General features: G+C 40.8%; 2 protein-coding genes across 4 annotated transcripts in view; both read right to left on the bottom strand.

Moving 5' to 3' along the window:
• The window catches only part of plin3 (perilipin 3), a 15,469-nt gene extending 5,257 nt beyond the window's left edge, over positions 1-10,212 (bottom strand). For both annotated transcript variants that reach the window (XM_060932561.1, XM_060932562.1), the window contains exons 1-3: positions 10,133-10,212; positions 2,424-2,510; positions 1,054-1,249 (exon numbers count right to left, since the gene is read on the bottom strand). In XM_060932561.1, coding sequence (XP_060788544.1) covers positions 1,054-1,249; positions 2,424-2,489 — 262 coding nt within the window. In that variant the 5' untranslated portion in view covers positions 2,490-2,510; positions 10,133-10,212. The remainder of the gene's footprint in view (positions 1-1,053; positions 1,250-2,423; positions 2,511-10,132) is intronic.
• A 2,739-nt stretch (positions 10,213-12,951) lies between these two features.
• On the bottom strand, positions 12,952-70,361 carry rgl1 (ral guanine nucleotide dissociation stimulator-like 1). Of its 2 annotated transcripts, none has more exons than XM_060932559.1 (18): positions 69,916-70,361; positions 33,453-33,563; positions 28,174-28,382; positions 27,164-27,238; positions 26,556-26,749; positions 25,998-26,122; positions 25,183-25,398; positions 24,038-24,141; positions 22,040-22,124; positions 21,875-21,964; positions 21,641-21,727; positions 21,093-21,125; positions 20,324-20,445; positions 19,767-19,856; positions 18,709-18,898; positions 18,396-18,614; positions 18,173-18,287; positions 12,952-16,145 (listed from the first exon to the last, which is right to left on the bottom strand). In XM_060932559.1, the coding sequence occupies exons 1-18, from the start codon at positions 70,048-70,050 to the stop codon at positions 15,958-15,960; spliced, it is 2,388 nt and encodes a 795-aa protein (XP_060788542.1). In that variant the 5' UTR covers positions 70,051-70,361; the 3' UTR covers positions 12,952-15,957. The 2 variants fall into 2 exon arrangements, with proteins under 2 accessions (XP_060788542.1, XP_060788543.1); XM_060932560.1 differs by lacking the exon at positions 69,916-70,361 and adding an exon at positions 40,891-41,050.
• Positions 70,362-72,089: the final 1,728 nt, after the last annotated feature.

Here is a 72,089-nt window from a genome sequence, read left to right as displayed (position 1 = left end):
GTGGCCACTGTTAGTAACTACTAGTCCTACACACCGCCTAGTGGCCACTGTTAGTAACTGCCAGTCCCACACGCCGCCTAGTGGCCAGTGTTAGTAACTGCCAGTCCCACACGCCGCCTAGTGGCCACTGTTAGTAATTACCAGTCCCACACGCCGCCTAGTGGCCACTGTTATAGCCGGTAAAGAAATAAAACAAAAGAGGCTGCTATAAGAAAATTCTACAAACCAGAAACAGATGGGAGCTCCGCTTTAAGGCAGGGCCTAAATCTATATATTACCATATTATTTATGGATACTCAGTATTTTCACCACAGTGGTGAATTCCCAGATCTGGATCTGAATTATCTCATCTCATCTCATTATCTCTAGCCGCTTTATCCTTCTACAGGGTCGCAGGCAAGCTGGAGCCTATCCCAGCTGACTACGGGCGAAAGGCGGGGTACACCCTGGACAAGTCGCCAGGTCATCACAGGGCTGACACATAGACACAGACAACCATTCACACTCACATTCACACCTACGCTCAATTTAGAGTCACCAGTTAACCTAACCTGCATGTCTTTGGACTGTGGGGGAAACCGGAGCACCCGGAGGAAACCCACGCGGACACGGGGAGAACATGCAAACTCCACACAGAAAGGCCCTCGCCGGCCCCGGGGCTCGAACCCAGGACCTTCTTGCTGTGAGGCGACAGCGCTAACCACTACACCACCGTGCCGCCCGGATCTGAATTATATTTGATTAATAATAAGCATCACGTTTAAAAAGTGCTTTTTTTTACCAAAAGAAAAATCATTGAGGTGAGAAGGAAAATTATTTATGCAATAAGATTCTGTAACTTTTTTCTGCGATCATTCAAGTCAATTTTTCCTGTAGAGTGTGTGTGTACACAACGTATTATTATATAAAGTTTATTTTCTGATCGAACATTTACAGAAGGAGTCTCCAGTATCAGGAGTAGTTTGAATGGTGAACTTCTGGAGACTTTTGGGGTGTGTGTGTGTGTGTGTGTGTGTGTGTGTGTGTGTGTGTGTGTGAGTGAGAGTTTCTAACTTTGTGGCTCAAGTTTATCCAGTATAGGTTTTGTTCCTGAGCTGGCGGCGCTGCTCAGGGTCCGAACTCCGCTCTCAGCCACGTCCATCACACCTTTGAGCACCGGGATGCTTTCCTTCGTGTTGGTGTACGCACTGGACACGGCGTCACACGCTGAGCTCACCAGGGGCAGGTTACTCACTCGAGATATCACAGTCTGAACACACACACACACACACACAAAGCCAAATTATCTTTGGGGAGAGCAGGGAGATTTGGGGCGGGGGAGACATGGGACGGTTTGTCTTCCTATAAATTAATTTCAACCAATCAGGTTTTAGATTCCATCAGAAGTTCGATGTTGGCCCTGAGAATAACCGACTTCCTTTGGAGCCAAAGCTGGACAATGCAGTAAGGTTTGTGTAGATAAATATTTTATCAACCAAAACTTAAAAGTATTTTCTCCTTCGCCTTCACCTCCATTCTATGGTGTAATGTACACTGGCGAATTGGGGATTTGCTAGGAATTAAAGTTTGTATCCCAGAGTTACAAGATATTGTATTATTTATTAAACTTTATTACAATTCTGGGGGAAAAAATTTTTTTTTTCCAAAACGTCCTGATAGGAAGAGTTGGGACAGTTCATCATGTTCCAGGCTTATTCTTGTGGTTTTCAAATATAAAATTGTTTAAAAATATGTTTTGTTAAAAATGTGGGTGTGTCCCTGCATTGCACAAGGATGAATCTTATTTCATTCCTTTTTGAGAATGGAGCGGTTTTATCGAGTCAGGTTTTGGGTAAAGTGATATTTTTCTATTGCTGTACCAGCATTGTGTGTTCATACAGTTCATATGGGACACATTTACAAGATAATAAAAAAATTAAACATGTAGGATTAAGCTAGGCATTTTATTTTGTGTCCCAAGTCTCCCAAAATAACATCTCATGTCTCCCCTCAGAAAAAGGGAGTCCTGAAGGTCAGTATCTGTGACCAGCTGAGAAGCTAATGTTGTACTAAGAGAGGACAGTAAATCCTCTCTAATGTAATCTGAATGTGACGCGACCTGCAAAGAATTTCACACAATCTACATCAGCTGAAAACGTGTCCCAAGTTTCCCCGCTCTCCCCTACATGGTGTGAGTGAAACAGAAAGGTTACACCACATGATGGTTTGACTCGTAGCTGACTACAGCATGTTTAGCTCAGCATCACTCTCTAGATCACCTTTCCTCAAACAGGAAGAGAAAGAACGCATCCTCATCCTAACCCTTTCACCCATTGCCTTTCTTCCAGAACCTTCCCTCTCAGTCAAGAGACGAGAACTAATCCGTCTCTGAAGTCCTGAAAGCTCTGTATATTTTGTTTTTGGTTTTTTTCATTTGGCCTCACCTGCGTTTCCTGTGGTGCTGAAGGCATTTCTGTGTCCAGCTCAGTGGGTTTTCCATTCTCAGCCATGATGACGTCACAAAATTTGTCCTGCAATTAAATATAATTTAATGAGTGATATAAACAAGATCAACTATGAGCTACTGCTCACTTGCGTATCCCCCCCGCTCTCGCTTATATCAGAATGCAAGCAATCAAAGGAATAGGACACTTATTAAGAATGATGACTTCAACAAATAATTAACCCAGAAACAAGTAAGTAAAGAGCAGTGTCTCTCCCCAGGGATTTCAAATAGCATCTGGGTAAATGGTCATTTTGGAATAGCATCAAAATCCACGCTATAGGTTTCGTACATACATTCAGTCGGTAAACAGGAAGTTGATGTGTGACAGACCTGAAAACGGTATACACAGTATAGAACCCCAAGCTGAAGCTTTGTACCAAATATCAAGCAGTTGTGTTTTGTAATTGCTGAGAAAAGTGTTAGGAAAATTTTGTAAATTCACGCTATATGTTTCATAAATACACTCAGTTGGTAAACAGGAAGTTGATGTGTGATAGACCTGAAAACGGTAGACATGGTATAGAACCACAAGCTGAAGTTTGGTACCAAGTACCAAATAGCTATGATTTGTGGTTGCTGAGAAAAAGGATGTTTCAGACAGACAGAGATATAGACGGAAGGACAGAGGTTTAAAAACAAACAAACAAACCATATACCCCCCCCCCCCCCCCCCGAGTGGGGGTATAATAAATATTTATCTTAAAACAGACTACTCCTATCAACTTCTGAATACCGTAGCATTATGATGTTAAGCTCTTGAACATTCATATAAACCTTTGCTACTATCAGAGCTGCTGTTATAGAAAATTAATTAACACCTTGTGACCAATCAGAGTCCAGGATTCATCAGAACTCATTCATGCTGCGACTGATTTCTAATAAACACATGCAGTTTTTTTTAAAAGCACTCGCTCACTGTTTTAGGAAAGATCAACACGAAATAGTAGCGCGAGCATCACATCGAACACTCTCTCTCCCGGGAGAGGTGATGTTTATGAACTTTATGAACTATGAATTAAAAAAAAAAAAATTCAGCCCTGAAAGAAAAGAGTGTGTTTATACATTCTTAGTGTACAGTATGTTTTAGGACAGTGTTGATCAGCGCTGTTCCCTGGATGCAAATTTCCTTTTTGCAGATGGCCCGGGAAAACTAATTAATATTCAGGAGGAAAGAGCAACCTGATTGGCTGGTGAATGCCTTCATGTTTCACCACGCTGTTTTGTAAGCCCATCTTGGAGGACATGTATATAACAATAAGGTAAGGGACAGGGTTCAGGTTGGTGAAAGTGATGAATTTTAATGAGCTTTCCATCAAAATGATGTCGTGAAACATTGCGCATGGTATGCGGCGTCAAAGAAAGGAACAAATATGTATCATAACTGTGATGCGTAACTCATTATTGATCTCAGTGTCACAAAACAATGCAGTGGTTTATTGAGGTGAAAAAACACATGACAATTTGATGGTTCATTATTAATGGTGCTGTAATATTATTCAATTCAGGGGGATTTTGTGCCTTTGGAATTATTTTGCTCATAAATCCATCAGGAGTTCCACTTTCAGGCAGCGACTGACCTAAAACATCATCAGATTTTCATACAAGTCCTAAAAGTAGATAAAGAGAACCCAGTTAAACAAAGGAGACAAAATTATTATTTGCTTTCAGTATCTGGTGTGACCCCCTTGTGCAGCAATAACTGCAATTAAATGTTTCCGGTAACTATTGATCAGTCCTGCACACCGGCTTGGAGGAATTTTAGCCCGTTCCTCCGTACAGAACAGCTTCAACTCTGGGATGTTGGTGGGTTTCCGCACATGAACTGCTCGCTTCAGGTCCTTCCACAACATTTCCATTGGATTAAGGTCAGGACTTTGACTTGGCCATTCCAAAACATTAACTTTATTCTTCTTTAACCATTCTTTGGTAGAACGACTTGTGTGCTTAGGGTCGTTGTCTTGGTGCATGACCCACCTTCTCTTGAGATTCAGTTCATAGACAGATGTGCTGACATTTTCCTTTAGAATTCGCTGGTATAATTCAGAATTCATTGTTCCATCAATGATGGCAAGCCGTCCTGGCCCAGATGCAGCAAAACAGGCCCAAACCATGATACTACCACCACCATGTTTCACAGATGGGATAAGGTTCTTATGCTGAAATGCAGTGTTTTCCTTTCTCCAAACATAACGCTTCTCATTTAAACCAAAAAGTTCTATTTTGGTCTCATCCATCCACAAAACCTTTTTCCAATAGCCTTCTGGCTTGTCCATGTGATCTTTAGCAAACTGCAGACAAGCAGCAATGTTCTTTTTGGAGAGCAGTGGCTTTCTCCTTGCAACCCTGCCATGCACACCATTGTTGTTCAGTGTTCTCCTGATGGTGGACTCATGAACATTTAACATTAGCCAATGTGAGAGAGGCCTTCAGTTGCTTAGAAGTTACCCTGGGATCCTTTGTGACCTGGCCGACTATTACACGCCTTGCTCTTGGAGTGATCTTTGTTGGTCGACCACTCCTGGGGAGGGTAACAATGGTCTTGAAATTCCTCCATTTGTACACAATCTGTCTGTGGATTGGTGGAGTCCAAACTCTTTAGAGATGGTTTTGTAACCTTTTCCAGCCTGATGAGCATCAACAACGCTTTTTCTGAGGTCCTCAGAAATCTCCTTTGTTCATGCCATGATACACTTCCACAAACATGTGTTGTGAAGATCAGACTTTGATAGATCCCTGTTCTTTAAATAAAACAGGGTGCCCACTCACACCTGATTGTCATCCCATTGATTGAAAACACCTGACTCTAATTTCACCTTCAAATTAACTGCTAATCCTAGAGGTTCACATACTTTTGCCACTCACAGATATGTAATATTGGATCATTTTCCTCAATAAATAAATGACCAAGTATAATATTTTTGTCTCATTTGTTTAACTGGGTTCTCTTTATCTACTTTTAAGACTTGTGCAAAAATCTGCTCATGTTTTAGGTCATATTTATGCAGAAATATAGAAAATTCTAAAGGGTTCACAAACTTTCAAGCACCACTGTATGCACGCGCATATACAGTGACTTGCAAAAGTATTCATACCCCTTCAACTTTTTCACATTTTTCCACCTTACAACCACGAACTTAAAAGTTTTTTATTGAGATTTTATGTGATAGACCAACACAGAGTAGCACATAATTGTGAAGTGAAATGAAAATGATAAATGGTCTTCAAAATTTTAAACAAATAAAAATCTGAAAAAATGTGGTGTGCATTAGTATTCAGCCCCCCTGCGTCAATACTTTGTAGAGCCACCTTTTGCTGCAATTACAGCTGCAAGTCTTTTGTGGTATGTCTCTACCAGCTTTGCACATCTAGACACTGAAATTTTTGCCCATTCTTCTTTGCAAAATAGCTCAAGCTCAGCCAGATTGGATGGAGAGCGTCTGTGAACAGCAATTTTCAAGTCTTGCCACAGATGCTCAATGGGATTTAGGTCTGGACTTTGACTGGGCCATTCTAACACATGAATATTCTTTGATCTAAACCATTCCATTGTAGCTCTGGCTGTATGTTTAGGGTCATTGTCTTGCTGGAAGGTGAATCTCCTTCCCAGTCTCAAGTCTTTTGCAGCCTCCAACAGGTTTTCTTCCAGGATTACCCTGTATTTAGTTCCATCCATCTTCCCATCAACTCTGACCAGCTTCCCTGTCCCTGCTGAAGAAAAGCATCCCCATAGCATGATGCTGCCACCACCATGTTTCACAGTGGGGATGGTGTGTGCAGGGTGATGAGCAGTGTTAGTTTTCCGCCACACATAGCGCTTTGCATTTAGGCCAAAAAGTTCAACTTTGGTCTCATCTGACCAAAGCACCTTCTTCCACATGTTTGCTGTCTCCCCTACATGGCTTCTTGTGCCTGTCTTTCAACAATGGCTTTCTTCTTGCCACTCTTCCAAAAAGGCCAGATTTGTGGAGTGTACGACTTATAGTTGTCCTGTGCACAGATTCTCCCACCTGAGCTGTGGATTTCTGCAGCTCCTCCAGAGTGATCATGGGCCTCTTGGCTGCTTCTCTGACCAGTGCTCTCCTTGCTCGCTCTGTCAGTTTAGGTGGACGGCCATGTCTTGGTAGGTTTGCAGTTGTGCCATACTTTTTCCATTTTTGAATGATGGATTGAACAGTGCTTCTTGAGATGTTCAGAGCTTGGGATATTTTTTTATAACCTAACCCTGCTTTAAACTTCTCCAGAACTTTATCCCTGACCTGTCTGGTGAGTTCTTTGGTCTCCATGATGCTGTTTGTTCTTCAGTGTTCTCTAACAAACCACTGAGGCCTTCACAGAACAAGTGTATTTATGCTGAGAGTAAATTACACACAGAAGGACTCTATTAACTAATTAGATGACTTCTGAAGGCAATTGATTGCACTGGATTGTATTTAGAGGTATCAGAGTACAGGGGGGCTGAATACTAATGCACACCACATTTTTCAGATTTTTATTTGCTTAAAATTTTGAAGACCATTTATCATTTTCGTTTCACTTCACAATTATGTGCTACTCTGTGTTGGTCTATCACAAAATCTAAAAAAAAAAAAAATTAAAAAAAAAATTATATATGAGAGATATACAGACAGAGCGTGGCGGCTACAACTATCGACACCTTTTCAGATTTACCAATTTTTAAAAAAAAATTTTTTTTACAAAGGTGAATTTCAGTTCCAACAGTTATTATTGGTTAATTAAATCAACTGGAAGCCCCCCCCCCTTTGATCTTGTCATCTGATGATGCAGCTCATTTCCTGAGATGGAATTTTTTTTCAGCACAATCAGCAATTTGAAGAAAACCTGGACGTTATCATCACAGGTAAGCATGGTGGAAAGATCACGGACATGTTTTTACTGATCAAATTCACTGATATTTCATGATCTCCTCATCGAAACCTACTTTGTTTCTTACTCTTTCACTGAAACATGCGTTTGAGAAGTCACGTGAGGTGTCGATAATAGTGATCACTTTCACCAGTGTCCACCATTATCAACACCCTGTGGAATTAAGGGACATTTACAACTGTTATAGATCGATCTTTGTGTAACATTGTTGAAGTTGATGAAGTACTTTAAAAAAAAAAAAAAGTGCTGTGATTTATAATTTCTGATCCATAACAGAATGGAATGTTTATAGCAGGGGTGTTCAAATTGATCCATAAAGGGCCGTGTGGCTGCAGGTTTTCATTCCAGCCATGCAGCAGCACACCTGACTTGGCTCATTCAATCAACTGAACTGTCTTCACACAGTCAAATACTTGCAGCCACACCCACCCTTGATTAAAGGGTGGGTGTGTCAGTTGATTGAATAAGCCAAATCAGGGTGCTGCTGCATGGCTGGAATGAAAACCTGAAGCCACACGGCCCTTTATGGATCAATTTGAACACCCCTGGTTTATAGAGTATTTGGAATCTGACTGCAATAAATAGAATTAGACCAGAATTAAATTCCTAGCATATAAAAAATTGCCTGCTTGAAATATTCAGATTTTTCTATTCCATTCAGAAAAAAAATATTTTTTTTTGCAGTTTGTTGTAAATATCGACCACATATTACAATATCACTAGACATTTTATATTTTGGTTCGAGGAATGAGATGCGACCTTTGACCTGGATGTTCATGTGGTTACAATGTTGATTTCCTGTTGACATTTATTGGTAAACTACAAAACTAGAAATTAATACAAACAACAACGAACGATGAACAAAATGTGATCTACAAAAATATTTAGAAAGCGGGTAGAAAGTGGAACAAAAAGATTTTCTGATGCAGGTTAAACATTATCAGTTCATTTGTTTACAAACATTAGAATTACTTCCTTATTTACATAAACACCGACATCCATATATTTATATAAAATATATTTTGTACTAAATAAGTCTATGGAAAACAAATTTGAAATAAAAACTATGTTTTGTTAACTTAATACCACATACCGATTATTATTTTAATAAATAATCATCTGGATGTCGATAATTGTGGAATGGTGTCATGTGATCTGATACGCTAAGTAATCAGGAATCAACTTTTTTTTTCCCAGTGGAAGTTTGAGTATTGAAAGTCTTTTCTACTTTTGCAACGGCCAAAAGATCGTTCAAGTGTCGATAATTGTAGCCGTTGCTGTTATAAAATACCTAATTTTAGAGAATATATACTCCAGTGTTCCTCAGTACCTCACACTTTAAAAAAAATTGTTTTACCTTTATAAAGGTAGTACGCAGGCTTGAAACTCATACAGTAAGTTAGCGCAATGCTAACTGATTACCTCTTAGTGCTAACTTACTATACAAGTTTCAACAAACTCAAAATTACATTTTTTTTAAATTAAAACAAAATATTTCATGTTTTTTCCCCTGCTGAATCACCTCCACAGCTTGTTGCAGGAAAACGACCTCCACCCTGAAACACATCTACGTAAATAAATCTGTTTATGTTCTAATATTTGTGATGTTTCATGATTCGGTGCTGATTTGAATTTTATTCACGGAGGTGTTGCGTTTTCACTCTGATGTCACAAGGGGGTGCTGTTATTCCTAGCGCAGTTACAAGAAGTAGATAAAAACAGAGTTTTGTGTTCGCTCATTAAAGAATAAGAGCTTCTTTTCCCACATTCATGAGAAACCGAGCACAGAAACGGGAGACGTTGCCGCAAAACGCTGGAGTCAAAGCCGCAGAATGAACTAGGACTCATTAGATGTGGTTAGCGATCTATGAGATGACGATGAGCGCGATGAAAGACGCAGCTTTGATGTTTCGGCTCTTGGAAGTTGATCTGATCTGTCCGAGCTGAGTGGAGATGAGGAGGTGAGAGAGCAGGACAGACTGAAGCGCCGCCGCATCGCTCTCTTTAGACCGATATAAAGCACACAAAGGCTGCACTGCTATCAGCACCATCAGTGGGATTGTGGGTAATGGAGGAAACTGTGAACTGAAAATAACCGAGTTATGAAATAAATCTTGGGCACTGTCGAAGATCAGGGGAATATCTGTGTGGATAAAGTTCTGCTTCCAGAAAGTTACTTGTGGTGAAAGAAAGTGCAGTAAATTGAGTCAGAGAGGAGAAGCAAAGGCACAGGATGAAGAAACGCTGCTCGTCACCTTTAACCCTGAGCTCCAGAGCGTGTCGCAATGAAAAACTGATCTGATAAACGTGGTGAGAACACACACACACACACACTCGTGTCTGTCTCCACTCCAGCTTTTAGCAGTGAGTTTGATGTGACAGGAAAAGACACCACAGCAAGAGAGAGAGACAGACAGACGGAGAGACACACACACACAGACAGAGAGAGACAGACAGACAGAGACACACAGAGAGACAGAGAGAGAGGCAGACAGACAGACACACACAGACAGAGAGAGAGAGAGACAGACGGAGACACAGACAGACAGAGAGTGAGAGAGAAATCAGACGTGTTTTCCAGCCAGGATGAGTTCCTAACCCAGACCAGTTCCTGACTCCACCCTGTGGACACAAACTCCAACTTTCACACAATAATAACAGCTAACAGTACTCGGTACTCATTAAAAATGCTAAAAACTTGCAACCCTGACCTCACACTCACATCTCCTTCTCTCTGTGTGTGTGTGAGAGAAAGACACTGACCTGTCAGTGTGTCCTGCTGTCCCCGACCCACTCCACAGCACTGAAACTCCACAAAGTTCACAGCATGACATGACATGACCAGAAGGGGCGGAGCTTCACACAAGCCACCAATTAGCTTTCACTTCCTGTATGGTGAAACAAACTCGGCTCAAAGCTTCATGTGTTCTTCATTCAGTTATTTTAACTCTTTTTATTATTATTATTATTATTATTATTATTATTATATCACTACTTCATAGCTATATTTATAGACATCATTCCAGTGTATCTCAGGATATTCTAACTTTAAAAAGTTTTAATTTTTTATTTATAGCTACAAAAATGTTGTTTAGTTTGCTGTGACAGGTTAATAAAATGTAATATGATTTTCCTTTGACGTTCAAGTCTCAGGATTTATTATGAGTATTAACGTTATATTTTATTTATTTATTTATTATACTTTTAGTTTTTATTTTGGGTTTATTTATATGCCATTTTGAGTGTTTTCATCTCATCTCATCTCATTATCCGTAGCCGCTTTATCCTGTTCTACAGGGTCGCAGGCAAGCTGGAGCCTATCCCAGCTGACTACGGGCGAAAGGCGGGGTACACCCTGGACAAGTCACCAGGTCATCACAGGGCTGACACATAGACACAGACAACCATTCACACTCACATTCACACCTACGCTCAATTTAGAGTCACCAGTTAACCTAACCTGCATGTCTTTGGACTGTGGGGGAAACCGGAGCACCCGGAGGAAACCCACGCGGACACGGGGAGAACATGCAAACTCCACACAGAAAGGCCCTCGCCGGCCACGGGGCTCGAACCCGGACCTTCTTGCTGTGAGGCAACAGCACTAACTACTACACCACCATGCCACCCATTATTATTATTATTATTATTATTATTAATAATAATATGAAGTGTAATAAAGTGTACATGTAATAAACTAAATAAAGTATATTATTGTAATATATTAATTGTTAATAATTAACCGTTAAAGTATTATTTCTTAGACATTGTACAGCATGTGATTTAGCTACAGACATAAAAAAAAAGAAAGAAAAATAAATAAATAATTAGACAGACAGAGATACACCCTACTTTTTTTATACAGATTTGATCTTTGATGCTTATTTGACATTTTCTGGTGTTGACTGTGTGAAGTTTAATTATGTTTAATGCTGTATTTTTTAATGTAGAAATTTTCATTATTTCTGAAGTCGTCCCTTTCTTTCTTACAACATTCCTGCCAGATCACTTCACTCTCGCTTCTCACAGTTAACTCGAGCGTGTTGATGAAATCGCAGCATCGATAAACCACACACAGACAGTGATAACGTGAGTGACATCAGGAGATAAGGCGAGTAAAATCCCATCAGATTTCATTACGTAAAACTCTGCACTTATTTACGCCACAATGCCGCTGAATTCTCAATTCCGATTGGACGGAATGTGCTGAGGAGGCAGTCACTTAGCATTATTAAGCCTGTTCATTTTATCTGCTTTCCTGAGAATAATTAACTCTAATCTCAAGAGAAAGCTCGGCGAGGGAGCTACTAGATACTCACTCGGACAGGTAAGATTTCCACAAAACAAAAAAACACCTCCATACTATTCAAATGTTATAATTAACAGTTATTCCACGAAATTGAGTCGTACATGAGCTGATGAGGCGCGTAGCATAGTGCCTTGTCGACTATAAGCCATGTACGATGAGATTGAGTGGAATAACTGTTTTATTCTATCCACATTCACTGGATTTTGAGAAACAGCATTTTTGTTTTTTGTAAATTCAATAAATAAAAACTTTATACAAAACATCCGACAAAATCATTTCCACTTAGAATGTAAACAAACCAGCAAAATGACAGGAGCAATTTGTTTAAAATGCTATAATAATAATTCTTGAAAAATAATTTAAAAAAAGATAAGCTCTTACCATGAAATACTTTTATCCCATAGTTTGTTGCTTTTTTTGTATTTTTTGGGGTTTTGTTTTCGAATCGAGGTTTTATTTCATTCTCGGTTGGTTCAGCAACACGTGCTGCCATTTTGTTTTTCTTTACTCATGGTATATGAGCTGATATCCTAGTAGTAGCTAATCAGAGCATGCGAGTGCTCGTATCCAGTGAATGTGGATAAAATAAAAACCAAATATCCTGTTTTTTTTCCATTCCAATCCAACATGGCTGACGGTGACAGCTGTCATACATCTAGATGTACCGTCAGCTGACTCAAGTTTCTACATGAAAAAAATTGTCATCCAATAAATAAAAAAGACTGCAACCATTATTAGGTTTTTTTTAAATAATGTTGGACATCAAATATATTGAAAACTCTTCTGTAGTTCTATTTATAGTCCAGATAAAAACATTAGTACTAAATTACTGTGACTTCATTTTACTTTTCCTTGTTACCCAACTCCATTTACTTTTTAAATTTTAGATTTTCAACTTTTCAAATGTTTAGATTGTCATGTTTCAGTAATTAAACCATCTAAAAAAAAAAACCCTTCTGGATCAAAATCTAAGCCATTTGCATCCAAGTGTTGATTACAAACAAGCCGAGTTCAACTCATTATTAAAAACTTCCGATGGCGACTGATCTAGAAGTTTCACAGAAAATGTAGTGGGGGTGAAAACTTGCGCAATAAACAACCTTTACATTTTACATTTTAAATATTGCAACATTAAGGACTATTTTGCATAGATTTTGACCTCAATGACACCACACAGAATGTGGAAAAAGGTCAAAGAAGCGGGTGTCAATACTTATGCAAGCCACATTCTTTAAGACTTTTCACAAAGAAAACATTTCAGGCTGCAAATTCATGATGACAAATTCCACCATCGCTGGTTGTTCAGGTTCAGTTTAATTCAAGAAAATGAAACTCAATGACAGAAACATGACGGTAATAATTTAAGTGCTGGCGATTAAAGAGTCTTTGGCCGTGAAAAAAAAAGGAGAGAAAATTCACAAGTGCTGCACTCGAACTGAAAAAGTGTAAAAAAAAAAAACTGGAGAATGAATAAAGAGTGATTTCGGTTGAAGGAGTGAGATCAGATACTGCTGAGACAAAATAAAATGACAGACGAGAACGAGAAACGAACAAACAAACAGTGACATGGGACAGAACCAGAACAGCTGGAGCGCACACTCCAGGGGTTTCACGTGTGTGTTTAATCAATCAGAACTAAAGAAAAAAAAAACAGAACAAGAAATAAACAACATGTGCAGGTCCTGGTGTTGGGTTAGGACATGAAAAATTACACATGTGCAAAAAAAAAAAAATTTAAATTAAATCAAAATCACACATTAGTGTGAACATTAAACAGAAAAAATGTTCAGGTTGAGGGTCTACAATTTATATTCTACTGGAAAAAAAAATAAAAACCAAACACAACGCAACCCAAAAAAAACTCCAGAATAAACTCGTTCATGTTTTCCTTCTGTTCCAGCTCCTCATACACGTCAACTTCACTTCATTTTATTTTTATTTTTTTTTTAAATTCTACATGTATTTTCTCCATAACTTCCACTTCACATTTCATTTAAAGGTGCATTCACGAAGATTATTTCCAAGATCAGGGATCAAACCCTAAAAACTATGATGATGATTTACTAAAGACATACAGTGAAAAGTTACTTCATTACTGTCATGTTTACAGCACCAGTCAAAAGTTTGCACACCCCTACTCAAGTCATTCATCGTTTTTTCAAAATATTGTCTATTGTGACTATTTTCTACATATAATAGCAGAACAACACTGAATACGTCAGAACGATGAAATAACACAAGCTTTAACGCAAGTGTTCCAGCAATTAACGAGTGTCTGAATTCATCTAGAAAAAGATAAAAAAAAAAAAAAACATTCAGTTCAATTCTAATTTACTTCGCACCTTTTAAAATTAAAAAAGACTCAATCGGCTCCTTCATTGTTGCTATTTTACTAATTAATATTAATTACGAACGTCACACTAACTATAAAGACTCCTGGGTTGGGGTTTTTTCAGTCAAGAACAAATTCTTCTGCGAGGTCAACAACCAATCACATAAAATACACATTTAATTACCATTAAAAAAATAAATTCAAGAGCTAAATGGCAAACTTGCTCAAATATAACCTTTACATAAAACTCACTAGGTATCATGGCAGTGTAGATCATCTAAGAGTGACTAAATTGTTAAAATCGCACCAGATGCCATTTTTTTGTGTCAGTCCTGAACTAACGTCTTTATGTATGCACTGCATTCAATAATCGCTCACGAGTGGAAACATTACCTGAAACTTTCATAACGCTCAGGTCTCTGTTTTCTTTGGCTATGTAAACTTGTTCATAAAATAACAAGTCACATTTGTTACTTACGGAGTAGATTATTATTATTATTATTATTATTATTAATATTATTCAGATTTCATGTGCGATTCGACCTCGAAAAGGCAAAGGTCGGTATTTTCTATGCCAAAATCCTCTCCGTTGTTGAAGAAGTGCGATCCATCACCCTAATATCACTGAAACACTCACAAAACTGGCTGCTCCGTCATGTACATCCAAGTTGTTATTCACTAAGAGTCATCGTTATCAGGAAACCCAGCTCAGGTCCCGACACGCAGCTTTGTCAGCATTTCATTCGGACAGGCCTTTCTGTGTGTATTTAAAGCCTTTCTGCCTTTAAATACACACTCTGAGTGGCCAGCTTTATTTTTTATGTATTTTTTTATTATGTATGATATCAACATCTAGCATTCTGTGTTTGTTGTGCACAATTAACATGATGCTGAATTGCAATATCAGAACTAAAAGTAAAGAAAAGAAAGTATGCCATTTGAGAACACTCAGGGCCGTGTACGGAGTTGGAGCAGAATGAAAACGTGAAGTAGCAAAAAAAAAAAAAAAGAAAGAAAAGGAAAAGTGAGGGATGTGATCTGGGACGTGGCGGAGGCAGTTGAGAGGATATGACCTGTGAATACGCTGTTACCTTCAACACTTCACAGTTTGGCCATTGAGTAAATATTTAAAAATTTACCAATTCCTTTTCTAAATCAGGGTCGAGCTACTTTTTACAAAACAACAACAACAACAACGGGGGAAAAAAAAACGTACTACTTTTCCTAGTGTTGTGTTTTTATGAACACTAACGTGTGGAAGACTGAAATACAATAACACAAGGTTGGATCGATTGCTTTTTGTTGTTGTTTGTTTAAATACAACTCTTTACTTCCACCCACTGACTAACAACGAACAAGTGCAACCAATCAGAGCTCAGCTCAGTCCGTGATTCCCGAGTCGGAGAACCTTCATATCGGGAAGATGATCAGGAACGGATCAGAACGCGTTTCGTTCGTCATACAGCTCCTGACGTCAGAGCCTGCAGGGGGCGCCGAGAGGAACTTAAGTGCATGAGGGTGTGAAAAAATACACACACACGCAAGCGACGATGGCGATGACAACATCACAGGTCCTGTTAATCACTTCCAATACTGATGTGAGCGTCCCATCATCATCATCATCATCATCATGAGTAAAGGCAGAGAGACGCTCAGTAAGAGCAGAATACTGATAAAGCACATGAGTGTTTTTGTTTTTTTTTCAAATCCATTCAGAGGTCCATCTTTAGTCGAAGCTCTGAGAACTCTACTAGGCCACTTGATCCACGTGTTGGATCAGGACGTGGCCCTGAAGACGGGAACAAAGAGAAGTCCGAAATACTGTAAATTCTTTGAGCATTGCACTTAAAACAGGCGGGTCTACTGTCTACTTCTGGATCGCCTACTTCATGCATATGTATATCTACAAGTTTATACACACACAGAGACCCTGGTTGAGGTCAAAGGTCAAAGTGTGACCTTGTTGAGCCTGAGGGACAGGCTGGTGCGTGGCTGTGTGCGTGGTAATGTGGAGCTGCAGCGAGAGCGAAGCTGCACCAGTCGTCCTTCGGAGCCACGAGTTCGCAGGACGAAGTCGAAGTTCACTGATGTGTTCATGGCGTAAAAGACGTTGGCGTTGTCAGGAATTACCAACTCTGGGGAAGAGAAAAAAAAGACAAAAACAACAAAACACAGTTAGACTCTCAGTTAGCGCTAAAACAACAATAAAAAAAAAAAAAGAGTAATATCTGAATAATATCCTACGAACAAAACATGTTGACAAGGAAGTGTAGGATTCTGATCATAAACAGGAAGTGCTACAGCTGTGATTGAGACCCAAGGCTAGCGTCAGTCTTTCTCAGTGTAAAACTCTCACATCTTGCAAGGTTTATTGTTGCGCTGTCTGTTTGAATGCTCAACTCCGATTGGTCGGAAGATGCGTCTTATTTAAATAATATTGAATTAATTTTTTTCATGGTATATCAGATATTATTCCATTCAGCTAGCATGATACTGAATGACCAAATTGAAGACGAGTAGCTAAATGGAATATATCTGATATACCATGAAAAAAATACAGCCATTATTATTATTATTATTATTATACATAGACATTCCTTTCAGGTGTTCAATGTGTCTTTCTCTTTCAAAATTCTCTCAAAATGGGGGCGCCGTGGCTCAGTTGACTAAGGTGCCATACCATAAATCCGGGGACCCGGGTTCGATTCCGACCCAAGGTCATTTCCCGATCCCTCCTTGTCTCTCTCTCCAGCTCATTTCCTGTCTCTACACTGTCCTATCCAATAAAGGTGAAAAAAGCCCCCCCCAAAAAAATCTTTAAAATTCTCTCAAAATCTTCCATATTTTTTAACAAAGCAAACCTGGCAGCCATGTTTGTTTACAAATTGTCCCAGTCGTGCACTGGCTTGTGTGACATCATGTTGTTTTGACAATCATCCATGCAATATTGTAAACCATATTCAACGCTCATTCTCCATTGGGTAGAGTGACGTAATACACGTAGGATAAGCGATATGCTAACAATATTGCATGCTATCAAACCAAATGAATGAAACCCGCTAGAAGGGAATAGAACACACGTTTTTATTCCATCAAAAAGTGTCCTGTATATATAATAATTAAACATAACAGCACGGTTTGGAAAGCGGTTCCTGAAGGAGACGTTTATATAAATACGCTCGGTCTGATATGTTATAGTTTCCATAGTAACCGCTCACATGGAGAGGCCTATACAGCGGATGCTCCATATAATCAAAGATTAATAACAAATGGATTGTTAAAACGTTGTGGTGTTTAACAAAGGAAAAAACAAAAATGCATCATTTTTGGGATCGCTGGATGATTTAACGTTATGGAAGAAATCTTCAGAACAGAGGAGTTTACACTTTCAGTGTTCTTGGTAAAATGACAATAAATAAATAAATTATAAAACGCAAATACACACACCACCAATTGTCCATAAAAAAATTATATATATATGTATATATACCTTGAACAGAATTACAAAATATTTTTTTTATTAAATACTAGATACTGCAGCATATACAGTACTTTGCAAAAGTCTTGGCGGCACCCCCCCCCTTCATACAAATTTTGTCATAGATTTCTATTTTATGACTTCTACATTCATTATCGAGTCACAACATTACAGAAACATTTTAGAGTTCCAAACATTCAGGGTTTTTTTCCAGCACAAAATTAAATGTTCCAAAAAAAACCCAAAACGTTTGTAACATGTCTGAGCAGCATATTCCATAAGAGAGCACTTTTTTTTCTACAGATTAAAAAAGAAAACATAATGAAGGCTACTGGAAAATATTTGGTGCAAAATGAAGACGCGAGTGTGACAAAGTGTCCAGAAGAACTGTGGCTGGTTCTGGAAGATACTCAGTAAAACCTACAGATCATTTCCGCATAAAACTGCACTCACTGGACCTCAGACTATTTTTTTAAGCAAGTCTGTCTCGTCTCACACCTATTCATTTATTATGGCTTACTGCTTATCATATTTTTTTAATGTTGAAACATTTCATTTAATTATTTTTAAGCTGTTTTTGCTCTACAGCATTTCTTTACATGTTCCTAAGACTTTTACACAGCACTGTGTATGTGTTCAATCATATATCAGTATTAATTGAGTTTATATCATTAACCGCCTCACCTCTTTCGTCTGATATGACCTGAACGAGCTCGTAGGCCTCGGCGTTTTCCTCGTCCAGGTTGTGTTTAGCCATGGCTCTGCTGATCACAGCCGGGGTTTTGTCCTGGCTCGTTAACTGTAGAATAAAACAGTACATAATTTGTTACAGAATAAGAGATGTGTCACACGGAGCGTAACAAGGAGTTCACCGCTTGAGCATGCTAAAGAAGAAGAAAATGCTGACCATGATGCTCTTGTAGAGGTTCCCGTTGCCGTGCTCCAGGCTCACTCGGATGATGCAGGCGTCCTGGGTCTGTGTGTTATACGCAGGTGATACCGGCGAGGTCGGAGACGGTGTGAGCGATGCGCAGCGGCGGTGGGAGCACGATGCGGCAGATCCGCTAGCCGAGGATGAGGACGTGTCCATGGAGTGCAGGGACGTGCAGGAGGAAGACTCCGACATCTAAATATGAGAGATATGTTTAACTGCTGGTTATATTGTATACTGTGTGTGTTTTCCTATTAGAAGTGTGCTAGCTGAAGGACAGGTTGTGTACCTTGTTCATCTGTGAGTGGAGAGTGTGTGTGGGCGTCATGCCCTCGGTGTCTGACGGACCGGAGTCGCTGGAGGACACACTGACCGAGTCCATGCTCTCCCCCGAGCTGCCAGCAGGGGGCGATCGTGCCGTCTCTCTCACAGGGGAACTCGTGGCAGTGCTCGCCGTGGCGTCTGTTCCCAGGAAAAGCCTGTATGATGGGACACACACACACACGTAAAAACATTTATTAACCCTTTCATGCACGGCGTCCACACTTGCGCCTGCTTTTAGAAAAATATAAAACATAAATCACCTCCAAATCACTTTATATCAAGCAAAATTATGATTTTTTTTTGTTCTCTTGGCTATTCGACAATTTCTGAATCCAGCACACCGAGTCTCTTCTTGTTATTGGTCCAAACTTTCCACACAAAAAAGCCGCAACGTATTTAAAATTATTCTATCCACATTCACTGGATATGAGCAATCGCATGCTCCGACTGGCTACACTACTACTAGGATATCAGCTCATATAGCGCGAGTAGAGAAAAAAATGGCACAGCGTGTTGCTGAACCAACCGAGGATTAAATAAAAACTCTACTCAAAAACAAAACCCCAAAAAATTTAAAAATAAAAAAGCAACAAAAAAGTACTTGATAGTCAGAACATATCTTTTTTATTTTTCAAGAATTATCATCGCATTTTTCACAAATTGCTCCTGTCATTTCGCCGGTTTATTTACATTCTAAGCAGAAATGATTTTGTCGGACGTTTTGTATAAGGTTTTTATTTATCAAATTTGCAAAAAATACAAATAAAAATGCTCCGTTTCTCAAAATCCAGTGAATGCGGATAGAATAAAACAGTTATTCCACTCAATCTCGGTGCTACGCGCCTCGTCAGATATCAGCTCATGTATGACTCGATTTTGTGGAATAACTGTTAAATATATCATACGACATAAACTCTAATACTGTTGCCTTTTAAAAACAAAAGATTTTGAAAATTCTCTGAAATCAACTGCATCACGTAACCTGTTAAGAATAAAGTGATGTGAACGGAAATTCGTACTCACAGACTCAGTCTTTTCACCATACTGGTGCGGGACTTCGGTGACGTCGGACTGCTGTCTCCGAGTCCTTCGACCTCACAGGACAGAGCATAGCTACAACACACAGCACAGCAAAGGCTCCTGTTTCATCTGCTCCAACACACTTCATCCAAACTTTTCCTTTTTCTTCAAACATGAACCTTCACCCACTCTTAAACCTTTCCACATTTTTTGATCTTATAACCCCAAACTGAAATGGATTTAATGATTCTCTGGTCTCATGAGACACAAATTTAACTTCCTGGTCAACAGCGTTGACTGAAGGTGAAGCACGATGGTGGTAGCATGACATTCAGTGTTACCTTTGGTCTCTTGGTTCTTGCCTTTTTGGTGGACCGTCACCTTGAGCGCTGTATTTAACACTTCTCAATGGAATGTTCAAAGATTGGGATGCATCTGATTTTATAACCAAACCCAATTCAGTGGATTTCAAAACATGGAAAAGTTCAAGGGTGGGGGCCAATACTTGCGTAAGACTCTATTAATATAATATAAAATTAGGACTCTGTGTGTGTGTGTACCTCTCCTCCTCAGTGTGTTGGGGTTGGTTCTTGAACCAGCGCAGGAAGGTGGAGTCAGGATTGAGGCAGTAACTGTTACACGCAGACTGCAACAGCTTGATCTGAGCGATCACCTCAAATTCCTACAAAACAAAACAGAGAAGGGGAGAAGAGAGAGAGGAGGAAGACAGCGAGAGTGAGAGCATGAGAGAGAGAGAGAGAGAGAGAGTTAATAAGAGCGACTCAGGCTACAAAGAGCATAGAAATATTTTCCACTTACAATAGTATAAACTAGACATGGTACAATACCACTTTTTCATTTTCCTGATCACGATACTGATACTAAAACTTTTATTATCCATTTGATTCACTCTCCATTTTCTTTAGAGGCGAGTAACTTTTAAAATGACATTTTTCAAAGTGTATTTTAGAAGCACTTCACTTTAAAAGGAAAAAAATAGCTTGTGGGTGGAACTTGGCAACAACTAAATGTACAGATGTACGGGTGAAGTCGCTTATTTTATTTTACTTCATACTGCATCCTGTGTACACAAGACCAACATTAACATCATTAGAAGGCAATCAACAGCCTGAGACTTTAACGTCTCAAGACCTCCGTGTTTGAAAATGGTATCTATGGAAACGGTGAAATGTCTCTGAACAGGAAGTAGTTTGTGGAAAAAAAAAGTGAGATCCTCATGAGGATAGCGAGTTTATTTACCAAATTCAGAAACAGTGAAGAAAGTCTGTTAACATACATGAGTTTTCTCGAAAACAGAAACGCACTCACCCTCCTCCTCTTTTCGAAGTTAATCAGGCCGCCCTGTGAAAGAGAAAAAAGAGACGCCGTTATGATCCCACATTCTGCTGGACTCAGCGGGACGTCCTGCCCATCATAGCACGCCGGCATTGATTATTCTCCTAATAACAGCACGCTATGATGTCATAACACACTGATTGTATTTATTACTTTGTATATTTGGATCCATCAGTAAAATAATTCTACATAAAGTATACAAGACTGAGATACACTCTACACGCTTGTGTGTAAAACCTTCAACAAAATAACATTATACATTAATAAAGCAAACAAACTTAGATAATTTCATAGATGCCAAAATTTTCGCTGCAAATTTTTTTTTTTACATTGATTACCAAAACGAGAACCTGTAGGGGCCCATTTTAAATCAATTTAATATGATACTAAATTTTAATCATATATCAGTGGCTGAATTATAATGTAACTTTAAGTTAAAATTTGATGCTAAAAATCTATAAGCAAGTAAATTTCCTGATTTAAAGCAGGTTAATCAGTATTTCTTTGTGTAAATGTCTCACCTCGACCAGATCGGGCAGTGCCGTGTCCAGCATGGTCAGATCGGTCAAAAACGTTCCCAGGTACGGAATTGTGCCCTGCATGGCGCCCTGAAAGAGTTCATAAAATTTACTCTCTCAACTCTTATGCTTCAATTCTTCCAGTCTACGGATCAATCCGATCTAAAATGAATTCATGAAAAAGCCTCGATCCGATCTAAACCCGAATTTAACAGACACAGCGTCCTGTGTACTCACCGTCTCTTTCTGCAGCTGCAGTCTCTTCTGCGAGCGTTTTTGATGCTCCTTGGCACAGTTCTCCAGATTGGCGAACTTCGACGTGCCCTCCTACAGAGACAGAGTCCAACTTTAATATCTGTATCGAGTCAAATGACTGGAAAGTTCTGGAATTGACTGACTCACCTTCATGAGCAGCTCTCGACTCGTCAGGTAATTGTTGTGGTCGGAGAAGATGTCTGAGAGCTCCTCAAACATCTGCATGCTGTCTCTGTAGAGGAACAGAACACAGACTCGGTCAGGGATGGAAACTCGGACTCGCTGAGTGATTATCGTTCTGAGCTGGTCACCAGCAGGATGGAAGTTCAGCTGTTTAAATTTAAGGGCTTGACTGGTACCATTTTGGAGATGCAATAAGCTGATATCAGTGTTCAGTGGATTTATCTATTTGTCTTTTTCCATCCATCCATCCATCCATCCATCCATCCATCCATCCATCCATATACCTTAGTCCATCCAGCCACCCATCCATCTTGGTCCATTCATCTGTCTTGGTGAGTCCATCTATCCAGCCCCACCTATCTTTGTCCTTGGACCCATCCATTTATCTTGGTCCATCCATTCAATCAGCCATACACCTATCTATGGATTTTGGTCAATCTAGCTATACTGGTCTATCCATCTATCCTTGTCCTTCCTTTTATCTTTCCATCTTCATTCATACATTCATCCATTTATATTGGTCAATCAATCCATTGATCTTGGTCCACCCATCCATCCCCCCATCCATTCATCTATCTGTCTTGGGTCCTCCATCCAGCCATCTTTCTTGGTCCATCCATCCATCCATCCATCCCTCCCTCCCTCCCTCCCTCCCTCCCTCCCTCTATCTTAGTCCATCCTCCATCCCTCTTTTTTGGTCCATCCATTCACCCATCGGTCTTGGGTCCTCCATCCATCCATCCATCCATCCATCCATCCATCCATCCATCCATCCATCCCTCCCTCTATCTTAGTCCATCCTCCATCCCTCTATTTTGGTCCATCCATTCACCCATCGGTCTTGGGTCCTCCATCCATCCATCCATCCATCCATCCATCCATCCATCCATCCATCCATCCATCCATCCATCCATCTTTTTGTTTTCTCCATCCATCCCTCCCTCTATCTTATTCCATCTCCCATCCCTCTTTTTTGGTCCATCCATTCATCTATGTGTCTTGGTTCTTCCATCCATCCATCTATCTTATATCCTGCTTACATCACTGAACTTCTCCAGCCCCATTCAGTCACCAGGTCCCTTAGGTCCTCTAGCAAAGGACAACTACATGTGCCACGGTCACGACTGAAACAGAAAGGTGATAGAGCCTTTGCTGTGGCTTCTCCCCGACTGTGGAACCAGTTACCCTCAGATATTAGATGCGCCCCCTCTATTCCCACCTTTAAATCTAGATTAAAAACTCACCTCTATTCACTAGCTTTCCTCGTCCCCTAATCCTCTTATTTCGTGTTCTTGTGTGTCTGTGTTGTAGGTTCTGTTCTGTTTGGTTTAACATTCATTTATTTTTCACATTTGTTTATTTTCCAAATTTGTCTTTTATTTATTATTATTGAATGCTCATTTATTATTATTATTTTTCTTATTCTGTACAGCACTTTGGTCAGTGGTAGCTGTGTTTAAATGTGCTTTATAAATAAATTTTACTTACTTACTATCCATCCCTTTATCTTAATCCACCCTGCCACCCTTCTATCTTGTTCCATTAATCTATCTGTCTTGGATCATCCATCCATCCGTCAGGCTTTGTTCAACTTAAACCATCAGTACCTATGGTATTTTGACCATCTAAAAAAAACCCAACCAACTGTATATTGCTTTCTACTGGAACTTTAGCTCCTTCAAATATTAGAGTCTTAAAATGACTAATGACCAAAAATGTAATGATATGTAAATATACAGACAGTAAAAGCTGCATTACAGCTCACACACTGCACAGAGCTGAGACAAAAAATAAAAATGGATGTACAGTATTAAGGAAGTGGTAAACGAAAAGTGACCCGAGTGTGTAAAGACGCTGCAGTGTTGAAGACTGAACTCTGTTCTACTCTTCACAGAATAGACAGAAAAGAGGAAGCAGTTTATCAGAAAGCAGAAGTGTTTCTACAGCGTCATGGAGACTTACTTGTGTACGGAGGCCCACGCTCTCTTCAGTCTGTAGATGGGGTTGGACTGCAGGGCGGAGACAATGGCTTTCAGGGAGGAGAAATTCTTACGAATGCGACACTCCTGAAGATAAAACAAATCAACACCTGGGTCACATGAGGACAGCTGTGTCTGAGATCAAATACAATGGAGTCACACGGTGATGGATTTCAGCTGAATATTCACGCAATTTCCTGGTTGACTGCCTTAATATTCAACTGAAATACATCTTCATGACTCTGGGGTATCTCTCTCACACACACACACACACACACACACACACACACACACACACACACACACACACACACGTTTCATTTAAACACCTTTTTCCCCCAGACATTTTTCTTGCTTCTGGTGTGTCACACTTGAATCATATTCATCATCCATTTCATCATGTTACATCCATCCATCCATCCAAGTTTGTCTATATATCTATCCATGTCTGTCCATTCATTTATTCATCCATGCCTATCCATTTTTCTATCATGTCTATATATCCACCCATCCATGTCTTTCTATCTACATCTGTCCATACACCCATCCATGTCTACCCATCCATCCATCCACCTATCCATGTCTGCCCATCCATCCATCCACCCACCCACCTATCCATGTCTCTCCATCTACATCTGTCCATCCATCCATCCCTGCTCATCCATCCATCCAACTCATTTCCATCTATCCATCCATGTCTGCTAATCCATCCATCCATCCATCCATCCATCCATCCATCCAACCCATTTCCACCTATCCATCCATGTCTGCTAATTCATCCATCCATCCATCCATCCATCCATCCATCCATCCAACCCATTTCCACCTATCCATCCATGTCTGCTAATCCATCCATCCATCCATCCATCCATCCATCCATCCCATTTCCATATATCCATCCATGTCTGCTCATCCATCCATCAATCCATTTCCATCCATGCCTGTCTGTCCATCCATCCATTTCCATCCATCCATCCAACCCATTTCCATCCATCCATTCATGTCTATTCATCCATCCATCTACACAGAGACTAATATTTAGAAGTGTGAACCCTAAACACAGTTTTTACACTGGCTATGGTAACACGATTGTGTGTGTGTTTATGTTGATTGAGTGAGTGTGTGTACCTGTGCGATGTCGACCCAGCGCTGGATGATCCGTGCTCGTAGGTGTGGTCGCAGGTGTCTCGGGTGGAGCACGGTATTCACCACGCAGCCTGCCACAGCGTTAAACTGGGTGATGGTGGCCCTCACGGTGGGAGCAGCCTGCTTGTTCTCCTTCTTATCTCTCTGAGACCAAACGGAACCCAGACAGTGATGAGGAACCACCTTCTTAAACAGCAGCTGAGGAACACACACACACACACACACACACACACACACACACACACACACACACGAGAGAGAGAGAGGGAGGGAGAGAAGAAAAGCATTAATCACTCAGGAAATCCTGGTAGCTGATGTAGATGAATGATTAATCAACACATTTACATATTAAAATATTTAAATACGAAGGAAAAGAAACAGAACATTTAATATTCAAATTTATTCAAATATGATGTAATTGAACTATAAATACAGCTACATGGAGATATACCGAGATATCTATTTACCCATCTGTCTGTCCGTCTGTCTGCATCTGTTTATCTGTCTTTATCTCTCCCTCCTTGTCTGTCTGCCTTTGATTAACTGTCTGTCCATCTGTCTGTCTGCTTTTTTGTCGATCAGTCTGTCTTTGATTAACTGCCTGTCTGTCCATATTTATCTGTCTGTCTGTAACTGTCTATCTCTCTATTCGTGTCCATATGTGATTAACTGTCTCTCTACCCATCTCTATCTGTCTGTCTCTCTGTCCACCCAACCAAACAAACTGTTAACCTTCTAATTATTTTATATTTATTATACATCAAGGGAATATTATAGATTAAAATGTGATCCCTCACCGCGTCCATGTAGGTGAGCTGCTCGGCCACCAGGTCGGCACTGAAAGACAGGAAGTCCTCCTGAACCTCAATCTCCACTTCCTCGTCTTCACCTAGGCAGAAAGGGCTATTACCGTGGAAACCACCTGTGAGACACAAGAGACATGTTGTCAGGCATGGACTGGGTGAACGGATGGATTTATACGTTTAGCCTGCGACCCTGTAGAACAGGATAAAGCGGCTAGAGATAATGAGATGAGATGGGGAGACGTAATATACATGAAGTGAAAGGAAAAATGAATGAATAGAAAGTGTGTGAGAAGGAGTACAGGGAGGAAAGATGGATATGGAAGAATAGATATAAAGAGAACGGAAGGATAGATAAATGTTTGAACAGTCTCTTCATTCATCAATATCCGTTTGTCATTTCTACTCATTTAGCTGCACTCTGTCTTTATGTGCTCAGTTATGACAAGTTGGCAAAGACATTCTCTCTCTCCGTGTGTGTGTGTGTGTGTGTGTGTGTGGACAGAGAACAGAGATGGAAGGTTTGATGGATGAAAGGATGGACAGACTGACCATCTGTCTCGCTCTCCCCGTTGGAGTGACTCTGGAGCTGCTCCAGGAGGCTCTGCGCTTTCCGTGTCGGTTCTGAATCTGGCATTGCCTTCTTCAGAAACTCCAAAACCCTGTGCAGACTTGGGTAAGATGGCGGCTCCTGAAAGTCCTCGGGACACTGATCTAGCCACGCCCTCAGGATGGACGCTAATGCCCTGAACACAGAGAGAGAAAACGCAATGCAGTTAGTCTGAAAAAGCAGAGATCTTTACAGTTTCACTTGATGAGCCTTTTATGATTCATTAACAAGCCGCACGCTGTTACTCATAACTTCCTAATTTCTCAGTTTCCTCAGAACTGTAAAAAAAAGTGCTGTTCCAGCATATTCCGTATGTTTTCATGGAGCGTAATCATCACACATGTCAACATGCGTGTTTGTTTATAGAGATTGTATATCACAGTGAACACTGGGGAATTAACGGAAAGCTCCACAGAGATACTGGGGTGTGCATGTAAGTTGTATAAATAATAAAATAATAAATAATAACAGCAGTACTGAGTGTGTGAGTATTACAGTAAATACAGAGCATTTATGGAGCGAGTGTGTGGAAGGATTCAAAATGGCTCACGTTCTCACAGCGCCTCGATTTTCCCCACTTTGGCTCTGACTGCTCTCTCCGTCACTGTCCTCCATGTGTCCGTACCTGTCAGAACACACACACACACACACACACACACACACACACACACACACACACACAGACACACACACACACACACACACACACATTCAGCTCAGAGCATCCTCACTTACAGAAACAGCAGGATTAGTAATCATTTAGTCTCAGTGAAGGAGGCGTGGCCCATGTACCTATCAGACTCAGTGAAGGTGTGGCCTATGCATCAGTCAGACTCGGTGAATGAGGCATGGCCTATACACCTGTCAGACTCGGTGAAGGAGGCGTGGCCTATACACCTGTCAGACTCGGTGAAGGAGGCGTGGCCTATACACCTGTCAGACTCGGTGAAGGAGGTGTGGCCTATGTACTTGTCAGTTCTAATAAAGGAGGTGTGGCCTCTGTGTATGTCAGTCTCAGTGAAGGAGGTGTGGCCTATACACCTATCAGACTCAGTGAAGGAGGTGTGACCTATGCACCTGTCAGATTCAGTGAAGGAGGTGTGGCCTATGCACTTGTCAGTCCTAATAAAGGAGGTGTGGCCTCTGTGTATGTCAGTCTCAGTGAAGGAGGCGTGGCCTATGCACCTGTCAGATTTGGTGAAGGAGGTGTGGCCTATACACTTGTCAGTCCTAATAAAGGAGGCATGGCCTCTGTGTATGGAAGTCTCAGTGAAGGAGGCATGGCCTATGCACCTGTCAGATTCGGTGAAGGAGGTGTGGCCTATGCACTTGTCAGTCCTAATAAAGGAGGCGTGGCCTCTGTGTATGTCAGTCTCAGTGAAGGGGGCGTGGTCTCCCGCAAGCTAAGGTGAAAAGTCTTTGTATTGTAGCTCCTCAAAACAGCTCTAATTCATATCATACTAACGCCTATTGTGAACAAGATTGTTGACTGAGGACTAACAAACTAAGCTAACACACACACACACACACACACACACACACACACACACACACACACACCTGTCGAGCAGCAGCTGCAGGACGCTGTGTGTGCTGGCGAAAGCTCTGTAGGTGGACAGGAAGATGCTGGTGTAGGTGAGATCGTTATCGCCAAACGCTGTGAGCAGAGTCTCCACGAGCCGCTCCAGCGTACCTGCACGAATACTCCGGATCTTACACGTCTCTAGCTGACTGACCGTGTGACCCGGGGGCAAGCGATCACCCTCCACCTGAGAGGGAGGGAGAGAAACCAATCATTACTTCTGCTATAATTCAGCCTTTTACACATTAAACATGCTTTGAGACTGTTGTTTTGTTTTGAGAAAAGGTTTTGGCTGAAACAGACTTATTATCTCCATCAGCCTTGAGACACAGTCAAAATGTCTCAACTCCACTCAGTGTCTCAGGGGAAGATTATCCACATCTACACGTCTGACTTTTCTTTTTCACTAAACTGTTTCTCAAACAATAAGTGACACTTGTGCTTTGTGTGTTTACAACAGCTTCGTGGGTTTTTTTTTCAGTCCTCTGAGCCCCTCCGCTGTTGAAAAGCTTCAGTGACGCAAGTCTATAATCAGATTTAAGTGTCGAAATCGGCTCGTGTGTTTGGGTTTCACTATAAACAACTGCAAAAAAGAAACTCAACTCAAAGGATGCAGTTTCTTTCTTCCAAAGTTTTTTTTTTTCCTTCTTTTATTCTTTCTTCCAGGAAAGACTCTGAGGTCCAGGTCCAGATCTAGATCCAGGTTTCGTGCTCTGGATTTCATTTTAATCAGCTTCCAGCTGTGAAACTCATAACACTGAGTTCGAGCTCAGACTGGGAGGAACCATAAGAACCGCTGATTTGGTTCTGGGGCTTGTTATTTAATAGGTGAGGATTAAAGCAACATTAAATGCAACTATAAATGGATAAATACCACAAAGTTGGACGTTAATGAAAAAAACCGTGAGCTGCTCTTACGGAAGTGCTGTTAGAGGAAAATAATCAAAGGAAGAGTGGTTTGATGAAGCACATTTATTCAGGAGTTACCACTCTGCTCTGAAGGTGATTACTTTTCTTGAACAGCATGTCCTGAAGTGGTTTATTCCTCTATTATACACACCACAGCGATTTTCCAGTTCTTACATTTCTATTAATTACAAAAACGACACGTGGTTTTTATCCGTTTATAGCTGGGGAACATCCGTGACAAGTTCTCAATTAAGACAAAAAAAGCATGAAATTTATCCGTCTGTCCTGAAGAAATGTAAAGTTTCAGCTCCACCTCTGACTGTTACCAAGCCCTGACACTGGAGATTCCTTCCATGAACATTAACACTAGATAGAGGCTGTGACTGAAGTCACAGTAATTTGCGCTAGCTGTTACAAAGCGGGACGTCTAATCACCGTACCTGTCAGGGATGGGTGGAGACGAATGTATGTGCAGAAGATATTTATTAAGAAAAGTTCAATCAATCATGCAAACAGTCCAAATCGGCAGGCATAAATCAGAAACGATAAACAAGCAGTAGGTCGGGCGAGGCACAAACAGAGCATCGTAGGCACAGACAAAGGCGGACTCAAAGAACGAGGAACAGGAAGTAGGAATTCAGAAACCATGAAATCAAAACAACGCATGGCTTGTTATGGTAATGTGTCTAAACAAGTCAATACTTCGCAACCTGAGTTAGTCTTTGGTGTCCTTATATACGCACGCTGATTGCGACTTAATCCAGTGCTGGTGAGAGTCATTAGTGGCGCACGCCATCCAGAACATGCGCGAAAGTCAGGTGTGACAGTACTCTATAGATTCGGAATGGTAAGAGATAAAGAATGATGCTTAGTGAGTAAAAGTTGCGCCTTGCCACCCTGAACAAAATTTTAAAAAACCCTGATTTGTCAATTTTCATGATTTTTCAGAGTTATACTGTAAGTGATTAAAAAAAGCCTGTTTTTCATGGATCAGTCCAGTGATCCAGATCAGGACCAAAAGTCATAGCAACATAATTCAGCCCAGAGGTATTCTTCATGCGAAATTTGATGATTGGTTGAAAACTGAGGGAGAAATAGTGTCCTAGAAACGTTACAATAATAATAATAATAATAAGAAGAAGAAGAAGAAGAAGAAGAAGAAGAATGATAAAGTCGAAACATCCTGAGTGAGCGTAACAATTTGCGCCATTGCTGCTAGCGCAAATTAATAAATGTTTACGTGATGCATCTGCCGTACACGTCCCTCTGAACGAGCTGTTACTATAGAAACGATAACCTATTCTGGACGTTACGAGTGCATGACTCATAAAATAGTAGAAATGAAAATGTACACAATAATATCAGGAACCTTCATAAAATCTCAGGCAGGTGTAGTAGGAGGAGAATTTAATATTGATTCTGAAAGAAAAAAATAAATACAAGTCGTGTTTACAGGATTATTTGTCTGTTATTTTAACCTTCAAATTATTTTCCGTCTCACTAACATGCCTGTAAAACAACAGGAGTGCATAATAATAGAGCACGTCCTGATTTGGATATTTACGATGTCGGTTTGAGAAGCCGTGCTCGTACTGACTGACTGGAGTGAGCGTTTTTATCTGTCAATGCTGCAGCGCAGGAAGAACAACGCGACCCGTTTCTCACCCAAAGCAAAGTTTTGTCTGTAAAAGCGTCTGTGAGAAAGAGAGAGAGAGAGAGAGAAATGGAAGGAGGGAGGAGGGGAAGCACTGATTAGAAGCAGATTGTCGTGTTTCCTGCTTTTCCATCCCTTCATTTCTCCCCCTGTTGTGTTTTCAGGGCCACTTTAACCTCACAAAAGCTAAAATTTCCAACGTTGTTAAACATCGATTTTCACTCACTCGTGATTTTTATTTCATCTTATTTTATTTCTTCCTCCTACATTCTAACATTAACCTTAAGATGGATGAGCTAGTTTTCAAAATAAAAAACTAAACAAAACATACTCTCACTTGGAAAACAGTTTCAGGCGTTTTTATTCCTTTAGGTTATGAGTTCTTATTGAAACAGCAGGAATATATTTTTCCGTAAACATCTGACGTGCTAAATTATTCAAAACTTATTTATTACTTTTTTATCATGTGTGTTATCATGCACTGTGCTTTGCAAGCTTTCTTTCCCACTGTTAATTACTCTGTGGGGTGTGACGTATGTGACGTGTGTGTGTCGGTGAACTGGATACACACTGATGCTTTTCACACGGATAGATAAATAGATAGATGACATTTTTATTGAGAGATATCACCTGATATCCTATCGATAATGCACATGTGGCTCTCAGTTAAAAAAATTAAAAAATAAATGACAACGGTAATAGGAAGAAAAAATCGCATAAAATTAAACAAAAATTATTTACACTGATGCAGTTTTCATGGAAAAACAGTCCTGATGGCACTTGTGAAAGCCATGAGAGATTTGCATTGTTGTACTTCCAGAGGTAGTGAGTTCTACAGTTTTGCAGCACTGAACGCTAAAGTTTTATTACCGAAAGACCGATAAAAACGCGGCAGGATAACGGCTGCACCGTAGTCCATGATGGGCTGGATCAAGGTGTCAGAAAAGGTTTTCCTGGCTGTATGAAGATCTTCACGGAAAAAAATAAAGTTATTTGAATTAAACTGAAACCAACAAACGTGTTAAAGTGTAACTTCACTCTCAGCTCTGAGCCCAACTCCGCCCACTGCATAATTCTGGGTGGGGACAGGGGTGGGGTTTTATGGATGTGTGAGGCAGGAGTTGCTCAGTGAGTCTCGATTAGCAGCATATTACACTACCGTTCAAAAGTTTGGGGTCACTTTGAAATGTCCTTATTTTTGAAAGAAAAGCACTGTTCTTTTCAATGAAGGTCACTTTAAACTAATCAGAAATCCACTCTATACATTGCTAATGTGGTAAATGACTATTCTAGCTGCAAATGTCTGGTTTTTGGTGCAATATCTCCATAGGTGTATAGAGGCCCATTTCCAGCAACTCTCACTCCAGTGTTCTAATGGTACAATGTGTTTGCTCATTGCCTCAGAAGGCTAATGGATGATTAGAAAACCCTTGTACAATCATGTTAGCACAGCTGAAAACAGTTGAGCTCTTTAGAGAAGCTATAAAACTGACCTTCCTTTGAGCAGATTGAGTTTCTGGAGCATCACATTTGTGGGGTCGATTAAATGCTCAAAATGGCCAGAAAAATGTCTCGACTATATTTTCTATTCATTTTACAACTTATGGTGGGAAATAAAAGTGTGACTTTTCATGGAAAACACAAAATTGTCTGGGTGACCCCAAACTTTTGAACAGTAGTGTATAATTGAAAATGAGCACTGTTTTACAGATTCGCCCTCAAGGGCGTGGCTGGGGGAGGTTCTGCCTTATTTTTATTTGAAGAAAAAGAGAGGAACATCATGATGTAGAGAAGTACCAAACGTTCCACTCAACGTCAGCATCGGCCTTGTGAAAGGTTCGGGATGATTTTGACCAGTAGATGGAGTTTTCAATCCAAAAATTTCTAATTTTGTCAACAATAACACCAGCATCGATGTGTTTCAGCGCAGTACAGTCACATCATTTAGTTTATAGTGTAAAAAAAACCACACACTTAAGTCTCCAGCACCTCTTTAAATGAGCAGCGCTGCTGAAGTCTGGACTCTGATTGGTCAGAAGGTGTCGATTCGCTTTCTACTGTAGAACAGCAGCTCTGACAGCAGGGCACGTTTACATTAACGCACCTGTTACAATACGTCTGAAATGTTGGGAACCAATGAGAAGACGAGAGTAAAAACTGCATGTTGCTGATTTTGTTTTTATTATTTATACGGTTTATAACAGATGCTGTACACGTTGCTGTGGCGTTTTCTCAGCCGCTGGATTGTGATTTAGCGGAGTTTATTCAGCGTGTGTAAAGAGTGACGTGGTAAAGTTTACACACTACTTTGTAACAATCGATGGTAAAGCTGTAAGTTTAAATTTCCCGACATCTTCAGGACAGAGGAGTTTACAATTATTTGCGGTTTCTTGCTAATGTGACAAGCTGTGTTTTGTCTCATTAACTTTGCGAGACAGAGAGAGAGAGAGAAAATAAAAGAGAGAGGCTGGTGAGAGAGTGAATGTTTACAGCTCCTATAACGTGAGTGAGAACAAACTTGCTCTGCGGATGCTCTACAACAATACATGGAACTATAAATGGATAAAAACAAGGACGAAAGTATGCTGGGTTTTTTTAATAAACAAAAAATGTTTAATTGTTGACAAACTGCTGTGGTATAAGAGGAATAAAACACTTCAGGGTGTGTATGTATGTGTGTGTGTGTGTTTTTACCCCCAGCCATCTTGCCCCTTTGTTGGCTGCCTGTTGGATTTGGACCCTCTTGAGAGTGACACTGTAAACGGCCCCTTCCTCCACCTCCTCACCCCAGTCCTGCACAGAACTCTGCACCGAGAGGCACCACACACACACACACACACACACACACACACACACACACACACACACACAGAGAGAGAGAGAGTGTTACACAACAGGCTTCACATAAAAATGTTCTCAATCCATTAGAGTGATGTAAGAACAGAAGGCGTGGTCTGACAGAAGCCCCGCCCATTCTGCTTGTTTTTGTTTAAGGCATCTGGGAGACAATGCTGAGCCTCTTTAGAGAGAAAGAGAGAGAGAGAGAGAGAGAGAGAGATATGGAAGAAACGTGGACTCAGGGTTTCAGTGAGGATGAAGTGAGTGATTTGTGTTTTAGCTCGAAAAAGCTTGGATCAGAAGGTCAACAGGTCCGGCAAAGATCAGTGTACAGGGAGAGGGTGAGAGAGAGAGAGAGAGAGAGAGAGAGAGAGAGTAAAAAAGAGAGAGAAAAAGGGGAGAGAGACAGAGAGATTTTGTGTGGGAGACAGAGAGTGTGGGAGGAGAGAGCGAGACAGAGAAAGGGTGAGAGAGAGACACTAAAAAAGAGACAGATGGGTTCAATGCCTGAACTGATAATCACATCACAGTTTTTCATTAGCTAATCAGACACAAGGTACGCCACCACTCTTGCCGGAATGGTTGGGGGTTCAGTGCCTTGCTCAAGGGCACTTCCTGCTGGTCCAGGGAATCAACCCAGCAACCTTTTGGTCCCAAAGCTGTTTCTTTAACCATTAGGCCATGGCTTCCATGAGAGAGACAGAGAGAGAGAGAGAGACAGACAGACAGGGGGAGAGAAATGGACAAAGTAAAGAGAGAGACAGGCAAAAAAAAAAAAATATATATATATATATATATATATATATATAAAGAGAGTAAAGAGAGAGACCGGCAAATAGAGTCAGACAGAGAGAGAGAAACACAGACAGACAGACAAAGAAAGATGGGGGAGAGAAAGCAACAAAGTAAGGAGAGAAAGACAGACAAATAGAGAGAGAGAGAGAGACAGAGAGATGAGGAGACAGAAAAAGGGGGAGAGAGAGAGAGAGAGAGAGAGATCTGCACCGGGCGTGATGTGTTTAAGTGTATCGTCTTGTACACTGCACATCCTGATGTGTATCAAACACTGAGTACCCACTGTCCTCACCAACTGTGTGTGCGTGTGCGCCCGCGCGTGTGCAACGGAAAGATGGAAATGGAAACATTCAACATCATGACAGGAGCTGGAGTGCAGAAATAAACACACACCCTGTTCAATTGTAAAATCAAATTTTTTTGTTTTAGACAGGAGCTCACAGCTCGTCCAATCAGAATCGAGCGCCGAGTCTGCATTCGCCATCTGTTTCCTGTAGAGCTCAGAGAGATAAAGACTGGGCTGAACGAGTCACACCGGCCGCGCCACTAAACAATGGCAGGAGGTGAGCACACTCACAACCCGGAGCCTGCTGAGCGCACACACACACACACACACACACAGCTCTGCCGATGAACTATTCCCCCCAAAAGCATCTCAGGATCAGGGCTGTATGAATTGTGCATCATAAAAGTTAAAATTATTTTAAAAATAATAAACATTCCATTTTGTGTAAAATTTATTTTATGACTTTTTCTGAACAACGTCACAAACCACTACTCAACCAAACAATATCAAAATAGGCCATGCCCAGTCGTTACCATAGTTTCCATCCTGACATACTCTTACTTCCTGATGAAGCTGATAGATGGGTTTTATAAGGGTATGTTTTTGTTTTTCAAAACAGTAATAAGTCAATAAAATAAACAAAAATAACCAACATTTATTTATTTAAAATATTTCATTTGAAAAAATAATCCAGTCAACTTTAATAAATAACATTTTTGCATATTAAAATCTCCAAACTGTTTCGGACGGGTTGCCAGATTGTAGTCACCGATTTCACCTGAGGTTTACAAAGATATTTTCATTAAGGTCGTTTTTATTTTTGTTTATAAACTGTTCTGAGGTCAGTCTGTATCTGATAGTCTACAGGTATAAAACTACAGAGTGGTGTGATGAAGAGGAGTTACTGTTACCCAGATTTATAGTAGATACTCGAGTCCACTCGTGCCCTAATTTTAAGGACTTGTGACTTGACTTCGGACTTGTAAATTGGAGATGAGGACTCTGATTTTTTCTTTATTTTTTGTAACATGCCATAATAATTTGGCATAAAATATTTATATCTACATTAATTTTTATACTAATTTTGTGCAAGAGAATGCACATTCACCTGTTCAATCGTCATGTTCAGGAACAAACTAACGTTAATGGCGTTAAAATGCCTGGAGAGACGCCACTAGGATTGTCTGCTTTGCTTATACAGACTCCTCGTGCAGTGGGAAAAAAATGCACTGCTATGTGTTCCATATGTAGAACTATCGAGGAGACGACGGGGACGACCTCGAACTTCAATTGTCATTTGGTAAGACTCCACCCAGAGAAGGAAGTGACACGCTATGTTCATTGCTCTGTTGATAGTGGGCGGGGTTTGCTGAGCGATGAACTCGCTAGTATTAATTCTCTCTCATGTTATTTGCCCTGGTGATAGTGGGCGGGGCTTGCTGAGCGATGAACAAGCTTTTTATCTGTAGCCTGTTAACTAAAAGGGGGCAGTCGAGCAGGAACGTTAGTCCAACACAGTAGCAGAGATGCTTTCACATAAAGGCAGCAACAGGCACCGTCACATAGTGCTGTTGGAGTCTTGTTCTCGGACTTGACTCAAATTTTCTTAAATGACTCGGACTTGAACACTGGGGACTCGAGGTTTAGTGACTCAACTACAACACTGCTGTTACCTGCCTGAAGCTGAAGTTGATTATTTTCCCATAACAGCATGAAACACTACTTTATATCCATTTCTAGGAACATAAAATGTCGGTTCTTGTCCTCGCCTACGTTACAGCAGGAGCAAGTAAACAAGTTAATAAGATAAATAAACGCAGCTTGTCGTGTTGCCGAGAAACCACAACAAAGCGTAAACTCCTCTGTCCGTCTGTCTCAGGCTGAAGATGTCAGAAAACTGAAAGTTTCAGCTTTACCTCTGACACTGGAGAATCATTCCAGAACTGTTCTATAAGTACATTTTTCCTGACAGAAAATTATTCTGAGATTTAGAACAAAAAAAAAAGAAAGAAAAGCAGGTAAAGGAAACGACACAGGAAACTATACAACCAAATGACCAATACGTTTCTCAGCACTGGAGTGTCAAAACATGAAACTTCAGATTCAGAATCCGAATCGGATGACTTTACCGTCCATTAAACCCACATAAAATGGAAAACTGTCTTTGGCACTGGCACGGAGGACAAAAACAACAAATACATCATACAAAACAACAGACATTCAGAACAACGCATTACAATAAAATACTGTAAAATAAGCAAAATCAGCTCCAGTTTAGTCTACAAAAAGAAAATATAAAAACTAGATTGAGACTGTGACTAAAGTCACAATAATTTGTGCTAGCTCTTACAAACCGTGACGTCTGGTCACCGTACCCTGTAGATCTGGAACGGTAAGAGATAGAGAATGACGGTTAGTGAGGAAAAGTCGCGCCCTGAACAAAATTTTAAAAACTGACTGAAAAAATCATGAAAATTGACAGAGTTAGAAGCGATTGAAAAAAAATCCTGTTTTTCATGGATCATTCCGGATCAGTGATCCGGATCAGCACCAAAAGTCACTGCAACAGAGCCCAGAGGTGTTCTTCATGTGAAATTTGGTGATGATTGGTTTAAAACTGAGGGAGAAATAGCATCCTAAAAATGTTACGATAATAATAATAATAATAAGAGCCTGTAATAATAATAAGATCCTGCAGGACGTATTATTTTGAATGGTCCCTTATTGAGCACAATGGCCACAGCTGATGGGATAAAAGACGTTGTGTAGCCGTTCTTCTTGGCCATTGGGATTATAAGTCTTTGGCCTAATGGAATGCGTGGTGGAGAGGATGGGTGGGATTCTGGGAGATCTGGATTGCTTTTAAGTTAAGGCCTGGGAATAGAAGTTCTGGAGTTGTTGGACTTGTTTATATCCATTGATCTTGCTATGCTGGATGATGATTGGTACCAATTTGTTCTTTTGTTTCACTGGGAGGTTTCCATACCATGACATTTAACAATTATTCCACGAACTCGAGTCGTACATGAGCTGATAGCTGGCTGTCAGCCATGTACAACGAGATTGAGTGGAATAACTGTTAAATTATTCAAAACTTCCAACAAAATCATTTCTGCTCAGGTGGACTTCTTAAAAACCTCTCAATGGCTGCATGAATTGACTTTAGTCTTGTTTTTTCATAGAAAGTGCCGTCTTGCTGCCGTGCCGAGGAATAGAACAGCTTTAGACATTTATTTAATTCTTCCTTGGACATTTCGGTTCTGTAATTTTCAAACTTCTTTGAGCTTTTGAACCAGTCTAAAAAAAATCAGACAAATTTAAATACTTAAAGATGAAGAACGTAAACAAACCAGTGAAATTTTGTGAAAAATGCAATAATAATAATAATAATAATAATAATAATTCTTGAAAAATTAAAAAAAGATATGTTCTTACTATCAAATACTTTCATTCCATTTTTTTTGTTGTTTTTTTTTGTATTTTGTTTTTTTTTTGTTTTCGAGCAGAGTTTTTATTTTGTACTCGCTTGGTTGAGCAACAAGCTCCGTCATTTTGTTTTTCTCTACTCACAGTATATCAGCTGATATCCTAGTAGTAGAGCAGCCAATCAGAGCGCACCATTGCTCATATCCAGTGAATGTGGATAGAATAAAATGTGATATGTAAGGACACTCTCAGTGTGCTGGCTGGTGTTGAAGCTCCTCAGTTTCCTGAGAAGAGCGAAGTGCTGTCTCCTTTTGTTGTAGATGTAACTGACGTTGTCCTGAAAGATGGTGAGCTGATGCTCTATTAGTGTTCCTCGGTATTTAAAGTGAGTGACCTGTTGCACTTCCTGGCCCTTCATGCTGATTGGTGTGAAGGTGAGCGTGCAGCCTGTGCCACCTCGTCTCCTATCTATTGCCTCCCAGACACAGTCTGAGGAACATTAAGATCCAAAAAGCTGCTGTTGAACCGGGAAGCAAGGATGGTAATATATTGGCAGGAAGTAGGAGGTGCTATTTGAGGGAGAGGTCACTGCTGTTGCATTGTATTCGCTTGTGTATATGGAGAAGAGCAAAGGAGATAAGATGCATCCTAAGTTGAGGAACACCACACCTGTATTCAGGATAAGAGTGTCTAAGAGGATGTTCTTGACATGGTCGGTCTCTCAAGAATTCCTTGACCAGGAGGACCAGACTACCGCTGACGTTCAGGTCACACAGGCGCTTCAGGAGGAGATGGGGCTTGAGTCGGTTGACTTTGACATGGGATCTGATGTGAGGATTTAGAAGTAAAAGTGCTCGTGAATTGTTTGTCGCAGCCTGTTATTAACTCAGCTTTATAACACACTGCGTGCAAAACAGTAATCTGGTGTTTAAACATGCCGAGGGTTTCACTGGAACCTAAAATTAAGTCCTGATGCTGTATGATGACCTGGTGGGAAAAACCAAAGTGCCAAGAAGTTGTATTTTTTCACGTCTCAAAATACAGCATCTTGTATGCGAGTTTATAGTTATACTGTTTTCCCAAAAGTAATAATGCAGGTCAATGTTTAAGCTTGATGGACTTGCATGGTTTTGACACAAATGAGAGAGATTAAAGAAAAGTCAGCAGCTTTTTTTTCTAATAAAGGATGAATAATGATGTCAGATCCTGATTCCTGAAAACCTCCAAACAACACAAACGTTATGCTAACGGTCACTTTGTAATTCGTGTCATTTTACCGCAACTGTTTACAATGTTAAAAAAAAAGCTTGTAACAGAAAGAATTAAAAAAAAAAACCACTCCATGTCATGCTGTCATAGGAAAATAATCAAGCATCGACAGGTCAGTGTGAAGAATCTGAGTTACAGTTCCCAAGTCTAAAGATAACAATTTTCATGTTATTTGATACGACCGAGATTTGATACATCCTGAAGAGTTTTATTCCTCATATACAATTTTTTAATTCATTACAGAACAGCGTTATACTTTTTTAAATCCGTTTGAAGTTGCATTTAGTGCTGTCAGACTAATCAGCCCCTGTTATTTATTACTTACATTACAGCTTTACCTCCAAGTGTCACTGGAGACTCCTTCCATAAATGTCAAAGAAACATGTCCTTTCATAGTAATGAATCAGGGGCGTACAAACTTATATCAGCATCAATTAGACATTTATAAACTTTTAAGAAGCTTTCCAAAACACTGCACTGTCAGAAATAGGGCTACAGCAGGAGTCTGTTTCTGTTCCCCAAGGTACAATCTACATTAATGTACACTAACGTACCCTCTCAGGCTCATTATTCCTCCTTACGGTAATTATGACCAAAAAGGCACATATATGTTCCCAAGCAGTATATAAAAGGTACAAATAAGTACCTTAGTGGGTACTGATCCAGTAACAAGCTGTTGTAACCATAAAGGTACAATAATGTAGCCTACTTTATTTTCTGAGAGTGCAGACAGACAACAACAAATTGTTTTAAACACAAAATAAAAGAAGTCAGTATCGGATGGGATATTGTTTCGTATCGGTATCACAGTTGATACCACGGTATTGTACCAACCTTAAGAGAAGATACATACTATACAAAATAGATATCATGATGTTTAAAATAATAATAATAATAATAATAATAATAATAAATTAATTTAATCATTTTGGAGGTAGGAAAAACAAAATAACGAAGCTGTAACCCAAAAATCACAACTATTTTAATTATTTTTGATTATTTTAAGCGCCTCAGTTTCTTCTATCAGAATCTTGACTTTTCTTTTCTACTAGCCTACTGAGTAGTATGGAAAAATAGTGCGGTTGCTATGGTTACTACAGTATTTTGCGCACTATTTGCGCGTACAGTCGTAAAGTCAAGCTACATTTTGACAAGAAAATAAACTGACTGACTTCGGTTGACGAAAAAATATGTTTTCTCATCGCTTCCTCATCCTCCCGAGTAGAATATAACGGTCTCGCAAACTCTGCGGCCATGTTTAAAACCGAGAATGAATAAACAAACTTAAACATAACATAAACTCAAACATAAACAGCTAACGGTTATTATTATTTAATTTTTTTTTGCGACAGTTGTGTCACTTGGCAACAACATTCATTTTCTGCTCCACGGAGCTCGCGCTCGTTTGTAACTCCGTTATCCTGACTTTTCCTTGTCCCTCTTTTCTTTCTCCTCCAAACCCTCAGCAAAAAGGAGCAAAACTTTCAAACAAGAAATAAAAATCAAATTTAACTTTACCATTTTAGCTTTCCAGGCGAATTTCATGGTGACGTTTTCTCACATCGTATGTTAGCAGCATCAGTGCGTCGCTACGCTGATAAATCCGGTGGAAAAAACGGGAAAATAGGAGTCGAATTCCTCTTTTCTCTCTCTCTCACTCACTCTCTCTCTCTCACTCAGTCCCGTCCCAGCTCTCTTGTCCCTCTGCCCACTTCCTATCCCTATTGTACCAAAACACGGGGGCAATACTTCACCCTGCCACTAGAGGGCTAATCTTCTTCAATAACACTGGGGAACAATTTGAAAAAAAATTTCTGTTGAGTTAGATTTTTATAGAAAAGAATGAATAGAATAGAATGCCTTTATTGTCACTATACACGTGTACAATGAGATTAAAGCATCTCCAATAACAGTGCAAACAGCGTGTAGAGAGAGAGGAAGGGGGAGGAAAAAAAAGGGGGGGTGTACAACCCCGATTCCAAAAAAGTTGGGACAAAGTACAAACTGTAAATAAAAACGGAATGCAATGATGTGGAAGTTTCAAAATTCCATATTTTATTCAGAATAGAACATAGATGACATATCAAATGTTTAAACTGAGAAAATGTATCATTTAAAGAGAAAAATTAGGTGATTTTAAATTTCATGACAACAACACATCTCAAAAAAGTTGGGACAAGGCCATGTTTCCCACTGTGAGACATCCCCTTTTCTCTTTACAACAGTCTGTAAACGTCTGGGGACTGAGGAGACAAGTTGCTCAAGTTTAGGGATAGGAATGTTAACCTATTCTTGTCTAATGTAGGATTCTAGTTGCTCAACTGCCTTAGGTCTTTTTTGTCGTATCTTCCGTTTTATGATGCGGCAAATGTTTCCTATGGGTGAAAGATCTGGACTGCAGGCTGGCCAGTTCAGTACCCGGACCCTTCTTCTACGCAGCCATGATGCTGTAATTGATGCAGTATGTGGTTTGGCATTGTCATGTTGGAAAATGCAAGGTCTTCCCTGAAAGAGACGTCGTCTGGATGGGAGCATATGTTGCTCTAGAACCTGGATATACCTTTCAGCATTGATGGTGTCTTTCCAGATGTGTAAGCTGCCCATGCCACACGCACTAATGCAACCCCATACCATCAGAGATGCAGGCTTCTGAACTGAGCGCTGATAACAACTTGGGTCGTCCTTCTCCTCTTTAGTCCGAATGACACGGCGTCCCTGATTTCCATAAAGAACTTCACATTTTGATTCGTCTGACCACAGAACAGTTTTCCACTTTGCCACAGTCCATTTTAAATGAGCCTTGGCCCAGAGAAGACGTCTGCGATTCTGGATCATGTTTAGATACGGCTTCTTCTTTGAACTATAGAGTTTTAGCTGGCAACGGCGGATGGCACGGTGAATTGTGTTCACAGATAATGTTCTCTGTAAATATTCCTGAGCCCATTTTGTGATTTCCAATACAGAAGCATGCCTGTATGTGATGCAGTGCCATCTAAGGGCCCAAAGATCACGGGCACCCAGTATGGTTTTCCGGCCTTGACCCTTATGCACAGAGATTCTTCCAGATTCTCTGAATCTTTTGATGATATTATGCACTGTAGATGATGATATGTTCAAACTCTTTGCAATTTTACACTGTTGAACTCCTTTCTGATATTGCTCCACTATTTGTCGGTGCAGAATTAGGGGGATTGGTGATCCTCTTCCCATCTTTACTTCTGAGAGCCGCTGCCACTCCAAGATGCTCTTTTTATACCCAGTCATGTTAATGACCTATTGCCAATTGACCTAATGAGTTGCAATTTGGTCCTCCAGCTGTTCCTTTTTTGTACCTTTAACTTTTCCAGCCTCTTATTGCCCCGTCCCAACTTTTTTGAGATGTGTTGCTGTCATGAAATTTCAAATGAGCCAATATTTGGCATGAAATTTCAAAATGTCTCACTTTCGACATTTGATATGTTGTCTATGTTCTATTGTGAATACAATATCAGTTTTTGAGATTTGTAAATTATTGCATTCCATTTTTATGTTCAATTTGTACTTTGTCCCAACTTTTTTGGAATCGGGGTTGTATGTAAGGGGGTAAGGTGCACAGTCTGAGGTGTATGTGTTGTGTTACACATTATGGAGTGAGGTATTGCACATTATAAAAGTATTGCATAGAGAGTCACCTTATAAAGTACTGCACATTTATAAATTAGTAAAATAGTAAAATAAATAGACTATAAAGTCAGAGCATATCCGAGTTCAGGGCGGTTATGGCTTTTGGAAAGAAGCTGTTTTGCTGATTAAAACTAAAATTGGCATGCTGATTCCAAAATTGCAGTCAGTTTTTTTCTAGCACATCAAGTTTTTTCTCCACAGCTTACCCTCCAGATAAGCAAAATTCCACTGTAGTAAGACTATTTGAAGGTTATGGAAGAATGTTATCAGGGTAGATGGGATGTACATATGATGGCTGACTATTGTTGGAGCATCAAACGCGATAGTCCTCAACTCCAGAAAGAGCTATAAATGTAAATTTTTACCTTAACTACTTGCACAGGTGGCACAGTGGTGTAGTAGTTAGCATGGTCGCCTCACAGCAAGAAGGTTCTGGGTTCGAACCCAGCGGCCGGCGAGGGCCTTTCTGTGTGGAGTTTGCATGGTGTCTGTGTGTCTCCGGGTGCTCCGGTTTCCCCCACAGTCCAAAGACATGCAGGTTAGGTTAACATGGGGTGGCCTTGGGCTGAGGTGCCCTTGACTTGAGGTGCCCTTGAGGTGCCCTTGACCAAACCCCTGACTGCTCCCCGGGCGCTCTGGTGTGGCTGCCCACTGCTCTGCATGTGTTCACTGCTTCAGATGGGTTAAATGCAGAGGATGAATTTGACTGTCCTTGAAGTGTGCATGTGACGAATAAAGGTTTCTTCTTCTTGCACACAATTGTAATTACAGTAGCCATATCCTTTGTAAAAACATAAGTGTTAAATAAACATTGCAGTCATGCCTGTTTCTTTCATATTTCATTGTATGTCAATATTTGTAAATTTTTATAAAACAAGCACATATCTGTTAAGTACAGTATTTTTCATATTTTTTAAGAAAACGGGGATCCTGTAGTTCAAAAACTTGACGTGATAGAGAAAAACTGAGATCAGTTTTGGATTCCGCACCCAAAAATTAGTTAAAAACAGCTGTCAGACCTAACTCAACAAAAATTGTGTTCCCCAGTGTAATTATTGTTTTAAATCTTCTTCAATAAACAGAAATGCTAAACTTGCTAATCATCAAAAATACGTGTATCTGTGTGAAAATCTGACAAGTTATGAAATTCTACAAACATAATACAAATAAGTATTTATTACAACACATTTTGTCAGTTTAACAATCCTAAACTAGCCTGTAATCCTGTTTCCAGGTACTTTACTGTACCAGCGAACACCTCATCCATCCAAACAAGCTAAATACAGATTTAATCCTTTACTCCATCCTCAAGCACATTAAATATATGTTATTGACCAGCTGGGAGGTCCGTATCGTGCAATACCGTGACCGAGGTCTTGAAAGTACTGAGCGAGGCCCTCTGGGCCGAGGCCAGTATTCAAGGCCGAGGTCACAGTATTTCACCATACGGACCGACCTTAAGCTGGTAAATAATATATTTTTTTCTTTACCAAATTCTAACAGAAAACGAGAGCGCCCGAAAGGGGAAACCGAGCCGAGCCGCATACGGTATTTTGAATCCTCATTCACGGCTGTAATGCAAATGGCTTCCTCCTCGGTATACAAGTGCACTTGCATGGCAGGAAAAAAAATACATTTTGCCGCCTATGTAGTCCCCTATTTATACAAATAGGAGTTATTCAGGATTCAGCCATGTTTTTGCTTGGCATTAGAAAGTTACAGGTTTTTAGCTTTCTCCTGAAATGTTTTCTTTTATTTTGCCTTCCTCAGGGTAGTAAGTAAAACTCGCTTTCACTGTGAACACTGTCGTTATCGCTATCCATGATGTAAAATTAATGCTATTATGCTGAGAAATGCTGGCAAAAAATTACAAGATTTTTGATAATATTATAAATAAATCTTATTAAAAAAAAGATAAATGTTGACAAAAAATGTTACTATGTTTGTTGTTGTGAACGAGCGAGTCGGCAGAGGTCCGTAACTGGGGTCTGTACCGTAGGATACGGACCTGCTCGCCAGCCAATCAGAGCGCAGGATTTGGACCGCAAAAAAAATAAATATGTTTATGTTCAAGTATTTCTGAAGTGTTGTGTGGTTCTGGTGTTAATTTATTGATTGATGTTTTTGTTATTCTATCCTTTAAGAGGTCAGCAGTTGCTAGTCAATGTCAGGGGACACTGATGATGTTGCTGTTGTTGCTGCTGTTGATGATGATGATGATGATGATGCCAGCGTAATTACAGTAGAGTGATCTCAAACTTAATGGATAATGACCTTTCGCTGTTAGCTCCGAAAAACAAAACTAAACATCTTCGTTTAATTTTCCAGCAACATATTAATAAGAGATCCAGTGTAGAAGTAATGGAGATGTTTCAGTCACACTTTCAGACTGTGATGCTGTTGTACATCACGTTGTACATTTTTGGTTTTAAACTTCTTATCATTGGCCCATTGGTCTGTTTTCACTTTGGTTAATGGTTATCTACATTAACCGTAGTGTTGTTCGACTACCTGCTGATAGCAGTGCCGCAGGATTCTATGGTCAAAGTGTTTAAACTACAATGTGGGGAAAAGCACAAATATCTTCACGTCCATCTTTTGTGAGCAAAAGTCTAACCAATGAATTGTAATGAGTGATGCATACTTTCCAACCCCCTGAGAATGAAAAGTGGTAGATCAGATTGCGTGACACTGTCGTGCGCTTCGGGGGGTCTGGGGGCATCCCTCGCCTCCCCTCTCCCTGAAAAAGCATTTTTTTTCTTCAGAAAAGTTTTCATTGTTCATGATCACCAGATTGTGTTTGGGTTTTACAAATACTGGTGCAATCTGTTGTAATATGTGAGCTCATTGTCGATTGGCTAGAACGGTAACGAGAACCAATGGAATGGTGCGATAGAGCAATACAATTTAGATTCAACATCATTATCATTATCACGCCGTTCCATTGGCTCTCGGCTTCCTTAACATGACTATTTGACGCTGTATACTTGTATCCCCTGTGCCAAAAACAGCTGAAGCGAGATCAGAAGTGTGAATCCAACAGTGTTCACTCATTTATTTTGCAATGCAGTAGTTTTTAGAACTAAAATCAGTAGGCGGTATTCACCTGTCAAAAGACTACGGTAGACTATCATGTGAATCGGTAGAGCTGGCAAGTATGAGTGATGTATATTAACTTCCTCAAACAAGTGAATATGTTTATGTTGAATGACCTGAAGCTAATAATTGGATATACAGAAGTGTTACTGTGTTTACTGTTGATGCTGTGAGCGGCCATTTTGATTTGATGTCACTTGCGCTCTGGGTTGAGGAGACCTTCCTGACGTCCCTGACATTGAGTGGCGTTTTCTTTGTTTTTTTTCATCATCACAGTTTAGAAATTCAGAGTTACTGGTTTTAGTTGAAGGTAGCATTAGCCCTTGCATCATTTCTCGCTAAGGAGAGTGATGCAGCAGTGCTTTAGTCCTTTAGTCCATCCAGTTCTCTCACCTCCTCAGCTGTACATTCTGCTCAAGCAAATCAGCGTCCAAAGCTTCAACTTTCACACTAATATCAATGGACTCATCCAGCTAGCTGTGGGCAGAGCTATCTTAGTGGTTAAGATGTTGGATTACTGTTTGGAAGGTTGTGAGATCAAACTCAAGCTACTGCTGCTTGGCTCTGAACTCCCAACTGCTCATGTGGATAAATGAGATGAATGTAAGTTGTTCTGGATAAGGGTGTAATCGGTGCCATGAAGTATTTTCATGTATAATTAACTGTTTTCAAATTTGCAAGCAAAATAGGTCAATTGGGTCGATTATTTTATTCCTGTATGATGACGTGTGTGATTGGCTAATTGAATTCAACCCCACCCTCATTGACACAGAAATGTGTCACTCGGCAAATTTTGGGCATGTAAGCGGAATATTTTTTTTACAAGCTCAGTTGCACGTGTGTGTGTGTGTGTGTGTGTGTGTGTGTGTGTGTGTGTGTGTGTGTGTGTGTGTGTTGATGAGTGTATTGTAAAATGATGTAAGTGACGCAAGTGAATTGAGAAACACAATGTAAGGAAGACTGACTTTCAAGCTGATTGTTTCAGAAGAGAAACATACCAAGCTAGACGTGATGTCTCTCTCTCTCACACACACACACACACTTGAACGTGTGTACGTGTCTTGCCAATCTCCCTTCTCTAACTTACTTTACCCACGTCATACCAGCCAAGTGTCGCATGCCCTGCAGATCACACACGGACGTCTGTGACGTCTGGGTGCAGTGTGTGTGCACGTGTGTGCGTGTGTGTGTGTGTGTGTGTGTGTGTGTGTGTGTGTGTGTGTGATCAGCAAGGGAAGGTTTAGGGCAGAAAGGTCATGTTAGGGTTGGGGAGGCCCAGGGGAAACCCATGCTCTAGTTCCCAGACCCTCAGAAGAAGAGTGCACACACACACACACACACACACACACACACGGAGAAGAGTGCTGGGAAAGGTCGGTACTCCTCAGAAGACCCCCTCGAGGGACAGCTGCTCTCTCTCGGGGTGAGTGATGTCATCATCACATACAAAAAAAAAAAACAAGGCCAGGAGAAATGTCAAGCAAAATGTCATCATTTATACACAAAATACCAGTATCACAATATTTTACGCATGATATTGTGATTGTGGACATTCAAAAATATAATCACTACCCCTACGTCCCGGCGTCTACTCAGATGAAGGTGGGCTAAGTAGAAAATAAAATCAGTCTTGCTCAGAAGAAAGCTGGAACCAGTACCTAATCTCTAACAATCCAGTGTGTTTAGTTCCGGCACAAAAAATTCAGAGTTAATTTATCGCTAAAACAACTTAAATTATTTACATTATTCGACAAAAGCAGTGGAAGACTACAGTGGGTAGTTTAACCCTAAGTTCACACTAACAACTTGTGTGTGAATATCGCGTCTAGGTTTTATTTTGTGGGCGTGGCCTGTGCTGTGTTGTTCATTTCAGATAAACATCTGTAGTAGGTATGTATGCGTATATGTAGCTATGTAAAGACAAATGAAATAATGCACAAGTCTGTGTGTAAACTGGTTCACGCGTCATCCGTCGTTGTCGTCCGTCCACAATTTCCAAAAATCGCTATTCCTCCTATAGGATTTATCGGATTTCGATCAAACTCACATACAACGTTTCCCAGGTGGGTGTGCACAAAAATTGTCAAGATGGTGGCGCCACCTGTCATATTTACAATTTCATGGGTGTCTAAAATTTTTGGGTGGCTCGTCAAATTAAATGCTACTCTTTGTAAACTGCTGGGATGTTTTCACTGAAACTCACCCAGAAGACTCTAAAGACATATTCCAACAAGAATTGTTCACCAGGTGGCGCCACCTGCCATGGATGCAGCTACACAAGGGTCACACGCAATTTCACAAAAATCGCTACTCCTCCTACAGGAGTGATCGGATTTCAAACTCCATGAGCTCCAGCCTCATGGAGGTGATTTTTTGATTTGCATGTCATGTGCTCGGCTTCATCCTCGGATTTGATTAGCAAAGCAAGTTTAATGCACTAGCTATGTGCACTTGTCACCAGAGGCACAACCCGATGTTTGCTACATTCTTTTTATGATGAATTTTACTTTTCTTGTGGTGGTACGCATACAATAGGGTAAGATGAAATAATGGTTTTAAGTTTTGTCTTCCAAACAGTAGATGGGAATTCATTGTGATTGGGAAACTGAAGAAACGTCAGACTACATGTGCTGTTGGATTGGTTCAAGGAAACATTTTAGCCAAACATCTGGATTTGTTGCTTTACTGGGTCATATCTAATGGGTCACGGGTCCTGATATAGAAAGTCGCTGAAGTACTACTACTATTACTACTACTACTCATAGTAATACTGCAGTAGTAATAATAATAACAACAATTTCTGTTCGTGGCTCATTCCTGGAGGTCATGGAAGCTTCTGGAAAAGTGCTTATGTATGGTGCTATCTGTGTGTGTGTGTGTGTGTGTGTGTGTGTGTGTGTGTGTGTGTGTGTGTTCGTTCCTGCAGCCTGACCTCATCCTGACTGAGGCTCTCTGGTCAGTAATCTCATACATTCCAACATATATGGAGATGATGGTGAACACACACACACACACACACACACACACACACACACACACACACACACACTTTGTGTATAAAAACATTTCACTAACGGCCAACTCACCACCATGCCACATCATGTTTTTCAGTCATTGTAAAGATATTCGGTCAGCACAAAAAGAGCATCTCTCACACACACACACACACACACTCACACACACACACACACACACACACACACACACACACACACACACACACACACACACACAATGTCAAAAACAGAGCAGTGGGGACGCGCTGCCCTGTAGCCAAGCCGAGAGAGAGAGAGCCTCCTTCTGTTATTGCTCTTCACCAGAAGGAAACACACACATTCCAGGAAATCTGCCACTTCCTGTCAGCAGCCTCCTGACTCCAGCGAGTCGGAATCAGAGCAGCAGCTGGACTGCAATGGACACTGATGACTGTCAGGGACGTCAGGAAAATACAAAGTCACTAAGCAACAACTTTAACATGACAACAGGGCAGAACTTTCAGCAATTTACGCTGATGAAAAAAAATGTCAGCGAGACGAAAGCTTCATACCAGAAGAGGAAATTTTCAATTTTGGGTTTCTAACTGCAGGTGCTGATGAGACAAAATTGGAAATTAGCCCATGTCTCTGTCATACAGAAAGTGAATATACAGTGAGTGCCTTTCACAATTACTGGCACCCCCTGTAAAAATTAGTAAAAAGGGTTAGAAAAAAAATCCACCTTTTGGTGAAGTCACTTCATGTCATGCTGAAAAAATGAGAAAAATCCAATAATTTTTAATATTACTATTTTCATTAATGTTTTCCAAATTAATATTTTCAATAATTAATTGCAAGCGCTTATTATTAACTTGCTTTTTTAAAAAATAACATGGGATTATTATATTTATTAACAGCGAGTTGGCCTAGTGGTTCGCGTGTCCGCCTCTCGATCGGGAGCTTGTGAGTTCTACTCGTGGTCGGGTCATACCAAAGACCATCATACAAATGGTACCTAGTGCTGTCTGGCAAGGCACATTGCAATACATATGTGAGTGGGGAGTCAAACTCTTGCGGTTACCAGAGGACCAGCCCCCCCACTGTAACCCTAGCTGTATAGGCCAGAGGCTGAGGGCTACAGAAACAGAGATCGGTGCCGCCCAGTGCGCCCAACTGCATGGCGTGGGAAGGATTAACACATTTTACAGAAAATATTCACAACAGTTTCATATAAAACTAGTTAAAACAGTTTTATGAATCCACTCACTTGTTGGACAGTTACAGTTTGTCATGTAAGGGTGATAGATGGATGTAATCGCAGGAAGAGTTTTATTGAAAACACGCTCACAAACAGATCCAAAATGGAGACAGAGTCGAAAAACAGGCAGTGGTGGAGTGAGGCACAGACAGGATATCAGAGGGATACAAAAAGTACTTTTAATGAAACCATATTAGGTTAGAAAGGAGCACTATTTTACTTTTGGGTTATGCAAATTATGGAGTTGGAAAAACGGAAAACTTTAAGGTGGGGTTTACATTAGACCGTATCCGTATCGTTTTCGTTGCAGATGCACTGTCCGTGCACATTAAAACGCCGGAAAACGACTCCACAGGCGGAACAGTTTGAATCCACCAGGGCCCACGTATTCAACCCAGTACATATCTGATCCAGTGCTGTGTAAACATTGAGGAACGAGGATACGCAGTGCTGAGCTCTAGCTGACGTCGTCATTGGACAACGTCACTGTGACATCCACCTTCCTGATTCGCTGGCGTTGGTCATGTGAATGAGCAATACAGGAAGTGTGTTGAGGAAGTCATTAAGTGAATGAGCAATACAGGAAGTGTGTTGGTTACTGTAGCACTAAATAGTCTTGTTGTAATCGCAAAAAACGGCCGTTCTGCGAGGTGAAGAGTGTACCGAACACTGTTAGATCCTTCTAGCATAAACACGAAGGCCATACACGGTGTAAAAAAGGCGTCATTGTAGTACCAGTACCGCCGATAACAGACTGGCATACTTCATTTTTTACAACGACATCCTTCCACTTGCAAGTGGTGACTTGCGCATGCCCGATACACTGAAAAAAGTGAACATGGGCAACCATTGATGTAAGGAAGGATATCTATTTGAACTGACCTATTATCTCTATGTTTCTGTTGTTTATTTGGTTTAATTTATTATATTACTTTCATTCAATGTAAATCAAGGCCTCACTGGTTCAAAGTAATTGGCAGACTTACAATCAAATAACAATTTTCCATTCAAGTGAAAACGTTGCATGTCACGTGACGTGCGTACGTACTGACGTCACGCCACCACAACCAGACTTGAACTGAATTTTGAATCCGCCATTTTCTTTAACCGCACGAAGCTCGGAGCTCCACACCGACGGGAAGACCAGAGAAAGAAATCGGTAAGAAATGTGCATGACTGTTGAATATGTGCATACATTTATACACCACTCAGTCACACAAGGCAACTTTACGCTGTCTTTTACCACACGATGTCGATGATAAGCCATGACTGTTAGCCATGACTGTTACTATTGTCAACAGCTGCAATGATGGTCATGTGATCTACCGTAAATTGTATATATATGGTGTGTTTTGTCTGTCTTCACGTCTGAAGAAGGGTGGCAACCCCGAAACGTCACAGAAAAATAAAAAAATAACTAAGTGGGAGCAAAAAATACTGGTTGTAGCGGACTTTATTTTCATTTTTATTATGAGTGTCAACAATTGTAATCATTTACTGAATGAATAATCCCCCTCTCCCCTCCATGGGGAATTATCTAAACTAACTGAATTATCTGATTTTAGGTTGTCCAAAAGGAAGAGGCAGAGGCAGAACTTGAAAATGCCACCATGGCCATCTTTGTCCTCCGCGATGGTGACGATCTCTCCCCTCCAAAGGACATTGGCCTTGTTATCGATGGTGTTGAGGTACTCAACAACTTGTTCTCCATTGCATCGGCTTGTGCCATGCTATTTGGCCTGACTTATGCAGTCAACCTGAGTTACCCAGTGGAACTCAAATATACCTTTGAGACCTTTCAAAAAATCATCATGGATATTGAAAGTAGGCAAATGTCAAGAAGGGTTCAGAACCTCTGTGCTAAGCTGCAGGACTGAAAACTTGTAAAGAGAAGCACATTGTCACATGGTTAGTCTGAGCCTTGGTATTCATCACAGATTGCTTGTTGCTGTTGCAAGAGAAAACATTGTTCCGTCATTCAGTGATTTTGTTCATGTTTCTTTGTTTTAAAATGAAACATATGTTTCATGGAGTTTAAATGGCACTTGTTTTATTGAGACTATTGAGACTGTTGCTGTCACAGTTGTCATGCAACATTGTTGGTGGGTATTCACACAGTCTGATGCTTTGTTGATTAGTGGAGGGCAGTGCACTTGTGTGCATGCGTGCGTCTGTGTGTGCGTGCGTCTGTGTGTGCGTGCGCGTGTCTGTCTGTGTGTGCGTGCGTCTGTGTGTGCGTGCGCGTGTCTGTCTGTGTGTGCGTGCGTCTGTCTGTGTGTGCGCGTGTCTGTCTGTGTGTGCGTGCGTCTGTGTGTGCGTGCGCGTGTCTGTCTGTGTGTGCGTGCACGCGTCTGTCTGTGTGTGCGTGCACGCGTCTGTCTGTCTGTCTGTTTGTGTGTGCGTGCGCGCGTCTGTCTGTGTGTGCGTGCGCGCGTCTCTGTGTGTGTGTGCGTGTGCGTGCGCCTGTCTGTGCGCGTCTGTGTGTGTGCGTCTGTGTGCGCGCGCGCGTCTGTGTGCGTGCGTGCGTGCGTCTGTGTGTGCGCGCGCGTGCGTGCGTCTGTGTGTGTGTGTGTGTGTGTGTGTGTGCGCGCGCGCGCGCGCGTGCACGCGCGTCTGTCTGTGTGCGTGTGCGCGCGCGCGCACGTGCGTCTGTGCTAAATGCACTGCCACTGTCACGGAATTTAATTTTATATGTATATATTATTTTCATACAATGTTTTTTTTAATATTGAAAGATTGGCCTACCTCACCATTTTGAGCGGTTTCTTGTGCCTTTGAACAACTGGAGTTGAGATATTGTAAAAGTATTTAATTTTATATATTTTTTTTATTTCATTTTTATACAGTTCTATTCTAAAGACTAGCCCAGCTCATCTCAAAACCATTTCAGAAGGTTGCTGTAATGTTAAAAATGTAATAAAAGAAATGTGCGAAGTTGGAACTGTGTCTTTTCATAATTTTATGTTGGCGTTAAGTAATTTGATTACTTGTGACAAGACGAGACGCAATTTCATTAGTTTTTCTGAAAGTGAAAAAATACATTGTATTCATACAACATATTACTTTGAAGTTATGTAAGATTTTGGCTCAAGCCAGGTTGAAAATATAAGTTAATGCAAAGCATAAATTGCAAATTACAAGTTGAAATTATGATTTCATTGTATTTGAAAACTTTCCTTGGTTTAAATTATATTTTTGAATTAATATTACTACATTATTTACTTTGTTCAAACAATTTTTTTTAATTTGAGAGAAACTAAAAAAATTAAATGTGACAAGTTGACGCAATTTTTTTAATTTGATCCAAAGAGTCACTTTTTACAGTGATATGCACTGGGATCATGTGACGTGCCGTCTAATTAGTCATGTGATTAGCGTATCCGTGTATTGGCGTTGCTGTGTGCACGGGGAACGGTTTTGTTGCGGGCACAGAAATTTTGTGTGTGTACGCGAATCGTTTTAAAAACGTTAATCTGATGATCCGCTGATTCGAAATAATGTAAACAGGGCCTAAGTTGCCTTTTAACTTTAAGCCTTAATTTTAAGTTGGATTAATGCAAAACATTGATTTGAGAACAACTGAATTATTAAGTACATGTGACTTAAATCAATTGTGTTAATCTAACTCATTAACTTAATTTCAAAGAACTTAATTCATTTCGGTGTTACCAATTGAAACAATTCAATTAAGTTGGTGCAACTATTTTCTTTTTTCAATGTAGGTGGCTTTATTTATTTATTTATTTGCTTTGCAGGAACTGATATTCCCTTCAGGAAATGCAAAGCTAGTTATATTTTAATGTTGCTTCACTGATATAAACGACTTTTAAAACATCCCAGAATTCATCACTGCATTTCTGCAATTCGTTCAAATTCAAATCAGGTTCTAATAAAACGGTGCTGTAAAAATGACTGTAATTATTTACAGCAGGAAGGCAGCAAAAATGGCAAATAAACAAAATGAATAAATATAAATGCAAATACAGGACACCATAAATTTCTTGCCCTTCATGTGACAGTGTGTGTGTGTGTGTGTGTGCGCGCGCTTTGAACAGCAGGGTTGATTTGACTGTGTGTTATAGTGTACAGAAACCTCTCATCTCCACCGAGCAGCAGGCTGAGTAACTGAGCCTGCGGGGGAAAGGGGAATCGAAAGTGCTGCGGCTCGGTGACGGAGGAGCTGCAGGTTCCATCTGTGGGCCTCGATCGGAAACTTTTAAAAGTCTGATCAGAGAGAGAGAGAGAGAGAGACGCAGTGGAAACTCTGTTATTGCGAAATCTTGTGGTTAGAAAACCCCGTGTAAGCATCAGCTGACTATCTCAAACTCACACACACACACACACACACTCACACACACTTCCCAGAAACCTCCAATCATCATTTTTCACCAGTGACGACGAGGAACGGAGGAGAACGCGCACGCATGCGGGTGTGTGTGTGTATATACACATAATGTCCACTAGAGGTCAGAACAACACATTCACACAGAGCTAAAAGAAAGATGCACTGGATTTTAGACAGATAGATAGATAGATAGATAGATAGATAGATAGATAGATAGATAGATAGATAGATAGATAGATAGATAGAAGAATGGACAGATGAACATAGAATTAAAATACAGACAGACAGACAGACAGACAGATAGCTAGCTAGATAGATAGATGAACATGGAATTAAAATATAGATAGATAGATAGATAGATAGATAGATAGATAGATAGATAGATAGATAGATAGATAGATAGATGAACATGGAATTAAAATACAGATGGCTGGATAGATAGATAGATAGATAGATAGATAGATAGATAGATAGATAGATAGATAGATAGATAGATAGATAGATAGATAGATGAACATGGAATTAAAATACAGACAGACAGACAGACAGACAGACAGACAGATAGATAGATAGATAGATAGATAGATAGATAGATAGATAGATAGATAGATAGATAGATAGAAGAATGGACAGATGAACATGGAATTAAAATACCGACAAACAGACAGATAGCTAGCTAGATAGATGAACATGGAATTAAAATACAGATGGCAGATAGATAGATAGATAGATAGATAGATAGATAGATAGATAGATAGATAGATAGATAGATAGATAGATAGATAGATAGATAGATATGGACTTAAAAGACAGACAGTAAGACAGAAGAACTTTAAAAAACCCAGAAAAATAGAAGGATAGACAGACGAATTTGGACTTAAACAACAGACAGACAGTTTGAAGGAAGGATGAAGTTGGACTGAAACGAAAGGCAGGCAGAAGGTAGATGGAACTGGACTAAACGAGAGACAGTTTGTGGTCACTCCACACACCAGCAGACTTGGGTAGGGGGCATGGCCTGAGGTTTGAAGTTACACATTTTGACTCGGGTCGGGGGCGTGGCCTGAGGTTTGAAGCTGGAGCTGTACATTAGAAGTGATTTTGATTGTAAGAGATTTATGGTAATATTTCAGTAGAAATGATTCAGGGAGTGTGATGATTGACACGTGCGGTTTGTACGATGCCACACTGGTGGCTGTAGACTTCCATGACTTCATTATCCTCGAAGCTGCAGCACTGAAGCAGGAAACTGCAGGCAGTGAGTACTGTACATGAATACGTGAGTAGTGTACATGAATACGTGAGTAGTGTACATGAGTATGTGAGTAGTGTACATGAATACGTGAGTAATGTACATGAACACGTGAGTAGTGTACATGAATACGTGAGTAGTGTACATGAATACATGAGTAATGTACATGAATACGTGAGTAGTGTACATGAGTATGTGAGTAGTGTACATGAATACGTGAGTAATGTACATGAACACGTGAGTAGTGTACATGAATACGTGAGTAGTGTACATGAATATGTGAGTAGTGTACATGAATACGTGAGTAGTGTACATGAATATGTGAGTAATGTACATGAATACGTGAGTAATGTACATGAATACGTGAGTAGTGTACATGAATATGTGAGTAATGAACATGAATATGTGAGTAGTGTACATGAATATGTGAGTAGTGTACATGAATACGTGAGTAGTGTACATGAATATGTGAGTAATGTACATGAATACGTGAGTAGTGTACATGAATACGTGAGTAGTGTACATGAATATGTGAGTAATGTATATGAATATCTGAGTAGTGTACGTGAATACGTGAGTAGTGTGCATGAATACGTGAGTAGTGTACATGAATATGTGAGTAATGTACATGAATATGTGAGTAATGTACATATGTGAGTAGTGTACGTGAATACGTGAGTAGTGTACGTGAATACGTGAGTAGTGTACGTGAATACATGAGCAGTGTACATATCTGTTCCGGCTGTACAGTGTGCAAACTCCAGTTTTTGCTGAATTGTTCTTTTAAAAATGTCGATTTCTGAGTATCATCAGAAAGTTGGATTCATCAAAATTCCCTCTCTTTTTTTTCTTGAAGAGGAGAACCGTGTTCTGGACTCAAGTCAGTGCAGTAAGTATGTGCACCCTGACCATCACACCCACAGGTGCTTGTTGAACATCTCAGTCCAGATTTATTCCCACTGGGTTTGCTCTTATAATAAGCTCCACTCTTCTGGGAAGGCTTTCCACTAGATGTAGGGGGTGGCCATAGGGATTTGGGTTCATTCACAGGTAAACATGAACTTGACAGAGAGAGAGAGAGAGATTGATGCTGATATAAGCATGTTTAAAACAGTGTGTTGTACATATTTCTTTATGGACTCTGAGACTCTGAAACACTCATTACACACACACACACAAAGATCAGACACGTTAATCTTTTATCTAGTGAAAGGAGTTGGACCCTCGCCATGTTCTCTGAGATTTTACTAATCAGTCAGATAAACCAGGGCACATGAGAGGGATCAGAGAGAGAGAGAGAGAGAGAGAGAGAGAGAGAATTGGTTCTTCTAGATTGCTAGCTAGTTCTGTTTTGTAAATTCATGCACTAATTAGTTAATTAGCTTATTAGTTAATAGTTAATAATTAGTTAATTGGTAGTTAACTAATCATCTAAATCAACTAGCTAGTTACATTTTGTAAATCAGCTTGTGAGCTCGCTAGTTAAGTTTTGTAAATTATTTTGTAAAATTAAGTAGCTACTTAATTTTTTTTTTTGCAGATCAGCTTGTTAAATTATCGAGTTAGTTAAGTTTCTCAAAGCAGCTAGTGAAATTAACTACCTGCGACTGTTTTGTAAATTATTTTTGCAAATCAGCTTCATACAATGGATTTTTCTCTTTTTTCAGTGTGAGATGAAGGGACTTCACCAAACGATGTATTTTTTTCTAACGCTTTTTACTAATCTTTACAGGGGGTGCCAATAATTATGGAGGGCACTGTAAATTAACTAGTGAGTTAAATTTTTTTTCATTGTTAATGTGCCTTAGTATTCATTCCAAAAGGTAATGAAGCCTTAGTTTACTAACCATATTCTAGATGTGTATTTGTTCTTTGATTGTAATCTTTTCCTTAGGACTGATTTTTTTTCCTGAAGCAGTCTGTCGTACAGGATCAGAACCGATAATATTTACTTTTTACTCTTGAATACTTGACGATATTTGAATGTAGATACTTTTACACTTTTAGTCGGGCTGATTCGTTCCTTTTAATAGCGTAAGAGTTCAACACCGGACCTGCACTTTTACTTCAGTGCACTTTCACTGTATTTTAGATTAGATTAGATAAAACTTTATTGATCCCTTTGGGAGGGTTCCCTCAGGGAAATTAAGATTCCAGCAGCATCATTACAGATAAACTGAGAAAAGAAATAGAGAAAAACTAGATAAATTAAAATAAATTAAGTATTTACATATACAAATATAAAAGAATAAGATATGAGGAAGAGAGGAAGGGGGAGGGGGGTTAGGGTAAGTGTGTGTGTGTGGGGGGGGGGAAGCAGGAAAGATATTACACTTTATATTGCACATTATATTGCACATTGTCCAGTATTGCTTATTGTTAGGCTAGGCTACTGCTCCTTCCCGTCCTCTGTCCTCCTGTTACCCCTCCTCCCCCCCAGAGAGGAGTTGTACAGTCTGATGGCGTGAGGGACAAAGGAGTTTTTGAGTCTGTTCATCCTGCACTTGGGAAGGAGCATTCTGTCACTGAACAGGCTCCTCTGGTTGCTGATGACGGTGTGCAGAGGGTGTCTGGCATCGTCCATGATGTTCAGTAGTTTGTCCATAGACCTCTTCTCTGCCACCGTCACCAGAGAGTCCAGCTTCATGCTGACCACAAAGCTGGCCCGCCTGATCAGTTTGTCCAGCCTGGATGTGTCCTTCTTGGATGTGCTGCCCCCCCCAGCACACCACGGTGTAAAACAGGACACTGGCGACCATGGACTGATAGAACATCCACAGGAGTTTCCTGCAGATGTTAAAGGACTGCAGCCTCCTAAGGAAGTACAGCCTGCTCTGTCCCTTCCTGTATAAGTGATTGGTGTTGCAAGTCCAGTCCAGCTTGCTGTCCAGCCACAGCCCAAGGTACTTGTAGGAATCCACAGCCTCCACATCGACTCCCTCGATCAGAACTGGTTGTGAGCTTGGTCTGGACCTCCCAAAGTCAATGACCAGCTCCTTGGTCTTCGAGGTGTTGAGCTGCAGATGGTTCCTGTTGCACCACACAGCAAAGTCCCTCACCAGGCTCCTATACTCCTCCTCTCTGTCGTCACTGATACACCCAACGATGACTGTGTCATCGGCAAACTTCTGAATGTGACACAGCTCCGAGTTGTAGCAGAAGTCCGGCGGTGTACAGGGTGAAGAGAAGAGGGGCCAGCACCGTGCCCTGGGATGCTCCAGTGCTGCTAATTACAGTGTCAGACGTGATGTCCTTCAGCCTGATGTACTGCGGCCTGTCAGTGAGGTAGCTGGAGATCCAGGTGACCAGGCAGGGATCCACTCGCATCCTGTTCAGTTTGTCCTGAAGCAGTAGGGGTGTTGAAGGCACTTGAGAAGTCCAAGAAGAGGATCCTCACTGTGCCATTTCCCTTATCCAGATGCGAGTGGGCTCGGTGTAGCAGGTAGAGGATGGCGTCTTCCACACCGACACCTGCCCGGTACGCAAACTGCAGATAGTCCTGGGCATGCTGTACCTGGGGTCTGAGGAGGCTGAGGAAGAGCCACTCCAACGTCTTCATCAGATGTGAAGTGAGCGCCACTGGTCGGAAGTCGTTCAGCTCGCTGGGCCGATTCTTTTTGGGAACTGGAACGATACATGATGTCTTCCAGAGGGTTGGCACTCTCCCCAGCTGCAGGCTGAGGTTGAAGATGCATTGGAGTGGTTCACCCAGTTCAGCAGCACAGGTCTTCAGTAGTCGTGGACACACCTTGTCTGGGCCTGCTGCTTTCCTGGGGTGAAGCTTCCTCAGTTGACCTTTGACCTGGTCTGCAGTAATGCATAGAGGAGTCTGTGTTGAGGTGGGGGAGGAGGGGGCTGCTGTGATGACTGGGGGGAGGTGTGTTGAGGGAAGAAGGAGAGATGGCTGCAGTGAGGGGGAGGGTGGGGGGGGTATGTGGGCTGGTTGAACTGATTGAAGAAGTCATTCAACTCGTTCGCCCTCTCCACTGCTCCCTCAATGACTCTGGTCTTTGTATTGTGGCATGTGATGGTTTTCACACCTTCCCAGACCTCCCTCATGCTGTTCTCCTTCAGCTTCTGCTCCACCTTTCTCCTGTAGCTATCCTTAGCTTCCCTCATCCAGCATTTCACCTCCTGCTGTGCTGCTTTCATTGTCTCCCTGTCCCTGCTCCTGAAGGTGGCCTTCTTCCTGTTGAGGACAGCTTTGACTTCCTGTGTTACCCATGGCTTGTTATTAGGGTAACACCGTACAGTCTTAGCAGGGGAGACCACGTCTGCACAGAAGTTGAGGTAATCTGTCAGGCAGTGTGTTAGCCCCTCTATGTCCTCACAGTGTGGGCTAAGCAGCACATCCCAGTCCGTGGTGTCATAACAGTCTCTGAGGGCATCTTCCATTTCAGGGGACCACCTCCTGATGGAGCTAGTTGCTGCAGGCTGCCTTTGAACCAGGGGGGTGTACTTCGGCTGTAGAAGAACCAGGTTGTGGTCAGACTTCCCTAGTGGGTGGAGGGGTGTGACTCTGTATGCATCCCTCACATTAGCATACAGCAAGTCAATTGTACTGTTGTTCCTTGTTGGACAATCCACAGCCTGGTAAAAAGCAGCCAAAGTAGAGTCCAAAGTAGTGTAATTAAAGTCCCCAGAGATGATGATAAATGCCTCAGGGTGCTGTGTCTGCAGCCTTGCTGTGACAGAGTGAATCTTCTCACATGCAGCGGCTGCGTCTGCCTTTGGAGGGATGTAAACACAGATGGTGATCACGTGACTGAACTCCCTTGGCAGATAATATGGCTGCAGGCTAACGGCTAGCAGCTCCAAGTCTGGGCAACATAAAACTGTCTTTACGGAGAAATGTCCCGGGTTACACCAGTGATTGTTAACATAAATGATGAGTCCCCCACCTTTGCTTTTCCCGCATGTGTTAGTGTCTCTGTCGGCTCTCACAGCAGTGAATCTCCGCAGGTCCACGTTAGCAGGGCCGTGCAAAGACCTTTGGAGGGGCAGGGGCTCAACATTCTAAAAGGGCACTTGGAACAAATTTTTCACACAAGTTAACTTTATTCAAAACTAAATTTCAATTGCAACTGAACATTCTGTGTGTGTGTGTGTGTGTGTGTGTGTGAGAGTGAGATCCATCTAAATGCTGCAGTATTCTTCAAAGCAGCAGTCTTCGGTTTGCCGTGTTCTTGAAAATGTCTATGACAACGCTGTATTCAATATGGATATCTTTCTCAATTGCCAGCAAAAGAAGGTCTGACAGCCTAGAATATGTTGTGGACGTCGTCATTCAGCCTTAAGTTTTCGAAGCTGCTAAAATATGTTATTAACGCCGTCGTTCAAACTAAAGTTTCCGAATCTGCCACGTTAATGAAATGGATGGAGCAAACGGTTTGGCTACGTTCACACTGCAGGCTGAAGTGACTCAAATCCGATCTTTTCGCCCATATGTGACCTGTATCCGATCTTTTATTGACAATATGAACGACACAGATCCGATTTTTTCAAATCCGACCCAGGCCGTTTGGATATGTGGTCCTAATTCCGATTCCTATCCGCTCTTTTCATATGCGACTTCAGTCTGAACCGCCAGGTCGCATTCATCCGACTTACACGTCATCAGCAAGCCACAAACGTCACTATTCTGCGCTGAAGTAGGCGGCGGGTCTCTCAAAAAAAGTTACAACAACATGACGCATAATCACGGGTGCAGATAGAGGGTGGGACTCGTCCCACCCAGATTTACCGTAAATTCACCTCGCTCGGTCCCCCCCACGTATAGGGAGGAAAAAACGTCTATGCTGTCTTTCTTTGCATAAGGCAAACCTCACGGAAAAATCAAAAGACTAATTACCATTCGGTTTATTGAGGTGCACAGCAGTGTATACATAGTTGCAACAACTCACATAAAACAAAACAAAGACTGATATTCAGTTGGTTGAGCTGCGCAGACTGCACAGGTTGCGAGCTCGAGCTTGGTTGCTATGGTAACCCACAACAAGTTTGACAGGCATATCGGGGTTGGGGTTGGTTTGCTGGCAGCTTTGTCTCCCCCCCCAGTTTTTTGTCCCTCCCAGTTCAAAAAACGTATCTGCGCCCCTGCGCATGACATCAATGCGAGGGACGCTTCAGGCTGTGAAGGTTCTGAATCTTCTCAATGGAAGGACGCAGAGGTTAGGGAGCTGATTTCCATTTGGGGGGATGCAGCTATTCAAGCTAGATTGGATGGGTCATACCGCAACCGGGCGGTTTTACTTCCGTAAACACTGGCCATGCTCACTGCGTGTGACGTCGTCGTATCCTGCAATGCGCATGCGGAACACTTTTAGGTCGCTTTTCGTTCATACTGAGGATCACATACAAGTCGCATATATTTGTTAATGTGAACGACCTCACAAAAAAATCGGATTTCACAAAAAAATCGGAATTGAGCATTAAGCCTTGCAGTGTGAACGCAGCATTTAAATATAGCCTAGGCGGCTTCATTAAATGATAAACAACCCTACGCATTTACTGTTGTGTTCTAAGCTGCACAATATTGCATGTTCAGATAAGAAATGAAAGGAGACTTTCAGTGTGACCTCACCATGCCGTTCCTCGCACTGTCTCCCACTGTCAACCGCCTGCATGCGCTTTCTGCACGGAGGTTCACTGAATGCATGACGTCACGGATTGATGCCCACATTTACATAGAAAAACGTTATTTTATAAATCTATAATTTCATATATTATTGTCAAATTGTAGAGAATATTGATGTTGGAGCTAACTTATCTTTTACAAATATTTAAAAAAAACAACAACAACAAAACAGTCCCTATGAAAAGGGCACTTTGGACAGCAAACAGAAAAGGGGCAGGGGCTAGAGCACCTGTAGCACCGGTTCATTGCACGTGGGTGCACGTTAGCATCCAGTACAAGGTGTGTTAGCCATGTCTCCGTAAAGATAAATAAGCTGCTCTCCCGATAAAGCCGCTGGTTGTTCAGAGCGGAAAGCTCGGCCACTTTATTCGGCAGCGAGTTCACATTCCCCACGATAACGGAGGGAATGGATGGTTTGTAGCGCCGCCGGTTGTCCGCTAGCCTAGCCTTTAGCTTAGCTCCAGCTTTGCAGCCCCTGGGTTTCCTCCTCAGCTCCGCCGGGATGGGGTGTCGTATCCCGGCTCGTCCCATTGTTTTCAGGGCCAGCAGCTCCTCTCTTGAATAAGCGAGAAAACTGGCTCCTGGTTGCGTGTTAAAGTTAAATTTTGTCCCCCTCCTTCAGAGACACACCTGTGCAGCAGGTCAGCAGTGAACACCGCCGCTTTAAACGCAACAACACGTTCGGCCGATATGCTCAGCATCGAGACTTCGAGACCTCGGTCCTTCTTGAAACTTTGTTATGAGGAAAGAAAACAAGGAAGTGCAAATAAAGAAATGAAAAGAAACCGAATATCACACAAACACTTCTCTGATGATTATTATTATTTTTTAAAAAGCTGAAATGAAACTGCACCATACTGCAGCGCTGTGAAAACCCAAGCTCAACACTTCCTCACTAAACCTCAAACTAACTATAGAATATTTATACATAGGCCGTCTGTCCTTTATTAGCTGATTATATTACTAAAGCCTCCGTAATCATTTAAACACAGACCTGTAAAAGTTGTTTATTTACTCTTGAAATAAAGCCAAATACTGTAAACAGTTTTTTAATGCAAGACGAAGATCTATATAAATGAGTCTTACATGTAAGAGATTAACCAGGGGGCAGTGAAGGGGGCGGGGCAAGGGGGGTTAATACTAAGATTAAATATTAAAACTCATAATTTCTTATATTCCTTTTTTTATGTAATTCATTTTATTCAGCGTTACATCTTCCAGCCAGCAACGTAATTTGGTTTTTTTTTAAATCTACAAAACATGTAGAAATATTTTGTCACAAAAATAGTCTGCATTGTTGTAACTTATTCGATTGTCATCCGTTTATTGTTACATTAAATACTGTGGAGTGTCCATGATACAAGTTAATTCCAGTTCTCACTTACATTAAAGCAGTGATAAAGCTTTAAACAGTCGTTTCATCAGCCGCTCTTTTCTTTCTCTGTCTTGTAGACTCCTTCTACCAATTCACCAAATCATACCATGAAGTCCAGTGCAATGATGCAGCATGAAGTTTAAATATGTTTAATTATTATCCATACAGGACACTTTTTCGATGGAATAAAAACTATTCCCTTCTAGTGGGTTTCATTTATTTGGTTCAATAGTGTGCAATATTGTTAACAAATCGCTTATCCTACGTGTATTACATCACTCTACCCAATGGAGAATGAGTGTTGAATATGGTTTACAATACTGCACGGTTGTCAAGACAACATGACGTCACATGTCTCATCTCATCTCATCATCTCTAGCCGCTTTATCCTTCTACAGGGTCGCAGGCAAGCTGGAGCCTATCCCAGCTGACTACGGGCGAAAGGCGGGGTACACCCTGGACAAGTCGCCAGGTCATCACAGGGCCGACACATAGACACAGACAACCATTCACACTCACATTCACACCTACGGTCAATTTAGAGTCACCAGTTAACCTAACCTGCATGTCTTTGGACTGTGGGGGAAACCGGAGCACCCGGAGGAAACCCACGCGGACACGGGGAGAACATGCAAACTCCGCACAGAAAGGCCCTCGCCGGCCCCGGGGCTCGAACCCAGGACCTTCTTGCTGTGAGGCGACAGCGCTAACCACTACACCACCGTGCCGCCCCACGTCACATGTCGGAGACGTAAAACTTCCGCGCTAGCAAGCGACTGGGACAATTTGTAAACAAACATGGCCGCCAGTTTCCTTTGTTACAAAATACGAAAGATTTTGAGAGAATTTTGAAAGAGAAAGACGTGTTGAACACCTGAAAGGAATGTGTATGTATAATAATAATAATATTGGCTGGCTTTTTTTTTGTGGTCTATCAGATATATTTCATTCAGCTACTCGTCTTCCACTCATTCAGTATCATGCTAGCTGAATGGAATATATCTGATAGACCATGAAAAAACCCCAGTTAATATTACTTACATATTCTATCCACATTCACTGGATATGAGCAATTGCATGCTTTGATTGGCTACTCTACTACTAGGATATCAGCTCATATACCGTGAGTAGAGAAAAACAAAATGGCAGCTGTGTTATCAAGTATTTAAAAGAAACAGAAATAGCTAAAAGAAGATAGTAATTTTTCCCCCCAGTATCTCCTGTTCTACACTCCAGCCCAGTGGGTGGCAGTAATGCACCTTTAAGTTGGTTTGCCAACCGCCAAAAAAACCCTAAAGGAAGAAGAAGAAAATGGCGGAGCATGTTACTGAACCAACTGAGGATGAAATAAAAACTCTACTCGAAAACAAAACCCCCCAAAATACAAAAAAGTAACAAAATATGGAATAAAAATATTTGATGGTAAGAGTGTATCTTTTTTTTATTTTTCAAGAATTATTATTATCATTGCATTTTTCACAAATTGCTCCTGTCATTTTGCCGGTTTGTTTATATTCTAAGCAGAAATGATTTTGTTGGATGTTTTGTATAAAGTTTTTATTTATTGAATTTGCAAAAAATAAAAATAAAAATGCTCTGTTTCTCAAAATCCAGTGAATAGATCCAGTGAATAGAATAAAACAGTTATTCCACTCAGTCTCGGTGCTACGCACCTCATTGGCTATCAGCTCATGTACGATTTGATTTTGTGGAATAACTGTTAAATGTTCGTTCTTCTGCCAAGTTTGTCATGAATTATAAAAAGTTTCAATTGAAAATTTTATCCATTTGTGGAAAAAGCCGTTGTGTGCAGTTCATCAATCTTTTTAATAGTTTCTGCTGTTCTTGTTTTAAATACTTTCTCGTATTATCAAGCATCAACTGACTATAAAAAATGTTAAAAGATCTGAACTGTACATCATTTTGGCATTTGTTGACCACCATACCATCCAGACCACGCCTCTTCTTATAGAGATCGGCGTATGCGTCATTCCACCAAACATTAACGTTGCTGTCAAAAACACCAGGTGAGTGAAAAATTCTGTTGTTTGTAGTCATTTCTCGTTCATCTCTTTTCTATTTTTCTTCATGAATGAATGTATAAATGGCCTACAAATAAAAACACACCTCAGAAGTATTTGATTACAAACATGAACGGAAAGCTTAGGTGCGTCTATCCACCAGATGGCGCTGTAAATCACTACATGTCTTTTTTAAAAATCCATTTACATGTAGCTTCTGCTGTACAGTCCCTGTGAACGAGCTGTTACTATAGAAATGACAACATATTCGAAATTAACACTCAAACTAAACATGGCATATGGTTAATGCAGCTAACTTAACACGTTTTTTTATTATGGAGGAAATGAACGGTACGCTACACAGTCCTCGCAGTGCATCGTGGGTAATAACACGCGGTCCGTCGATGGACTCCGTCATTTTGCACAACTGAGAGATATTTCGTAAATATCGTAATTTTTCATAAATATTATGTAAATATTTCATAAATATTTCGTAAATACTGGCCAACGTTTTTCGCAAGAACATTTACCGCACATGAATTTTGAGATTTCTTGATTTCCAGATTTCTGTCAATCGAGCCTCGTTCCAAAACATATGAATGAATCAATCAACCCAAGCAGTGACTCAGACTCAGGAGCGAGAGAATAAAAAGCAGCAGAGAGCGTCACTTTCAAAAAAAGAAAAAACCCCTTCTCATTTCTTTTTGCAGAAAACAGGAAGAAGAGCAGATGTGAAAAATGCTTGATGTGCAGCTCTTAAATTCGGAGTAAATTCAGATTTGGAGCACGCACTCGCTGACAGTGTGGAGTTGACACCTGACCCGCAGGGCTGACTGGATTTCTTCACACTCTTTATTAGAGTTCACTGACCTCTTATAATAAGTTTGTTAGCGCGCGCACACACACACACACACACACGTACACATACACAGAGGAGCATGAAGAACAGCCCACTGTGCTGCAGCTGAGATACAGGAAGGTCATAATTGATGTTTATCGTGACTCGAGCCTTTGCTGAGGACTGGACTTTGGCCTGACAGTATCGTCCATGCAATGAAGAAAAAAAAAACAGGGCCATTAGGCAGCATGGAGGCGCAATCACGGTTTTATGAGCCAACAGGCTGCATGACTCGGTTGTGGAGGAGGATGAAGGACAGGAGGTGGTGGAGGAGTGTGTGATGAAGCGGTTAAACGTGATGGAGAAAAAGCCATGATTTAACGATGGTGCTTTGAGAGAAACGAAGAGAAAGGAAGGGCAGTGAAGCGATAAGTGAGATTTATGTGGATGGGGTTAGAGCCCTGAGTCTCCCACCTACTCACGCTGATAAGGAAGAACCTGAGAGCTGATAGACTCACTGTGTGTGTGTGTGTGTGTGTGTGTGTACACACATATTTAGCATATTATGAGGACCAAATGTCCTGACGATGATATGACTGTCTCAAATGTCCTCACAAGTCGTACGGTCCTCACAAAACAGTTAAAGAACCAAAAGTTTTCTGAAAACCTGGGATTTTGCTGCATGTAGAGAATTAATTATAACATTATGGCAACGAAAGTCTTCACAAAAGCAGCGATCAACAAAGCGCTTGAAGCAGCGATCACTAAATATCTTAAAGCAGCGATCACTAAATATTTTAGGGCAGCACTCACCAAACCTCTTATAGCAGCGATCACCAAAACTCTTAAAGCAGCAATCACTAAAACTCTTAAAGCAGTGATCACTATATATCTTAAAGTAGCGATCATTAAATATCTTAAAGCAGTGATCACTAAATATCCTTAAGCAGTGATCACCAAACCTCTTATAGCAGCGATCACTAAAATTTTTTAAGCCGCAATTACTAAACATCTTAAAGCAGCAATTACTAAATAACTTAATGCAGCAATCACCAAAACTCTTAAAGCAGCGATCACTAAATCTCTTAAAGCAGCGATTACTAAATAACGCAGTGATCTCTAAAACTCTTCAAGCAGCGATCTCTAAAACTCTTCAAGCACTCTCCAGTGTCAGTGTTTTGTGCGGGAAAAAACTTTATCCAACATTTTCAGGTGGAGGAGTTAAGATTTGCGGTTGTGCACTTTGTTGCTTTGTGTTCTGTGGTGTGTGTGTGTGTGTGTGTGTGTGTGTGTGTGTGTGTAAGAACAATAGCTGGAAGGGGAGCACAGTTTGAGGAAGAGCAGTAACCTCGAATACCTGATAACAGCAAAGGAGGATTTCTCTCTCTCTCTCTCTCTCTCTCTCTCTCTCTCTCTCTCTTCCATTCATCACCAGCACTTTAACTCCACATTATGGAAGTCTCAGAGATTTCAGACATTTACACACACATTTATACAGTACAGTGTGACCTGTTTACGGTTTCTCCACGGGAAGCTCCAGAAACGTACTGTAGCTCACACAGATTATGGCTAGTTCGCCTGAAAAGACGGGGGGGAAGAAAAATAAACAGAATCGAACCACAAATACTCACTTATCACACTGTCACGGAGCTCAAACACTTCTCACTATCTGTCCAAGCCTTCTATACACACACACAGTCATGCACTTTCTCTTGCCGCATCATCATGTCCATCCATTCCTAGCCGAGATTTCACACTGTGGTGCAATAATCATGTTTCTGCTTTAACTATTTACCAAAACTCACAATCTCCTGCAGTGAGTCAGCATCAGACTGAATGCAATAAAAATACACTTTACTCCATTTTTATTCCGATAATCTGTCGAGCAAAACATACGGAAGGAGTATCAGCCTCGGGGTCATGCTGGTAGAGTAAAATAATCAGCGACGGCATGGGGTGATGAAGCAGCGTTTCTGTGACACCCACAAAGACACAGTGTCATGCTGCCATGTTACCGAGCGTAAACTCCTCTGTCCTGTTTACTTACATTATGGAGACAGAAACGTTCCAGCTTTACCTCTAACACTGGAGACGCCTTCCATAAACGTTAATGAAATGCCTCCTCAGGTATGATTAAACACCAATCAGTTACGCCAGGATCATTAAACCTCAGTGCGGATGAATTCTCAGAGCTGATTGGTCGCATTAGTTTTTTTGTAAAACAGCCCGACTCGGAAAGTAGTTCCAGGCATAACATGAACGCCAGGTTTTTAAAAATGCAAAAATTACATTAAAACATGTAAACATTCGACTGCATTAGGGATAAATTCCATTTCGTTGAAAAGATAAAAAATAAAAAGTCACTTTTGGCTGCTTTAAACTGATTTAAACAGAATGCGCTTGCTAGTGATTTCTACAGCCCAACTTGGCTATAACATGAACACTAGGTTTTTAAAAATTTAAAAATTACATTAAAACATGTACACATTCAACTACATTAGGGATAAATTCCATTTTGTTGAAAAAAATAAAAAAATTAAAAAGTCACTTTCGGCTGCTTTAAACTGATTTAAAAAGAATGCGCTAAAGTGGATCTCAGTGATTTCTACATAAGATGAACTCAGTGAGTTAAAATGAGTTTCACACAAGTATCTCTCTCTCTCTCTCTCTCTCTCTCTCTCTCACACACACACACACACACACACACACACACACACACACACACCATCCAGATGTTCACAGATCATTTAGACATGGGTATACCCTCAATCAAATTGTAAAAATTTGTATGTGATTTCTTGATATTTTGATGTCTTGAGAAATAAGTGTATAGAAATCCCACCACACACACACACACACACACACACCACCCAAACACACACATACACATGTATCAAATGTCCATCCTAGATGCAGGACTCCAGATTTCCATCCAGATGTTCACACTTCATGGAGACATGGATACACTCTTGATGAGTCTTAGATGAAAAAAAATGTGCAAGTCTTTTCTTGACATTATGATTTCTAGAGAAACAGGAAGATGGAAATCATGCACACACACACATACACATATACACACTCACCCAGTGTCGAGGGCTGCTGTCAGGCGATCGTGGCTGGTATCTCTGCAGTGCCACTCCTCCATCAGCGTCCAGATCCAGGCAGAGGGGCAGCGGTGGCCACGGCAGCAGAGATGCCAGGGGGTAGTGAGAGATCATGATGCCCCTCCTGTCTCTTCTGATTTCCACTCAAACACTGTGTGTGTTAGGAAGAACAACACAGCTCGAAGCACACAGCCATGATCGAGTCCAGATGATGAAGATGATGATGAGGTTGATGATGAAGGTCCAGGCTGCTGTTGAATCTCTGTGGATTTTTCCAGCTGAAGTCTGACCCTGTGCCAGTGTTTTCACAGCTCTCTCATGTAGCTGTGGCTCAGTGTGAGATGAACTCTGTTCTGCACACACAGACGCACATGCACACACTTTCTCTCTGTGTGTCTCTCCCTCTCCCTCATGTGACAGAAGCTTGGCTCTCAACTCTGACCACATGAGTGATTAAACCCTATTGTGTCTCAGACTCCGCCTCTGTTCAGAAGCGGGGGAGGGGCTTAAAAAAACTCAGTCTTCACACTAATTACAGAGGACAGGATAGACAAAAAGAGTGAGAGAGGAAGAGGGTGCGACAGAGAGACAGGGACAGTGTGGATGAAAGAGAAAGTTAGAGGCAGGACAAAAGGGAATGCTGACTGTTCATCTGAGAGAAAACGAGAGGATTAAGGATTTAAACTAACAAGCAGGTCCAAAGCTGCTTCTTATCCCACAGGTTCCTGGGGGAACTTGTGATCGAAATATGCACCTTAAAGCAGCGATCAACAAAACACTTAACGGAGTGATCACTAAATATATTAAAGCAACGATCACTAAAACTCTTAAAGCAGCAATCAGCAAACTTCTTAAAGCAACGATCAACAAACCCTTTAAAGCAGCAATCACTAAATATCTTAAAGCAGCGATCAACAAAACACTTAACGGAGTGATCACTAAATATATTAAAGCAACGATCACTAAAACTCTTAAAGCAGCGATCAGCAAACTTCTTAAAGCAGCGATCAACAAACCTTTTAAAGCAGCAATCACTAAATATCTTAAAGCAGCGATCAACAAAACACTTAACGGAGTGATCACTAAATATATTAAAGCAACGATCACTAAAACTCTTAAAGCAGTGATCAGTAAACTTCTTAAAGCAGCGATCAACAAACCTTTTAAAGCAGCAATCACTAAATATCTTAAAGCAGTGATCAACAAACTTCTTAAAGCAGCGATCACTAAATATCTTAAAGCAGCAATGAGAAAACATCTTAAAAGAGTGATGACTAAATATATTAAAGCAACGATCACTAAAACAGCGATCACTAAACTTCTTAAAGCAGCGATCAACAAACCTTTTAAAGCAGCAATCACTAAATATCTTAAAGCAGTGATTAACAAACTTCTTAAAGTAGCGATCACTAAACCTCTTAAAGCAGCAAGCACTAAATATCATAAAGCAGTGATTAACAAACCTCTTAAAGGAGTGATCACTAAATATCGTAAAGCAGCAATCACTAAACCTCTTAAAGCAGCGAGCACTAAATATCATAAAGCAGCAATCAACAAACCTCTTAAAGGAGTGATCAGTAAATATCATAAAGCAGCGATCACTAAATATCTTAGAGCAGCAATCACCAAACCTCTTAAACCAGTGATTAACAAACCTCTTAAAGCAGCGATCACTAAACCTCTTAAAGCAGCAATCACTAAATATCTTAAAGCAGCGATTACCAAACCTCTTAAACCAGCGATAAGCAACAATCAGTAAATACCTTAAAGCAGAGATTAGCAGAGAGCTTAAGAAAAAAAAATCCTAACAGCTAACTTGAGCTGGTTAGCTCCCTACAACTGGCTGAGATAATGTATAACATGTACTTGTGCACTACATAGTGCACAGGGAGCCATATTAAACACAGCAACACACACCAGGTGTCATCAACTGTGCTACTCAGTCGCTGACAGTAATCACAGCAGTGTGTTAAACAATAATTCTCCAAAGCCAAGTAAAGGGTTATATAGAAGTGTGTGTGTGTGACACCTACCACACACACACACACACACACACACACACACACACACACACACACACACACACACACACCCTAATGAGCAGATATTAATATTTAATCAGAAACATAGTGTTCCATGATGTGTAACTGAAA

This window comes from Neoarius graeffei, chromosome 10 (assembly GCF_027579695.1).
Source record: "Neoarius graeffei isolate fNeoGra1 chromosome 10, fNeoGra1.pri, whole genome shotgun sequence".
Taxonomy (NCBI): domain Eukaryota; kingdom Metazoa; phylum Chordata; class Actinopteri; order Siluriformes; family Ariidae; genus Neoarius; species Neoarius graeffei.
Note: the sequence above shows the minus strand (reverse complement) of the source record. Positions and strands in the feature narration are given on the sequence as shown.

Excerpts from the sequence above, each read along its gene's own strand:
- rgl1 (XM_060932559.1), bottom strand. The coding sequence starts at position 70,050 with ATGATCTCTCACTACCCCCTGGCATCTCTGCTGCCGTGGCCACCGCTG. Across the intron at positions 21,728-21,874 it reads TGCAGCTGCAGAAAGAGACG|GGCGCCATGCAGGGCACAAT; the intron begins GTGAGTACACAG and ends GAACTCTTTCAG. Across the intron at positions 20,446-21,092 it reads ACTTCGAAAAGAGGAGGAGG|GAATTTGAGGTGATCGCTCA; the intron begins GTGAGTGCGTTT and ends TTTGTTTTGTAG.